The sequence below is a fragment of the Schistocerca gregaria genome, chromosome X (genome assembly GCF_023897955.1).
Source record: "Schistocerca gregaria isolate iqSchGreg1 chromosome X, iqSchGreg1.2, whole genome shotgun sequence".
In the NCBI taxonomy this organism is placed as follows: Eukaryota; Metazoa; Arthropoda; class Insecta; order Orthoptera; family Acrididae; genus Schistocerca; species Schistocerca gregaria.
In genome coordinates this window covers 454596080-454668168 of record NC_064931.1, presented here as the reverse complement: position 1 = coordinate 454668168, position 72089 = coordinate 454596080, and the positions used below count along the sequence as shown (strand labels likewise).

Genomic DNA, 72089 nt, shown 5'->3' with positions numbered 1-72089 from the left:
AAATGCAGTGCTTAACACTTCTTAGCTTTAGCGAATCACTGGAAAACCAGGACTGCCAGAAGCAATTGTAGATGTGCTGGACCCATCAGTTTCTTTATGAGATTGTACTGCTGTTAAAGCTATCATTTCCACATTTCAGGGAACTGAAACTCCCTTGCTGTTGAACCACTTAGCAAAATGGCAGGACAAGTCCTATTCTGAAATGGGGTGGGTTGCAGTTCCAAAAAATCTGTGTCACCACTGTTGTAAAACTGTCAGCAAGTTAGTTGTAGAAACAATCGGTATTGTAATTGTAAATTGTCATAGCTGTGTTGGGAAATAACCAGAGCTCCAAACCCTAATATAAAGCACTGATGCTCATATAGTTATAGCTACAGAAAGCTGGCTAAAGCCAGAAATAAGTTTAGCAGAAAGTTATTCTAATGATCTAACAGTGTTCAGAAAGGATAGATTAAATGCAATTGGTGATGGTGGAGTATTTATTGATGTCAGTAGTAGTTTGCTTTGTAGTGAAATTGAAGTCGATAGTTCCTGTGAAATAGTATGGGTGGAGGTTATACGTAACAATCAGACTAAGCTATTAATTGGGTCGTTTTTCCGCCCCCCAGACTCGGAAGATATAGTTGCTCAACAGTTCAAAAAAAATTTGAGTTTCATTTCAAATAGGTACCCCACTCATACAATTGTAGTAAGTGGTAACTTTAATCGGTCCTTAATATGTTGAAAAAATTATACATTTAAACCCTGTGGCAGGCATAAAATGTCATCCGAAATTGTACCGAATTATTTCTCAGAAAATTATTTTGAACAATTAGTTCATGAGCCCACTCGAAGCATAAATGGTTGTGATATCATACTTGACGTCTTAGCAACAAATAATCTTGGGCAGATGTGAGTATCATGATGAATACAGGGATTAGCAACCACAAGGCTGTAACTGCTAGGCCAAGTACTGTAACAGCTACAACCATCAAAAAGAAACACAAAGTATATCTATTTAAAAAAGCTGATAAAACTACTCTTAATACCTTTTTAAGAGACAGTCTGCACTCCTTCTGATCTGATCATAGAAGCATAGAAAAGTTGTGGAATGATTTCAGAGAGATAGTATCGGCAGCAATTGAGAGATATAGACCACATAAATTAATAATTGATGGTACTGATGCCCCATGGTACACAAAACGGGTCAGATGGCTGTTGCAAGAGCAGTGGTAAAAGCATGCCAAATTTAAAAGAAGGCAAACTCCCCAAGACTAGAAAAGTTTTGCAGAAGTTTGAAATAAAGCTCATACTTCAATGCGAGATGCTTTTAATAATTTTCACAATGAAACTCTGTCTCAAAATCTGGCAGAAAACCCAAAGAGATTCTGGTCATATATAAAGCACACCAGAGACAAGACACAGTCAATACAGTCAATGATCGATAACAACGGTGAAGTCATTGATGACAGTGCCACTAAAGCAGAGTTATTAAACACGATTTTCAGAAACTCCTTCACCAAAATAGACAAAGTAAATATTCCTGGATTCCAATCAAGAACAACTGCCAGGATAAGAAACATAGAAATAGATATCCTCATTATCGCAAGGCAGCTTAAATCACTTAATAAAAGCAAAGCTTCCGGTCCAGATTGTAAACTAGTCAGGTTCCTCTCAGAGTATGCTGATACAATAGCTCCATATTTAGCAATTATATACAACTGCTCAAGCACAGAAAGATCCACACCTAAAGACTGGAAGATTGCTCAGGTCACACCAATACCCAAAAAGTGAAGTAGAAATAATCCATTGAATTACAGACCCCTCTCACTAACATCAATTTTCAGTAGGGTTTTGGATCATATACTGCATTCGAACATTATTAAGTACCTCGAAGAAAACAATTTTGTGACAGATAGTCAGCACGAATTCAGAAAATATCATTCTTGTGAAACACAACTTGCTCTTTATACCCATGAAGTAATGAGTGCTATAGACAGGGGATGTCAAATTGATTCCATATTTTTAGATTTTGAGAAGCCTTCAACACCGTACCTCACAACTGTCTTCTAACCAAACTGTGTGCCTACGGGGTGTCACCTCAGTTGTGTGACTGGATTCGTGATTTCCTGTCAGAAAGGCCCAGTTCATAGTAATAAACAGAAAGTCATCGAGTAAAACAGAAATAATATCCAGCATTCCTCAAGGAAGTTTTGTAGGTCCTCTATTGTTCCTGATCTATATTAACGGCATAGGAGACAATCTGAGTAGCTGTCATAGATTGTTTGCAGATGATGCTGTCGTTTACCGTCTTTTAAAGTCATCAGACGCCCAAAACGAATTGCAAAATGATTTAGATAAGATATCTGTATGGTGTGAAAAGTGGCAATTGGCCGTGAATTAAGAAAAGTGTGAAGTTATTCACATGAGTACTAAAAGAAATCCACTAAATTTTGATCATGTGATAGGCCATACAAATCTGAAGGCTGTAAATTCAACTAAATACCTAGGGATTACAATTACAAACACCCTAAATTGGAATGATCACATAGATAACATTGTGGGTAGAGCAAACCAAAGACTGCGATTCATTGGCTGAACATTTAGAAGGTGCAACAGGTCTGCTAAAGAGACTGTGTACACCACACTTGTCTGCCCTATTCTGGAGTTTTACTGTGCGGTGTAGGACCTGCATCAGATGGGACTGATGGATGACATCGAAAAAATACAAAGATGGGCAGCTCGTTCTGAGTTATCACAAACTAGGGGAGATAGTGCCACGGACATGATACATGAATTGCAGTGGCAATCATTAAAACAAAGGCATATTTCGTTGTGGTGGAATCTTCTCATGAAATTTATATCACCCATTTTCCCCTCTGGATGCAAAAACATTCTGTTGGCACCCACCTACATAGAGTGAAATGATTAGAGTGATAAAGTAATAGAAATCAGGGCTCACACAGAAAAATTTAAGTGCTCAATTTTCCCGCGTGCTGTTCGGGAGTGGAACGGTAGCGAGACAGCTTGAAGGTGGTTCACTGAATGCTCTGCCAGGCACTTTATTGAGAATAGCAGAGAAATCACATGTAGATGTAGATGTAGATGATTCTTCAACAATACAGAAATTATTAACCACAACATACTTACATTTAATTACAGAAATGAATAGTGTCTGACTTTTCTGGAAATACACAAAACAGAAGACTTATGGTTAACAAAGTACTCTGAATGTTCTTTGAATGACTCACTCATCAATGCTAGAGAATGCTGTTTATAGGTTCAACTGGGCAACACTCAGATACAAACCACACTCACTGTGTGCCCATATGCCATCAGTTGTCCACTGAAAACTTATTGGGTGTTGACCAGTGATCAAATACACTCCTGCAATGGCAGATATGAGCCCACTAGCGAGGCAAACGTCATCAGTACATAACAACTAAATTTGAATCACTATCCAGAAAAAACAACATAGAGCAGGATCATCTTTGGTAGGTACACTGGACAGCTTGCTGTAAAGATCAATGAGATGACAAATGAGACCATTGCAGCCCTTAAATATTCTACTGTGGATATGGAATTACTAAATCACTGAATCTTTCATGGCATGCAGTTGTATAGCGGACGGTGTAAGATTTCCAGGTGCCAGCTGAGGTGGCAGCATGCAAACGTCGACAACTGTGTCAACTAGGAAGTACTCCCTAAGATGGTTGTCATAGATGAAGAGCTGTGTGCCATTAGAATGTAGACGTGGGATATGATGAGTGTTGTCGTTCTTTATAGTGAGGTGGCTCGAAGCAGGGGAGCGACCTGATGCTCCTGTGTAAAGCTGCTGTACTAGTTTGTGTAGCTTCAGGATGGATGACAGCAGCACACTTCGGCACCAAAGAGTGCTTGGAACCAGCAGGGGCAGTGCAGCTGAATAGGTGCACCATTCTGGCTGGGTCAGTTGTTGTGATGGTTAGTTGCGGGTTGATGGCCAGGCGTGAATGTGGCCGATAGTTGGTCACTTTTCACAACAAATACAGCACCTAGGTCTGAGCCAACACTGCACTAGGCTTCACAATGTTAATTATCTGGTACTCACTCCCCAACACTTCCTGCAGGTGCTGGCCTACACCTGTACCGTGTGTACTACCTAGCAGCAGAACCTTCTTCTTTCTCTTAGACTTTGTAACTGGCCTACACCTCCTAACTATGGAGGACTGCTGCATGTCCTTACATCTACATATACAGCTACAGGTGGCTCCTCTCCATTCAACTCTGACAGTTGGTGAAATCTATTCCATATATGCAAAGTATAACTGTCTGAATAACTCCCCCTCCTAGCTGCGTTCTTGCCAACTGCAGGTTCACATTCCCCATGAACCTTCACCATCCTCAACCTGTCTAGTTCCTCCTTTGTGCATTGTAACTGCATCTGAAGGCCACAAATCTTACACTACAGCTCCTCTATCAACTTATTTCTACTACAGATTCTGCATTCCCAGGAGAGGATCTTGCTAGAATACCCACTGGCTTCCCCACTGCACTCCCCCAAATGAAAATAATTTTCACAGATCCCACACCATAATCCACTACTCACAAACCTACAACAGAGCCCACACTTCTCACTCATGGTAAAATTTTACAGTTACTGGAAAAAACTATGTCCATATTTCATAAGTTTAGTTACACCAGGAGAACTATTTATAGAACTAACAATAGTGGTTTCCAAATTCTCTGTCTACTAAAAAAGCAACTTCTTGTATTAATACTACTATACTACAGCTAATACCAGTATAAACAAAACTTCACAAAACTATTAGCTGAAACCAAAAATTCAAGGGGGCACTGTAACACTCAATCAAGTGAAAACACTGGATGAAAATTTTACTGAAATGTCAGCTGAAAACTAAAGTACGAAGTTTACTAAATAACTTCAGTGCACAGGAAACTGTAAAAAACACAGCAAGCAAATGTTTTCTTAAGTTTATTAAAAAGTTATTTGGCTAGAAACAGCACAAAACACTGCTGAAAACTATTAAATTTAGTAACTGTATATTAGTGCACAAATAACTTCATCAGTACTTAGCTTTATAACTGCTACAGCTGCAACTGCACACCACAAATATAATCACGCTTCTGAGGTGGGAGGCTTGGATGAACAACGTAAGCACACTCACAAATAACAGACCACTAGAGTCAATAACACATAAACAAGACTGAGATTAATGAAAACCCACTAATAAGTTACTTTTACATTAAATTTTAACACAAATAAATTTTAAAATATGTAACTGAAGATTAAAACTTTATAAAATATTGATGATCAATTTCAACAGCTGTTTAGCATGTAATGTCACACCAAAAGTAACAATCAAGTTGTGTGTTGTTTTTTCCTGTTGACATGTCTCAAACTGCAAGTGTGTTCACCTGTGTTGTTTGCTAGTCATTTCACTTCCACCATTTTCTGTTATCAGATAGTAACCAACAGTTAATTACAACACTTTCAGTATAACAGACAAACATTAGAAACCTACTTGGATCAACAGCAGCATTTGTTGCAACAAACTCAAGTAGTAGTTCAGCAGTGAAAATAAATGGTCTGTAAACTTAGCTCTCATAATTGATGATTTGGGACATGTAAATTACTTACATGAGTAGAAAAATCATTCATGATGTACCATTAACTTAATCAGGTTTTCAAACCAATATTTATTACACTGTTTGCATTTGCCCCAGATTCTTTACTGCAGGAAATGAATTAAACAGTTGATGTATGAAGTTTTGCTGTACTACAGGGCATACAGGATTGCACCATTCCTCTGTTATGGTTGTGTTGTGAATTACATGTAGAAGAAAGTCTCAAGATTATGTCTTAATGGCAACTGCTGGGACAAAACAGAGTGCAGTGTTGATTGTACAGAAAGGTGCGAGTGGAAGCGTAGTGGTCAGTTTGTTCCTGGTTCCTGCTGAATTCCTGGGTTGAAATAAATGGACAGTGTCTGTGACTTCCATTGTTTGCCTTTTACTTGATATTTCCCAAGTGAAATGCTCATATTTAGTTGACAGTCCTCTGCTCTGTTGAAGTTTACATTGAATTGGCTGCATGTGCCATCCATCAATGCTTAACGTGGCATGATTACGTACTTCACTCTCTATATATTTTGTGGTACCTTTATGTCAGATTTCCCATTGAAGTTAGTAATAGAATACATTGCTTCTCTTTTCAAAGATTATTTCATTACCTGAATTATAGACTGAGCACCCTTTACCACGCAAAGTTCTTGTTTACTGATGAATTCTGGATATTGTTCAGTTTTGTTTTTGTGAAAATGTTTTGGTACGTAAGTAAAGGTATTTGTTGTCTCATGGCTCCTTGCAACTTCCACTCCACCACCCAGTGCTGCTGAAAAATTTAGTTTATCTAGATTTGTGCAAATGTTTCACATATTGCATCTGGGCTGGATAAATAATTTATTGCATGTATCTTCTTCTGTCATGAAAATAAAAGAGATAACTAAAACATTGTCAGTTCAAAACGTGACCATGTTCTTTTTCTGTTATAGCTCTGGATCTTTGGATCTAAAAATGAATGTCACAGTTAATAAATACATTGAAACTGTATTCCCTAGATGTGTGTATTTTTTCTGTTAAAGGCATGCTGCCACAACGGCATTTCTTTCATGTAAGTCTCCAGGTCAGCCAGTATCTGGTATTCTTGTGTGTATAGTCTTGCCCACCCATACAAACTTTGTATACTTACAACCACCCATGATAACTCACCAGCCTGTATGTGAACACTCCACTTGCATCAGTTCACTCTACATATTGTGAGCAAAATATTTTTTCAGTTTTTCTGAAATGAGTAATTACATCAATTTGTTCGACATTACTTTCAACTTCTGAAAGTCATGGGATGTCTGTATTCCACAAAACAGCTAGAAAATCCATATATTTTCTTCAGCTTTATCTCGCTTGTTTCCCCTCCTCACATATTTATGTACATGTTGTGCAGAATGGTATCTTTGCCTTATTGTCTTGCAAAATAATTTTAAAATCTTTCATATTCAGTAGAAAGAGACTTATGGAAGACTGGCCACTAAATTCAAGAAATTCTATCTTTTCTGCAACCTTTGGAAGTGTGGATGAGATATCTAAAATAAAGTACTTTGCCTATATGCATTCTGTGGTATTACCAACTTCCAGTAATTGTAGGAACAGGTGATATGTGGAAGAAATCTGATTATGTTAGGAAGCTAGAGATAGATACAAGCATAAGAAAAGGGGCATTCTGCTGCTAAGTAGCAGTCAAGGGTTACGTCTAGGTCCACAGTTATAAGAGACCTTAGGTGAGGAGTACCAGTTCACCAATATTTTTAAACCAAGTGCAGAGGTGACAGAGGAATGTGAGGCCCTGTGTAAGAACTTTACCAAAGACAATCAGATATTGATAGTGGGAAGTGTGGGGAATATCCTTGGTAGGGACTGGGATTTTGAAATCAGTGGTAACTTGTACAAGATTACTACTGAAACTTGAAGCACTAATGTTCATCACATACAATTGTTTCATTGTCATGATCATCCCCCATCTTGACATTGTTCTGAAGTGACTTAATATGGAAGCTGAGAGGATGCTGCTGACTGCTGACAAGACACACGTTTCTGTGGTGGCAGTTGAGATTATTCATAGGTTGGGCTATGCTAGATACGGTATGCACGATTATAGGGTTAGGAAGGGATGATTGACTAGCTTTATGAGAAACAGCATGGTAGGTGGATACGTACTCAACCAAGGCTGAATTGCAGTGATAACATGTAACAGGTTAAGAACTGTTTAGGATGAAGCCAGGTAGGAAGTATCCCTGGTTGAGGAAGCTTCCTTTAATGCTGGAGTTTAATTCAGAAAATAGGGAATGGAAATCATAAGGCACTGTAAGCTTATATCATCAACATGTTGACGGGATTAATGGTAAAATAGGTGTGAAAGACGCTGGCACTGACATTATTTGTATCTTGGAGCTCCATTTACATAGCAAACAAATTCTGTGGCTCCCTTTGGTGTGGTACATCTTATCTGATTTCCAAGAGCTCATTATATTTATTAAAAAAAGTGATTTTTTTGTTGGTTGGTTGGTTGGTTTGTGGGGGTTAAAGGGACCAGACTACTTAGGTCATCGGTCCCTTGTTCCACGACCATAATAATACACGAAGAAAAGTCCAACAAGCAATAAACACATAACGGAGACGACAAGGGACGACACAGTACAAGAAAGACATAGACGAAGACCAGAGAAAAGAGATTAAAAGACACACAGAGTGCGACGGTCATTGGCCGACCATGAAAATAAAACTGGAAAGGCCAACAACCAAGGGACACATTAAAACACCACAAACTAAAACCCCAGGCCAAAAGCCACAGTCGACACTAAAAAAAAAAATAAAAAGGGACTCTCATATTGAATGATAAAAACCCCCTGCTCGAATAAAACGGAGAACTAAGTCAGCCATAGTAGAGTCATCGGTTAAAAGAGCAGGGAGTGTATCAGGCAGCGCGAATGTCTGCCTGAGGGCAGTTAAAAGTGGGCAGTCTAGTAAGACGTGTACCACGGTCAGGGCCAATCCGCAGCGACAGAGAGGCGGGTCGTCACGGCACAAGAGATACACGTGCGTGAGCCGGGTATGTCCTATGCGGAGCCGGCAGAGGACGACAGCGTCCTTGCGAGACCCCCGCATGGAGGAGCGCCACACACTGGTTGTCTCCTTGACTGCCCGAAGTTTGTTGGGAGAGGGCAGGGTGCGCCACTCATCACGCCAAGCAGCAAGGACCTTCTGCCGCAATACGGATCGGACGTCACTCTCTAAAAGACCGATCTCCATGGCCGGGGAACTGACCGCCTGTTTCGCCAGTTCGTCAACCCGCTCGTTACCCGGGATGCCGACGTGACCCGGGGACCAAACAAAGGTGACACAGCGGCCGCAACGGACGAGAGTATGGAGGGACTCCTGGATGGCCATCACCAGACGGGAACGAGGGAAACACTGGTCAAGAGCTCGTAAACCGCTCAGGGAGTCACTACAGATGACAAAGGACTCACCTGAGCGGGAGCGGAGAAACTCTAGGGCACGATAGATGGCAACCAACTCGGCAGTGTATACACTGGAGCCAGCTGCCAATGACCGTTGCTCACAATAATCCCGTAGAGTGAGAGCGTAACCAGTGTGACCAGAGACCACCGAACCGTCGGTGTAGGCCACCGCCGCGTTCGGAAACTCGGCCAGGATGGAAAGAAAACGGCGGCGGAGGGCCTCCGGAGGCACTGAGACCTTCGGACCCTGTGCCAAGTCGAGCCGAAGGCACGGTCGGGGCACACTCCACGGGGGCAGACGGAGATTGGCCCGGAAAACAGGCGGCAGAGGAAAAAAGTCAAGGCCACGGAGAAGGTCCCGGAGGCGAACCGCAATGGGACACCCTGACCAGGGCCGCCTGTCTGGAACATGGACGATCGAGCACGGTAACAGGAGACGGTAGTTTGGATGCCCCGGCATGCTACAAACGTGCGCGGCATAGGCGGCCAGAAGGCGGTCACGCCGGAACCGCAATGGAGGGACACCAGCCTCCACAAGTATGCTGTCGACGGGGCTTGTCCGGAACGCTCCCGTGGCGAGGCGGATCCCGCAGTGGTGTATGGGATCCAGCAATCGCAATGCTGAAGGCGAGGCAGAACCGTACGCCACACACCCATAATCAAGGCGGGACTGGATCAGCGCTTGATATAGGTGGAGGAGGGTGGACCGGTCGGCACCCCACCTGGTATGGCTTAAGCAACGGAGAGCGTTTAAGTGCCGCCAGCATGTTTGCTTCAGCTGCCTAATATGGGGCAGCCAAGTCAACCGGGTATCGAACACCAGTCCCAAGAACCGATGCGTCGCGACCACAGCAAGAGGTTCACCGTCAAGGTAAAGGCGCGGCTCAGGGTGAACCGTGCGATGCCGGCAGAAATGCATAACGCAGGTCTTCGCGGCCGAAAACTGGAAGCCGTGCGCTACAGCCCATGACTGCGCCTTGCGGATGGCACCTTGCAGCTGCCGTTCAGCAGCGGCGATGCCACTGGAGCTGTAATATAGGCAGAAGTCGTCCGCATATAAAGAAGCCGCGACGGACGACCCCACCGCCTCAACGAGCCCATTGATGGCAATGAAAAACAGGGACACACTGAGGACAGACCCCTGTGGGACCCCGTTCTCCTGGACCCGGGAGGAACTATGCGACGCAGCTACTTGCACGCGGAAGGAACGATACGAAAGAAAATTCTGAATAAAAATCGGGAGCGGGCCCCTAAGGCCCCACCCATGAAGTGTGGCCAGGATGTGATGGCGCCAAGTCGTATCGTATGCCTTCCGCATGTCGAAGAAGACGGCAACCAGATGTTGGCGGCGCGCAAAGGCTGTACGGATGGCAGACTCCAGGGAGACCAGATTATCGACGGCAGAGCGGCCTTTACGGAACCCACCCTGAGACGGAGCCAGAAGGCCCCGAGACTCGAGGAGCCAACTCAACCTCCGGCTCACCATACGTTCCAGCAACTTGCAAGGAACGTTGGTGAGGCTTATGGGGCGATAGCTGTCCACCTCCAGCGGGTTCTTGCCAGGTTTCAATACGGGGAGAACTATGCTTTCCCGCCATTGAGACGGGAAAACACCCTCGACCCAGACGCGATTGAAAAGATCTAGGAGGCGTCGCTGGCAAGGCACTGAGAGGTGTTTCAGCATCTGGCTGTGAATGCGGTCTGGTCCAGGAGCCGTATCAGGGCAAGCAGAAAGTGCGCTCTGGAATTCCCATTCGCTGAAAGGAGCATTGTACGACTCCGCGTGGCGCGTGTGAAAGGAAAGCCTCCGACTTTCCAACTGCTCTTTCTGGGAGCGGAAGGCCAACGGGTAGTTCGTTGACGCGGAACACTGAGCAAAATGCTCTGCTAACCGGTCCGCAATCGTGTCGGAGTCGGTGCACACTGCTCCATTCAGCGAAAGCCCAGGGACAGAGACAGGTGGCCAATAGCCTTGGAGTCGCCGAATCTTGGCCCAAACCTGCGATGCGGAGGTACGGACGCCAATGGTGGAAACATAACGTTCCCAGCACTCCTGCTTCCGTTGGCGAATAAGGCGTCGGGCTCGGGCGCGGAACTGTTTAAAAGCAATGAGGGTCTCCAACGACGGGTGCCGCTTATGGCGCTGAAGAGCCCGCCGGCGATCTCGAATCGCCTCTGCGATCTCGGGCGACCACCACGGCACAGTCCTCCGCCGAGGTGACCCGGATGTACAGGGAATCGCAGATGCCGCCGCAGAAACGATGCTGGTGGTGACCGACTGAACCACCGCATCAATCGGATCAGTGGAAGGAGGTGCGATCACTGCGACAGATGTAAATAAGTCCCAATCAGCCTTATTCAGAGCCCATCTGGAGGGGCGTTCAGAAGAGTGACGCTGTGGCAGTGACAGAAAGATGGGGAAATGGTCACTACCACATAAGTCGTCATGGACCCTCCAGTGGATGGATGGTGAAAGTCCGGGGCTGCAAATAGAAAGGTCAATGGCCGAAAACGAGCCATGGACCGCACTAAAGTGGGTCGCCTCTCCCGTGTTTAAAAGGCAGAGGTCAAGCTGTGACAGAAGAGTCTCGACATCTCTGCCCCGGCCAGTAATCGCGGCGCTACCCCACAAGGGGTTATGGGCGTTAAAGTCGCCCAGCAACACAAAGGGAGGCGGCAGTTGTCCTATCAATGCAGCCAACACATGACGAGAGACATCACCATCCGGCGGAAGGTACAAACTGCAGACAGTAATAGGCTGAGGCGTCCACATCCTTACAGCGACAGCCTCTAAGGGTGTATGAAGAGGCACACACTCGCTGTAGATAGAGTTAAGGACGTAGACGCAGACTCCACCAGACACCCTCTCATAAGCTGCCCGGTTCTTATAATAACCCCGATACCCTCGTAGGGCAGGGGTCCGCATTGCCGGAAACCACGTTTCCTGGAGGGCAATGCAGAAGAAAGGGTGACTGCTGACGAGTTGGCGGAGCTCAGCAAGGTGGTGGAAAAAACCGCTGCAGTTCCACTGGAGAATCACTTTGTCCATGGGCGAAATAGGCGTGAAGGGACCGAGGAGGCAGATCACGTCACTGGGTCACCTGCTGTCACCGATCGAGGACCAGTACAATCGGCGTCCTTGGCGTCTGAGGGTATGGCGAGATCCAGGTCCTCAGCGGACGCCAGGATCTCCTCCACCTCATCCTCAGACGCAGAGCCTGTATGGAGCGGCGGGGTGGATGCCACCGCGCGTTCCTTGGCCTTAGAGGCCTTCTTCTTCTTCGTCTTCTCTCTCTGCTCCTTGGGCTTTACTGGCTGGGAGGGCTCCACCGAGTCAGTCTCCGGGACGGAGGAGGAGCGGGAAGCCCTGCGACCAGCCGCTGGCCTGCATTTCAGCCATTGGCTGACGTCACCCTTCCCAGAGGTGGAAACCTGGGAAGGGAGGGACCCGAGGGATCCCTTGCGAGAGAGAGTCGCCGAAGAAGTCGGACGCTTCTCCGGCTTAGAGTTGGGGACTTGTGTCCCCGATGGTTGGGGGGTCGTTGCTCCTGAGGTAGGTGGTGCAGGAGCAACAGATGGGGAAGTGCCCCCCACCATCAAGGGGGCAGGTGTAGTATTCCGGCTCAGAGTGTTCAGTGGAATCGGTGCAGCAGATGACAAAACTACTGTTTTGGCAGCGGTGGCATAGGAGCTGGTCAGAGCCACAGGATGTAGCCTCTCGTATTTCCGCTTAGCCTCAGTATAGGTCATGCGGTCCAGGGCCTTATATTCCATGATCCTTCGTTCTTTCAGTAGAACCTTGCAGTCTGGCGAGCAAGGGGAATGGTGTTCGCCGCAGTTCACACAGATGGGAGGCGGCGCACATGCAGTATTAGGATGTGAAGGGCGTCCACAATCTCTGCATGTCATGCCGGAAGTACACCGAGATGACATGTGGCCGAACTTCCAGCATTTGAAACACCTCATCGGGGGAGGGATATAGGGCTTCACATCACATCGGTAGACCATCACCTTGACCTTTTCGGGTAGGACGTCACCCTCGAAGGCCAAGATGAAGGCACCGGTGGCTACCTGATTATCCCTCGGACCCCGATGGACGCGCCGGACAAAGTGAACACCCCGCCGTTCTAAATTGGCGCGTAGCTCGTCGTCTGACTGCAAGAGTAGGTCCCTATGGAATATAATGCCCTGGACCATGTTGAGACTCTTATGGGGTGTGATCGTGACGGAAACATCCCCCAACTTGTCACAAGCGAGTAACCGCCGTGACTGTGCAGAGGATGCCGTTTTGATCAATACTGCCCCAGAGCGCATTTTGGACAAGCCCTCCACCTCCCCAAACTTGTCCTCCAAGTGCTCGACAAAAAACTGAGGCTTGGTCGCCATAAACGATTCCCCATCGACTCGTGTACAGACTAAATAGCGAGGTGAATAAGGTTCGCTGCCAACCGTAGCCTTTCGTTCCTCCCATGGGGTGGCCAGGGAGGGGAACGATTGTGGATCATATGCCTGAGCGTTGTATTGAGGTCGAGAACGCTTAGAGACTGCTGGCGGTTGGCCGCCAGCAAGAGATGATGTACCACGCTTCATCGCGGGTCATCCGCCCTGATGCCACCTACTCCGACCAAGGGCCCTCCCCACGGGCGCCACCCAGCCTCAGCAACGACCACCTGGCGGGATGGCCATTGCCGGGAGTCCCGATGCCCCAAGGAGACAGGCATCTACTCCTTGGCATACGCGGGGAGTTAACGGCGCAGGCATCAGTAGAGCGATCCCTATGTTGTCAGGGGGCTACAACCGACAGGGTACATGGCGGCCCCACCACAACGGACTGGCTACCGTGCTGGATTTCAGGTGAAATGTAGCCCATGATCGTCATTGGCGCATAAAGCGACACAGCAGAGCAGACTGCAAAAACCGCACCCAAGAACAAAGCCACGCCCTAGAGATGGTGAGTGGGCGGGACAGCTATGCGACGACGACCAACCAAGCTAGAGATGGTAATGAGCGATGGACACATTGCACCTTGTAAGGCGCCCTTCCCCAATCAGCTCGCTCTTCGGAAGAATTTAGAAGATGGAGGTCAAACCCGGTAGGGGACCATCACATAAGGCCGAAACGTGTGAGACTCCTTTTAGTCGCCTCTTACGACAGGCAGGAATACCGTGGGCCTATTCTTAAACCCGAACCCACAGGGGGGATTTTTTTTTTTTTTTTTTGTTACAAGTACTGTAAGGAAGAGATACTTTTAGGATAGGAAGAAGAGTTAAAATTTTCAAGAAAGAAGTTCTAGGCCTCTACAGATGCCCCATTTCAGATTATAGGACTTTTCTGTCTAGGTTTGGTACTGTGCCTGCCTCAGTTCTTAAGGTGGACAAGAAGTAAATTTTGTGTCAGGATTTCAATACAAACTTTCTGGCTGATTCTCCAGAGAAAAGGCTAATAATACTAGAACTGTCACATTTTTCAAACTCCCTAAAACTGCTGGCAGGACAAAAATGTTCCATCTTCAGTGGACCTTTTTTATTTTAGGGAATGTGTTTTTCTGTAACTGACAGACAATCTAACTGTGAGTCATTTTGTATATTAAGTACATTCATGCTAGATACATATGTTCATCACCAAGATGAGTTCAATCTTTACTAAGATATGAGAAAGTGTTCAGCATATACTGAGAATTTTTATAGAAAGGCGTCCCATATTTCTGACCATAATTGTTAGCTCTTAAACAATGAAATGAGTGAACTGGCATTAAACTTTAATGGGAAATACTGTCTGTCAGAAAAGGTATACGGACGAGGAATACTTTGCAAATTTGTTGTAACTCTCCCATACACATGACATGACAGAAAAATTTTCATTTCTTTTAGTTCCTGCTACCATGTCAACTATAAATCAAATAGGAGGAACATCATGATTTTCTGGAAGTGATTATGTGACATCACAGACTTATAAAATGGTCTTGTACTTTTCTTCAAGCATAGAAGATCCACTTCCATTCCTTTGGATTCAGTGGAACCCCTTACATGTGGAACAGCAATAAATGCACCCAGCTCTTCAAATTGTAATGATTATTCTTCTACTTGCTCTATGGACATCTGTTTCAGTGCATTTTTTAATATTTTTAAGAACAGATTCATCAACAAACAAGTGCCATTCATTCAACAGAAAATCACTCATGTCACACCTTTACCCATATGAAGAAGGACCAAAATTCTCCCAAAGAAAATTTTACATTCTGCTCTTTCTGTGAGTTCCAGTATTAGTGTGGGAACTACTTCCCACTTTGGTTCATCAGGAGCTTCAATTTCTCTAATGACAAAATACTGGATAAGCACCTTTTACCTTAATTAGGATGCCTTTTGGCATCTGCATGCCACAATTTTGAATCATTTAGATAAAAATAAACTCTGTTTATCATCGTTATCTTGAAAAATGCCATCTGAGCATCTCTCACAGTACAACAATGTCACATTGTGACAGAAATGCCTCTACCACCTTCACTACTACTATGAAAATGTGGTTGCACTTTGGGTCAGTTAGTGTCTATAGATAACTGAAATGAGCATTCCCCCTGAAATGAATACAGCACAGTGAAATTGGAAAAAGAATGATGTACAGTCTCAGAAGCAGTTTATTTCATAACATTTCCACTTCTATGTATACATTATGATTCATCAGTATCTTCATTGCTGCCCTCTGGTTCATCTGATCGCTATGCTGCTCTTTGTTTTGCATCATAATCAGAATCAGTAGAAATACCACCTACCTCTTTTTTTTAAATTCAACTTATTCAGTATTATTTATCAGTGTTAACATCTGCTCATCTGTGAGACTGAAACAGTGTGGCAGGCTACACTGCTTCACAGTACATGTGTTTTCCATTTCAATGAAGTTTTATTGCATCAAAGACACCACACATATAGTTTTTGATCTCTATTGCAGCAGCAAGCCAATTAAAGGCTGAAAACAATGCGCAGCAGTCGGCACCACTTGGTTTATCCAGTGGAAAATGTCACGATGGTAGTACTAGGTATTCCTTATTGTTTCTTGAAAATTATGCATGTGATGGCATTGATTTTTAGTTCAGAGTGAAACATTTAAAGTTATGAAACCTTATCCACCTCCTAAAACAATTAGAGGAAGGAGAGGGATTACAGTTTTTCTCTGAGACAAAATATCCCATTGGTGATTCTAGTGTTAACAGATTTACTTGAATCTTACCAGTGCACTTCTTCAAACTTTTCACCACTTTCTTTGAAAGCTATTTCCCATTAAAATTGTAGACAGATATGCAGTACTGATAAGCAGTACATTTGGGCAAGTAATGTCATTAGAAAATAACAGAAGCTGTATCCTAATGTGAAAAAGATTATTTCACTTCACCCTATACTGCAGAGTGCTGAAGAATTTCATCAGACAGGCTAAATCAGTGCATTACACTGGGAGAACAGAAAGTACATTCAGGAAAAGGCATGTCAAAGTCATCATTAAGCAACTTCATATTTTTCTGGAAAAGTGGTCTAAAATGAAGAAATACTATGAATTGATAAATGATAAAACAGGGACACAAGTACACAAGGGAAAATAAAAATTAAAATATATTTGTGGCTTTTGTGACCACTTGTTGACATAGTAGATGTTGCCATTTGCCTCAGGATCTTCAGTTGGTATTTATTTAACAATTTTTTTCTTAAATGTTTCGAGCATGAGTGGCGGCACTGTCAGAGAGATTCATCCTCCATTGTTGATGGCAGACTGAAGTCAAGCCCACAACCATAGGTTATATGTTCCTAACATGCCAATGTCAAGGGCCTTTCACTGGTCATTACCACTGTAGTCCTCCTTGTGTTACATATAACAGTCTTTTCCTGCAGCACAGGAATCCAGTATCCATTTACGTTTCTGCTTTCTTGTTAAGGCTATTGACATATTTGTAAATTTTTAAGACTTTACTGAACAAATGGGCAAGGTGCCTCTTTTCCCCAGTGAGAAATGTAGTGTATTCTCAACACTGCCAGAGGCCCCTTTGGCCTTTGCCATTCTGAGACAGTCTCTGATCTTCTTGCTCACTTCTTCCATCTGTTTGTACAAATTTCCATTTGACATAAAGTTGGTTATGGTAAGGCACACACGAAATAGCTTAATTACATCCTGCAGGATAATGGAAGCTGGAAGGCAGCACTATGAGTGACATGCTCCTGACTTGTCACCTTTCAAACCTGGTGTGGGGTGCAGGTACATCAACAATACCTTAATCACATGAAACCATGTTGACAAACAGTCCATTGATTTCCAAATACATTTTGACCATCTCCGCACTAACATTAAATGTACTATGGAAGTATAAAAGGACCAACAGTTACGCTTTGTATGTGTGCTGGTTAGGAGGTATGGTGAGAATATGCACCACAGCCTGTATCAGAAACTACTGCCCATGGACTGCATCTACCTCTACATACACACTCCACAGGCCACCATGCACTGCATGGTGTAGGGTACCACATACTGCTACTAGTCACTTCCTTTCCTGTTCCACTTGCAAGTAGAGTAAGGGAAAAGTGACTATCTGTAAGCCTGCATGTGAGCAACAGTTTTTGTCATCTTATCTTTGTGGTCCTTATGCAAAATATATGCTGATTGAACCTACCAGTAATGAATGTAGTGACATGCCTTTGAATTGTATCAATGTCTATGTTTAATCTGACTGTTAGGGATTCCAATAACTCAAGCAGTGCTCAAGAATAGGCTACTCTAGTATTCTATACATAGTCTCCTTTAAATATGAGCTAAACTTTCCCACAATTCCCACAATAAAATGAAGTCTAGCATACTAACTACTGCTACCAACCTGATGTTCTCATTCCATTTCATGTCACTTTGCAGTGTTAGACCTAGATATTTAATCAATGTGACTGTGTCAGGCTGCACACTACTCATACCCTGTATGAAAGTTGTAGGACTGTTTTTCCCACTCATTCGAATTAACTCATATGTTTCTGCATTTAGAGCAAGCTGCCATTCATGAGACGAACTTGAAATTCTGTCTAAGTCATCTTGTACCCAACGACAGCCACTCAATAATGATACTTGCACAAACTTTCAGATCATCAACTAACCCAGAAAAGAGATGATTAATATATTTGAAACACTCTGAAGACAAACTTGTTAACCACAGTACCTTGAGTACCTTGGAGACAAAATGCAGCACCTGAAATGCATACTGAGGCACAATACATACTGAGGCGCGAAACATACTCTACTAGTTAACATCAGTGTCACAAAACCTAACACTCAGTGAAGTGACACATTGGAAGAAGAAATGTCATATGTGCTCTTCCTGCCATACATCCACAGTGTAATGGACAGAGTTGAATGTGTATTGTGCAGACACTGTTTGCAAGGCAACCAGACAGTTGAGAGTGTGTCTCACGTTGGTGAAAGATAAAAAGGGATCCGCTCATAATGTCAGGAATATATGGCACACCATTTTTCTTATGGTAAAGTTTGTTGGAATGATCTGAAGACCCATTAATACCAAGATTATCAGACATAAATTGTATTGCCGGAGGACATTTGGAGAAATTGGTCATGGTGGAATACACACTGTGTGAGGCTGATCACATAACAAAATTCACTGACTCCCAGGTTTTAGCTATGTAAAAGAGCTACCACACATATTGTTTCAGGCCACAAAAAGAAGAACAAGAAGAAAGGTACAAACAAGACAATAGTTTTAACAAGAAAGAAGAAAACCTCATGGTAAATTTATCCTTGATTCATATGCCACAGCAAAAGATGAATTTAGATTACATGGTGAGAACAATAGTGGTAATGATGCCCAAAATACCCTCAGTATTGCCATGGAAAATATGTACAATATGTGGACACAGGATTGAGTCCAATTTGTCACAACCAATCTGGGATGATTATTTGATAATCAGCCATTTGTGTTGGCACAATGACAGAAAAAGCATTCAGCAGGCTGAAGATTCAGAGACAAAAGCCAACAGGCAGTACGTCAAAATAAAAGTTACTGATCTTGCAGTCAAATGTTTACACACGTAGTCCCATGTTACTTGCAATTGGAAGTGAAATTATTTGTGGAATAATTCTGTTTATATGACATTTTAATTTATTTGTGTTGTGTGAGTTTACTTTAAAAATATTAACTGCAAAATGTCCCCGAATTAAAATTTTTAGTTTTGGATGGCTTATCACCAACAGAAAATTGCACAGAGTTAATAACGTTTTATAAGAGTAAATTAAACAGCTTAAATCGTGTAACCATATTTGTTGTACTAAAATTGGAAATACTGATGAAAATATCCAGAAAGTACCAAATATGGTATTGAATAATTATTGATATGTGAAATAACTGACGATGTAGCCACACCATTAGAAATAGAATGATACATTTTAAATGAATAATTATCTGTGGGCAAGACGTGTGTGAAAACTGTGTAATACTTATTGCATGTTGACCAAAAGGAAATGTGAAGCTGGATTAAAAGAATCCAGTTGATTTTGCGATCTGATTTCTTCCTGAGAATGTCAGTGCCAGCTGCTGTAAATGAAATAACAATACAATTGATACAAGCCCTGCACCTAAAAAAAGCACAACCATTGTCATCTAGATGAATTTGTGGCCAGTTGTTTTTTGGAATAACATAGGATTGATCTTTTTGATGACTTTTCAAAGAGTACAAAAAATCTGAAAACATACTATTCAAGATCTTTTGACCAGTTGGATGTAAAAATAATTGATACTATGTAAAGTTTGATAAAGAAAGACATCTTTTTTTCAGGACAATGGTATGTGCTTGGACAAAGGAAAACTGAAGACTTGGAAGCGGGACTTGTAACAACTATTCTAAGTCCAATGTCTGTGACCTCATAGCATTTATCTGTTCTCTAAATCTGAAGAAATTTGAGGTAGGAAAATGTTTTAAGTCTACAGAAGAGGCTATGATAACTATAAAAGTGGATCTTGTTAACCTTTTAGAAATCCACTTTAAGAATGGAATCCAGACATTGGCTAACTTATGTTGCAAGTTGAAACCTTTCCAAATGACTTACAATATTTAAAAATGCTTTAGTTTGGTACATGCTGAATGCTGCACTGCACCAGTGAACTTAAAAGTGGGTGTGCAATGTGTACAACGGTGCAGAAAATGAGCCCCTCATCACAGAACAAACAGCACGTGCTACATTCAAAACACGGTTGATAAAAGCAGTGTACTGATGAATATATAAATGTGTTATGCCAGTTAAAGATGGGTGAAAGCCCAAAATGCACATTGTCATAAATAAAGCTACATGAAAATGGCAGGCAGCTACATTTATTCAAGTAAAATAACACAAGACACCTAAATTTTTCTAGAGTTACGCTGCCCACAGATACTCAAGATAAGTACAGTACATCATTAGTCACCCAGAACAGAAAATGTTCTATATTGTGTTACGCAGTTTTTCCTCTTCTGATCATAATAAACTGGCTCTACAATTTTCATCATTGGTTTGTTAGTGTGAAAGTTGTCACTACTGATACTAGGTACAAAATCTGTGGATTTCACACATTTTCTCTGTTTTTACATCAACATCTATATTCTGCAAGTCACGTTATGGGGCATCATTTAACCCTTTTCCTGTTCCTGTCATGTGTGGTGCTTGGGAAAAATGACTGTCAATATACCTCCTCATGAGCTTCTCCTATTTTATTGTCATGGTCATTTTGTGAGTTGTATGTAGGAAGAAGTGATATGTTGCTCAAATTTTCTTGGAAGGGATACTTGGAATTTCAACAGTGATCTTCTCCATGGTGCACAGTACTCCTCGTGTCACATTTGCCACTAGAGTTTGTTGATCGTCTCTGTAATGCATTCATGCTCACTAAGCAAACCTATAATAAAACATGCAATTCTTCATTTGATCTTCTTTGTTTCTTCTGTCAATCTAACCTGAGCTCCTGACTGATGAACAGTACTCTAGGAACGTAATGCCTTTTATTCATCTCATAATATACTGTGTTTCAGAATGTAAGTCTGATTTACAGGAGATATTTCAGTGTTACAATTTACTTATTTAAAATTTTGTCAGACTTGCAATATTACTTGCTGAGGAATTTATACAAGATTATTTCTAATGCTATCTCGATATTTGCATCTGTTATAACTAGCATAAATTTTTATTCCATTTTAAGTATCCAGCTCTATCATTTTGTCCTCCATGAAATCTTCCTGTGAGTAGCAGAATCTTTTTATTAGAAAATAATGTAACCTGAAATTTAAAACATTTAGCCTCATGTTCCTTATGTCACACTCTTTACTTTTGTTGTGAGTTTTCATGGATTTATACTCAGGAATTTGACTGAGTTAAGTTCTTCCATTTTAGATTTTTATGAATAATACTAATGTCTTCAGTTTTGGACTGTTTGGTTTTAAAACTCATCATATGAATTTTTGAAATGTTCAGCATTAATGTATTTACAGAGAATCATGTTTCTGAATTAATTAACACATTCATAGCACTCTGTGGTATACTGTCAGCATTTTCATTTTCAATTAGGTCAGATGTATCATCTGCAAACAACAGGAATAAAAATTGGCCCAAAAATAGAGCATTTAGAAACACTTTGGGGTACAGATTTCCACTCTGAGAAGTAATTGGCTTTATTTGATTTGATTATTATCCTTTGTTTCCTCTCCATAAGATGTGATTCAAATCATTTCAAATAAATATCCCTTACTCTGTGTTTGCTGTGTTTGAAAAGCAGCTGGTCATGCTTTTCAGAGTTGAATCCTTTTGTCATATCACAGAATATTCCTCCAACTTTAGTTCCTCTATCTAACAATGTAGTAGTTTTTCATTAACATAATTTATGACATCTACTACAGTTTTACATTGTTGGAATCCATATTTGTTGTTTAAAATGATATTGTACTGTGTGATGAAGTGTTGAGTCATTGAATAAAATCCAATTCAGATGTAGCAAATTATGAGTAGAAAGCAAATAGCTGGGGGTTGAAAGGCAGTGTCAGTGAATGACTAAAAATTCAAAACAACTTTGCAGATAGTTCTACTTTTATATAAAACTGAACTCCACCTGAACAGGCCATGAAGCCCTCATGGCACTGACAGGCTGCAGTGTCACCCTCAGCTCACAGGTGTCACTGGATGCAGATATGGAGGGGCATATGGTCAGCATACCATTCTCCTGATCGTATGTCAGTTTATGGGACGAAAGCTGCTACTACTCAATCAAGTAGCTCCTCAGTTCGCCTCAGAAGGGCTGACGGCATCCTGCTTGGCAACAATGCTCAGCGGATCAGATAGTCACCCATTCAAATGCTAGGTTAGCCTGACAGTACTTAACTTTGCTGATTTGCTGGGAAGCAGTGTAAACATTACGGCGAGGCCATTGGCAACTTCTATATACTACAATATATTAGTGGCAGTAAACTTGTTGAAGGATTGGGGGGGGGGGGGGCTATTACAATTGAAAGACATTGTAGTAAGTAAATATTACTGGTATAACCTTTTCACAGATATCACAGATGTGATCTTTCCATGTGAGTTGTTCATGGATCAAAATGCCTACAAACTTATGTTTATCAGATGTTTCAACTGTACAAAGTTATTCAACATCACTGTTATTATAATTTAACAAGAACTTTATTACTACATTCTTGGTCTTATTCAGTGTAAGTTTATTCTTTGTTAGATATTCTGTGATCATTTCAAAGTTCTTGTTATTGCTTTCAAATGTTACCCACTCAGTATGGCTCCAGTTAATAAATGATGTCTCATCAGCCTATTTCACTAATTTCGAGTTTTGTGGCTGTGTTACGTCAGTAATATCTACAAGAACAAAGAATAGCCAATCTATATGTCACTGTGGCACTCCATAGTTCAGAGTTCTGTATGCTAATTATACTGTCTTAGTTGCATCATTATAACTGAGTTTAGTGCACTGTCTTTTATCTCACAGACAAGAACTTAAGAATTATTAGTGCTACTTTTCTTACACTTAGCTAATAGAACTGCATAATTCACAGAATCATATGCATTACAGAAATCTGTAAAAATTCCAATAACTTTGTTTCCTTTATCCAGTCGGTTTAGCAGATCATGGAAAAAAGCTACTACTGCTGTTATTATGGATTTCCGGTTTCAGAACCTGTGCTGCTAGTTGTTCAGTAGAATGTATTCACAGGAAGAGGATTCCATTTGGTCTAGAATGACTCTTTCAAGCAGCTTGATAGCTGTTGAAGTCAGTGATACTGGCTTGCAATTATTTCTCAGTGGTTTCACACTTTTTACACACCGGTCAAATCTCAGTAATTTTTAAAAATGCAGGAAAGTTTGCATGGTCAGTTAAACTATTTATTGAATGTGTTATTTGTTTTATTAATCCATTTTTTAATTTTGTTTGTAATGTAAATGGTATGTCATTCCAGCCAGTTAATGATTTTATTTTAAGTTTTGAAATTATTCTCATGACCTCGTATTCTTACACTCCTAACTCATTTTAACTGAGTTTGTTTGTAATGTTGATTCATAAATTTCTTCTCAGCATGCCTTACTAAAATGTTTTATGAATGCCTTATATATTGTCTTAGGCTCATTCAAGAACAACATTCCATTTTCTTCTAGTGCTATATTTCTGCAGACTGGATACTCTCGTACGTTCACATTCTTTGTTTACAATATGCCAGGCTGTTTTGCTAACGTTATTGGATTTACTCATCTGTTCAGGATAATGGTGTGCTTTTATGCTCTTCAGGGATTCCCTGTAACTTTTTCTACTGCTTTTGTACACTTTTTTTTTTTTTTGTCGAAGCACTGCAATTTTGTATCTCAGAACAGCACATACAGGTCTTTCATATTTTCTTTTAGTTTGTGTATTTCAGGGGGAATTTTAAGGCTCTTTGTGTGATCTGATTTGCTTAGTTCTTATTTTTACTATTGGACATGCCTGATTAAAACTATGCATAAATATTTCATAGAAAAGGTCCCATTTTTCATTTATATCCTGTGATCTGGATAATTTCTGCTCATATCTGTGTGTAAGTTCCTTCTTAATGAGTAGGTCACTATGCAGAACTCTTTTTGGACTGCATTAATCTCTATATATAGAGTTGTTATTTCAATAGTCCTTACCACTGTATCTGTCCTATCTAGATTTGCACCAACATGATCAATGCAGGATTGTTAGTTAGATGTTATTCTGGTTGTTTCCTCATTTGCTTTGATATGGTTATAGCAGTGCAACATGTCAAAGTGTCTAAGATAATTTAAATTATAGCTTAAAGAGTCTGTGTTTCCATCTACTGTTATTAACCTGTTTTTTGTTTGTACATAGTTTACCCAAACGTTTTTGCAAGTGGCAAAAAATTCTTCTACAGCTATATTTGGTGATCTATACACGCCAATAATTATTAAGTTGTTTTTGCCTACCTTCATTGTAACTATTGCTACTTCAAAGGCCATCTCCATTGTGAGATATCAATCTACTCAATGTTTTTGCAATGAATGTTATTTCTGACATAAGTACCCATACCACCATCTTTGTGTATCTTCGTGTAGTGTGCACCCACGATTTGATAATTGTTCAACTTAAAACTACAACCCTCTTTGCCCTTATGCAAAGTCCATTCCCAATATATATGTGTGATTTACTTCCTGTTTCATCAGTAATGGACTGGACATTATGGAACATTATTTTACACTTTTTATCTTTCTTGATGTTGTCGGTAAATCTTTTGCCTTTGCATGTGCACACTGAAGGCCTATTTACACTGAAAAAGGGATATCAGTCTAACTCAAAAACTAAATTTTGCTTAATTTTTTGCACAGAAAATGCTTGCCCACATAGTCCAGATGTAGTCCATTTTTAGTTGCATGCTCTAATTGAATGTGCCTGTATCTAAAGGTAAACATTTTTCATTTCTCAAGCATAATGATCTAATTCTGGCACATGTTTCTCTTATCTATTTGTTAACACACAAGCTATACATTAAATCACGTAGATGTGGAATGGTAGGAAAAACAATGTTCTTTTAATTTGTTTAATTGTAGAGACTTAGATAGATCTCCAATACATGTATCAGCTTCATTACAAGCAACATTATTTGTACCTGTTATAGAGACAACAAAGTCATTTTCGTGCAACATTTTGCTCTCTAAAATTGAGTCTCCTATGATGTTTTTTGTCCTTGCTCCTGGCTTCCCGGTGCTGCTTTATTGGCTTTTATGATGTACACTTTGTAGAGTACTGGCATTTATTCTTCCATGACTATCAGCAAGAAAAAGTACATCGCACTATATGTAAGATTTTGGAGTGGAGTCGCCATTGCTTTCGTCTTTCTCCCACCTGATCCTACAGGATCACTGCTTCTAGTAATTGAGGATTGCCTTTTGTTGCATGGTTTGCTACTTTTTGGTCACTGGCAGTCAATTTCTGTTGCATTCTTCTTATGTTGACTGGTTTGTTTTTCTGTTCAGACAGTGTTTACAAAGTTTGTGATCCATATTGCACTCAATAGTACCAGTCAACAGTACACTGTATCTGTAGTTATCTGCAGATATAGTTTCATTTGCTATGTTTGACACCCATTTGACACTATCTTTGTGCTTCTCATAACTCATCAGATTCCCATTTTGTGGCTTCCTTTGTGATGGTTCACCTTCTTTTAGTTCTTCATCTGTTGTCCTCGGTGTCGACATACTGTGCTGCTACACTGGCTGAAAAATGGGGTGTGGAAGTGCAACACTGACTACTTTAAATGATGTAGCCAATAGGTGCACATTTGCGTTTCACAGTACATTACTTCCACTGTTTACAAAACCCCAATAATACACAGTTATGTGGCTAGTGCACTATTGTTTCCTTTCGATAAGCCTCATTAATAGGTTGCAGGCAAAAATCCACATACTGCTGCAATAGTTTAATGTTGAACATTTACGAGCAGTAAAAACCTAACCACATAGTTCACAGTTCTTGAAGAATATAAAGGTACATATAGAACAGACACTGTCATTGTTTTAACGCATGGCCTAACTGTGTTACACATATTTTACAGATGCATTGTTGTTGATCTAAAGAATACAGGTTCCTCGTCTGAAACTCGGCTGTGGACTGACTGTCTCTGTACCAAAAAAAAGGCCCTTATATATCCTCACAATAACAGGTTCTGAAACCACACATTGATTGAAGTTAAATTTACAGAAATTACAATTAAACTCATTCAGTTAACTAAACACATTGAAAAATTGGTTGTTTTTAACAGTTTTTTCTACTACAAGAATTAGGCCAAATCATTTGTTTAAATCATGAAATTAACTGATATTGATATATACTTTTGACAAAACTGTTAATTACTTTGGAATTAAATAAGGGCTGGCTTTGCTAATATGCTTTCGAATAGAGCCAAATAGATTCTTTCAGATACTATTAGTTATTCCTCCAGATGTTTACAATTACTGCAGAATTTATATTTGTTTATAAGTCAACAATTTGAGTTTAAGTTGTGAAACAATTACTGATTTCACTCTATAACAAAAGATACTAACTAGGCATACTCAAAATTAATTAGAAAAACAATTACATACATAAAACTGAACACAAAATTAGATGTGGTGTTATATTCTTTGAAACTGAGGGCCAATCTTTCTTTCTTATGAAAATGCATATTATACTCATGTATGTTACTGGCAATGAATTCAAAAATGAAAAAAAAGAGGCAGCTCGAAAAACAAAAGGGAAGTACAAGTATCGCAGCTTGCTTTGTCACTACTTGATTTGTTGTTTGGAATATGGTGCAGCTTCCTCACCTCAGAAATTTTATTTGTTAGATGCAAAATATCACACCTTACAATGTCCACTTTTTTATAAACTTGAAATGTGTTCTTTTTCTCCACTTTTACAACTTTCACAATATCCTTCTTTTCACTGCAGAACTGCAACTCTTATTCATCTGGTTGCTATACATCACTACACTTGATGCCATCTTGGAAGCTGTGGTTGCTTTTATACTTCAAAACTGGCTTACATATTCGTTGCTGAATGTGGTTGTGTATTGTCCTAGTAAAACATGGCATGTGGTGTGGCCTGAAATATAAACCACCCCATTCTCTAAAATCTCCCCCTGTAGTATTTGCTATTCACATCTCCCTCAATATGTTTGGGTAGATATCACATGTTGTGTCCATTGACACACCAACCTATAGTCATTTTTAAAATTAACTCGTGCACAGTTTTGCCTCCCAGTAAGCAGACCCCATGGTGGCATCTTAGATAAATGATAATACTACAGGACAGGTTGAAACCAGAAAATCTGATAATATTAAATGTAGGAACCCTTTTTCCTCTTAGGCTCTACTTATTTAGGCATCTTCTTTGTTATTCAACTCTTGAAATTTTTCTGAGCCACTATCTGGCATTTACATAGGTACCTTTTCATCCATAGTGAGAAGATACTCCAGGATATAAAATATGTCAGAAAAACAACAATGAACAATAATTTTATACAATGAAAACTATACTAATGCACCTTCCACAGATCCCAAGTGAAATCACGTCATTGATGTTAAATGAGTAAAATGAAAGAAAAATGCCTTATTTGTGCTCAACACTTGATAACAGCTTACAGAACCAAAAGAAGTTTTCTGACAAAGGAGAAGTCTAAATAAATGCAGCCTAAGTGGGAACATGCCCCCTATGTTTAATGAGGAACTGTGCTGTGGTGTGCCTTACAAAGAAGATAAAACTATTACATTTTATCACTCAGTTTGCCACTGATGAAGCCATTTTCCCAGTGCAGCCAGCATCATATGTTTTACCGGAAAAATGGAAGCTGACACTGGCGTGCATACCACCAGGCCTGCCTGCTGCAGATGACACCAGCCATTCATTGCAATCTTGCCTACACCTGTTCCAGAACTTAGATATAATAGAATACTGTGGATGACACTGTATGGTCCACTATAGTCACATAGACAGGATGGAGAGCATCCCACACTGTGGCCATGTTCTACTATCTTTTACTTACTGTTTACTGCCTGCAACTACCTGATAACGATACTGCCTAAATAAATCTATGAATTACGAAAAGTGGGGGATATTATGTATCTGTTCATTTAGTATGCCAGTCAGTCAGGCTCCAACTAATGGCAGGTGATATGTCTACAGAGCAGCAAGTTAAGTGTGTATCCTTTTCTGTTTTTTCCACGTAGTGTATTTATTAAAGTTCATGTGTGTTTTTGTGTTTTAGGGGTTTAATCTCATGTTTTTGTAGTCTTGCTAGGATGAATATGATGTGTGCATGCTGTGTACAGATGCAGAAGGAGCTGTTCACAGTTTATTAAGAGCTGAATGCTCTTTTAATTATGCTCGGTCACCTTCAGGTAGCTGCCTGAGAGTGTAGCAGTGGCGGAGAAGTGTGGGACATCTCAGGTGTCACTTGCTTTGCCCACAGGCTTTGCTTCCAAGGTATCTCCTAGGGCACCCAATGCTGTGGATCAGCCCTCACAGCAGGGTGAGTGGCAGGTGGTAACACATTGATGTTGCTCAAGGCAGGGGGCCAATGTGGAGACTGGCTGCCTCGCCTTGGCCATTCACCCTGAGAGTGGACAGATGGCCACTCCTTCAGCAGGGTCCGAGCAGGCACGTAGGGGAAGAGGTTTACTGGTTATTGGGAGCTCCAATGTTAAGCGCATTGTGGACCCTCTTAGGCAGATATCATTGAGGGCTGGAAATAAAGCCAATGTGCACTCGGCATGGCTGCCAGAGGCCTCATCCAAGATGTGGAGTGGCCTTGCCTGTGGCTATTGAGCGTGTAGGGTGCAGTTGTCTCCAAGTTGTGGCTCACGCCAGCACCAACGACGTCTGTCCCATGGGTTCTGAGGTGACTCTCAATTTGTGTAGGCAACTGGCAGATTTGGTGAAAAATGCTGGCCTCGCACACAGGATGCCAGCTGAGCTCTCAATTTGAATCATCATTCTCAGAGTTGATCAGGCTCCTTTGGTTTGGAGCCAGATGGAGGGTCTCAACCAAAGGGTTTGTCAACTCTGTGATGATCTTGGCCTCAGATTTACAGACCTACTCTATCATGTGCGGTATGAAGCACTCTCTTTGATAGGTCCAGGGTAAACTACACAAATGAAGCAGCTACTAGGGTAGCAAAGTACTTATGGAGTGCACTGGTCATAGTTTGAGCTGCTCTAATGAACACTTGCCAGTCGATTCACAGCAAGAGAAGTCAAACGTCATTCAGAATAAAAACACTTTCACTGTCAGAATTTTATCAGTAAACCGTCAAAATATTTGTAATAAAGTTCCTGAATTTACTACCCTCCGGGAAAGTTCTTGCACTCAAATTATCCCTGGGCCCAAGAGCTGAAACCCAAAGAGGAAAGCTCTGAGGTATTTAGCAAGTCGTGGAATCTATAACAGAAAGACAGATTAGAGACCATTGGAGGGGAAATGTCCATTGCAGTTGACAAAATATTGTCTTTATTGAGGTTGAACTGAAGTAAACTGGTCACGTATAGCAGTTGTAGGTGTAAGTTAACTGTTGGATGTTTTTACTGGCCACCCAATTCTGCTGTGACAGTTCTAGAGTCATTGAAAGAAAGTCTACAGTCAATAGTGCATAAATACCCAGTTCATTCAACACTAGTTGGAGGTGACTTGAACATATATAAACTGGGATGCTAGGGATTCACAGACACAGTCATGTGAAATATTTTCCAACACATTTTCTGAAAATTGTCTTGAACAGCAAGGTCAGCAACCCACACACAAGTATTAGTGATCATGATGTCAGTACAGCATCTGTGATTATGAAAGTTAATAAATCAGTCAAGAAGGGGTAGTGTTCCTGCTAGATAGAGCAGATAAGCAGTTATTAACATCTCAGTTAGACAGTGAATTAGTTCCAGTAAGGTGGATGTAGAGGAATTATGGAGAAAGTCCAAGCTGACTGTAAATCGTAGTCTGGAGAGTTACATGCCTAGTAAGTGGGTAAAGGATGGAAAAAACCGACCATGGTTGTAATACTAAATTGAGCAAATGCTGATAAAGCAGAGGCTGCTGCACTCTAAGTTCAAAAGTAAAGTCACAATTGATGACAAACGAGGGTTAGTAGAGATTCGTGCATCTGTGAAAGGATCTATGCACGAGGCACACAATAGCTACCACAGTTACACCTTAGCAAAAAAACCAGCAGAGGACTTGAGAAAATTCTGGTCATATGTAAAGTCGCTAAGTGGGTCTCAGGCCTCCATTCACTCTCTTGTTGACCAGTCTGCTGCGGCAGTTGAAGATAGCAAAACAAACGCTGATGTTTTAAATTTCATGTTCAAGAAATCATTCACACAGCAGAACTGTACAAACATACTGTCATTTGACCATCAAGCAGACTCCCATGTGGATGACCCTGGGATATATAAACAACTGAAAGATTTGAAATCATCAGGTCTGGGTGGAATACCAGTTCAATTTTACAAAGGGTGCTCTATGGCATTGGCCCATTACCTAGTTTGCATTTCTTGTGAATCTCTCATTCAGCACAAAGTCTCAAGCGTCTGGAAAGAAGAGCAGATGACTCATGTATATAAGAAAAGACCCTCAGTATTAGAAACCAATATCCCTAGCTTCTGCTAGCTGCAGAATCCTTGAACGTCTTCCCAGTTTGAATATAATAAACTTTCGTGAGATTGAGAAGCTTATGTCCATCCACACATCATGGTTTTAGAAAGCATCATGCATGTGAAACTCAGTTTACCCTTTCCTCACATGGTATACTGAGAACTATGGATGAAGGGCCACAGGCATGTTCCTTATTTCTAGATTTCCAGCAAGCACTTGACACGGTGTCCCATTGCCGGCTGTTAATAAAGGTACAAACATGTGGAATAAGTTGGCAGATATGTGAGCGGCATGAAGACTTCTTAAATAATGGAGTCCAGTATATCGTCCTTGTCGGCAAGTGTTCATCAGAGACAAGGGTATCATCAGGAGCACCCCAAGGAAGTATGATAGCACCCCTATATACAAAAAAGACTTGGCGGACAGGGTGGGCGGCAGTCTGCGGTTGTTTGCTGATGATGCCATAGTTTCAAAGTATAGTGACTGTAGGAATGTACAAGACTGCTTAGACAAAATTTCCAGTTGGTGTGATGAATGGCAGCTAGCCATAAATGTAGAAAAATGTAAGTTAGTGCAGATGAGTAGGAAGAACAAACCTGTAATGTTCGGATACATTATTACTGTTGTCGTGCTTGACAGTCAATTCCTTTACGTATCTGGGTATAATGTTGCAAAGCTATATGAGGTGGAATGAGAATGTGAAAACTGTGTTAGGGAAGGCAAATGGTTGACTTCAGTTAACTGGGAGAATTTTTGGAAACACTGGTCCACTTGTAAAGGAGGCCACATATAGGACGTTGGTGCAACCTATTCTTGAGCACTGCTTGAGTTTTTGGGGTCTGTATCAAGTTGGATTGAAGGAAGGCATTGAAGCAGTTCAGAGGCAGGTAACTAGATTTGCTACTGGTAGGTTCAAACAACATGTAAGTGTTGCGGAGATGCTTCATGATCTCAAATGGGAATCCCTCGACAAAGGCGAGGTTCTTTCCGAGAAAAACTATTAAGAAAAGTTACAGAACCGGGATTTGAGGATGGCTGCCAAATGATTCTATTGCCACTAGCATACATCATGCATAAGGATAATGAAGATAAGATACAAGAAAATAGGGCCCATACAGAGTGAACATACAGTCATTTTTCTCTCTCTATTTGCAAGTGGAATAGGAGGGGAAATCACAAGCAGTAATACAGGGTGCCCTCCACCATGCAGCATACAGTGGCTAGGGGAGTATCTGTGTAGATACAGATGTTAAAGAAGCATGATAAATTCTGTAATGCCAGAACAATGTTCTCTTAGTTGTTCAGCCAACATGTTTTTCTTCCTGCTGTATCTTCTGAAATTGTCCTGAGGTGACATACTGTTTCTTTGTGTGTCATTGATTTTGTCGTATTTTTATGTAGCCTCATCAGTAATCTGCATTAACATACACACATTCTGAATGGTATTTATCATATGAAAATTTCTAGTTGGGTAGCAATTTCTGAAATGTGAAGATCTTATGCATGTTATGGGTGAAATGAGTGCAAGCTTCCAGCATGCATGTAATGTTTGCTATACACGTGATCATAGAACAAACAAACGTGCTGATAGTCATTGCATTTTGAAAATATTAATTGTGTATTGTTGTTCTGTGATAATCTACCCTGATGTATGTGTGATTGCTCAATCTACAGTAAAAAGAGATGACAATCTTCTTATGGGAAATTAGTAGACTGGTTACCATGCATTCGACAGCTCATCCTATGATGACTTCCGTGCAAGTCACAGTCACATACCTCCTCAGTTCTTCTCCAATGGAAATAGTAAGGACAGTGGACAAAAAACTGGTCACCTACAGGAGAACACTACATATAAACTTGAAAATGACTCAGTTTGACAAAATAAAGTTTCCTCAGTTGTGCTGTATCCAACTGAAGCCAATCATTTATGATTAGGTCTTGTAGTGTGAAATTGTTGGGATGTTGACTGCTATATTTCACCCATTGGTCGCAATAGTCCCAGACATTATTGGACCATCTGAGGCACAACACAGTCTCTGTGTGTTCAATCATGTGTGTGTGCACCTGTGTGAACACAACCGTTGTCATCATGGAAGATGGGAGTGTCTACAAAATATTGATGATGTAGAAGAAATCACAACACTTGGTCACTGAGAATGTTGAAATAAACAACCCAGTTTAGTGAATGAGTGGTCCTAAGTTGTTGTGCAGAGAGAAAACCTAAAACATCATGTAACCACCTCTGGTCTGATCTACACCCTCCACATACTGTGTATTAAACCCATTAGGCTATTTGTGCTTTAGAAAATTGCATTATTTGAAAATATGCAAAATTGTGACTTAATGGACCCCACTAAACATAGCCTGTTGGAGACTTGTAGCTTTGCGTGATGCTGTGAGCAGTGGAATTTGGGAAGGTACCCAAGTCTTGAGTGTCAGCTGCATGCAGAACCTTTACTAGTATTGGTTTGGAAACTCGTTTACATGGACCTGTATTCATTGACAGTTGTAATTTGTGAATGCTTTGAAACCTACTGTTATTTACAATGCATAACACTTGCCTTCAGTCCCTATTAGGATATTTTTACAACTAGTGTTTTTACACCATGGTACATGGCCGCCAGGGGTACATTATTACTTATAGACACCTCTGACAGTTTCTTGTTTTAGATGTAAATTCTAAGCAGATTATCAAGACTACTAAACCTGAGTACAGGAGAGTAGTCAATCAACCAAAAATTGAAAGTTTTAGAAAACTTCTCACAGGTATGAGCTGGAAAGATGTTTCTAGTGCTCATGACGTGCATGGAAAAAATAACACATTCATGCACAATGTCAGAACCATGTTTGAAAACTGTTTTCCTCTAAAAATTACTCAAATTAAACAGAAGTCTATAATAAAAACCATGGATTACACAAAGAATAAATATTTTGTGTAAGACAAAAAGGAAAAATGTATCTGTTGACCAAAAATAGCTAAAATGCTGATGATTTAGCTAAATACAAGGAATATTGTAAAATATTTTTAAAAAATTAATTCAGACACCTAAACAAATGCACTACGAGAAGAAGATAGCAACTTCAGGGAACAAAATAAAAACAATAAGGGATATAGTGAAAGAGGAGACTAGTAGAACCAGAAAGGAACAGGAGAAAATAGCATTAAGGGTAGATGACACATTAGTAACCGATGGGCATAGTGTGCCAAATATATTTAACAAGTACTTTATATCCATTACTGATAGAATGAGATTGTCAGGCTCAGTAAGTAATGCCCTTGAATATATGAAACTAGCATTTACAAATAGCTTCAGGTACATGAATATGTCACTCACTTCACCAAAAGAAATAACTTCTATAATAAAATCTTTAAAAACAAAGCATTCTAGTGGTTACGATGAAACAGTAACAGAGTTAATTAAGGCATGTTCTTGTGAGTTTAGTACAATTCTAATTTACTTGTGTAACCAGTCTGTTATAACTGGGACATTTCCTGACTGGCTAAAATATGCAGATGTTAAGCCTCTATTCAAGAAAGGGGATAAAGAGATACCATCAAAATACAGACTATAACATCACAGCTCCTCCACCAAATTATAACATTTCAGCTCCTCAACGCCAAATTAAAACATTCCACTTCAATTTGTTTGCACTTATAGCGATCCCAGCTTCCTCAGCCAAATTAAAACGTTGCATTAGGAGGTGTCTGCTTCGTGCAAACGGTCTTGAGTTCATATTGACGACAACAAGTAATTCTTCATTACAGACGTTTATTTACAAACAGCACTGACAGACTTCACAGACTCAACAACTGACTCTCAGAGCTAACCGCACTGCATATCCGAATTGGCCACTGACAACTCCTAGGTGTATTAATATCTTTCCAAACAATGAGAGTCTTTGACAATGTTTTGTTTACAATACGATAGCAATTCACGACTTAAAACTAAATTAGACATTACAGAATTTTAGTACAGATTAAAGTAAGTAAAAGGATCAGTACATATAAATTCTTACAAGCATAATTTCCAAATAGATTTTATAACATTTTTCTACCAGCTTCTTGATAACCTTCACCAGACTTGCACCGACGTTTCCAGATTCTGGATATTTCTTGAGTGATTTAGAACAACTATTTATATGTAAAATGATTTAAATCGTGTTTCAAAACGTAAATAAATCTTTTTAGCAATATTCCTTGATACAAATCGTCTTTCGAAATTAGGTTATGAAACAGTTTTCGTATTTTTGCGATCATAATATAGAATTTCTCCATAGAAAGTTCCAGAAGTGTGCATTAAACGTTCATTTACAGACTTTCTCTTTAGCTGGTGAGTTTTTAAAAGTATCTTGTCCATATTATACGGAATAATTTAGCTCAAAACTGATAATTTATACAATTAATCAGAGTTACAGCAAACAGTGAGTCTTTCTTTTACAAAATGAAATATAATTACAAAATTGAATGAAAATAGGTCACTAACACTAATATATATTTACATTAATTCTATTTTTGTTCTTTCTGTGCAAAATGTCCTAATATTGACACAGTACAATATTTAAACATCACCAAAGTTTCCCTTTACATTTTGCATATCTATATCGAGATCTCCTAAAAGTCTACAGTATCGAATACTTCAATATGTCCCAATATGTCCTGTAATGTTACAAGACCAATTTCAATTTTGTCAGCAAAACTAATCTAATCTAACAGTTGGTTTTGATACACCAAAAAATTGTGGAACTTCATTCAGGATGTGGTCATTGGAATGTCCAAGCGCAGTAGCTCCTTTCTGCTATTTTATCATATCTCAATATCAACTCATCTAATTGCACTGATTCCATGCACTCGATTGGCACATAAACACCAGTAAACTGCCATGATCTACACCAGTGATATAGGTCATATGACTGCATGGTACCATGCACAGTGCTACAAAGTAACCAGTGTGATCTTTTAAGTGGTGACTAGTATTTTGGCATGTGAGTTTAATATCTAATGATCTAGATATTGGTAGATGCTATTGTATAAACTTCCTATTTTCCCACAATGCAGTCTGTTTTCTGCAATGGTTAATTTTTCAGTGAAGATGGTCAGTGGTAATCTGTCTTGTTAGTTGAGATGTAATCACATGAATAACATGGATCAGTATCATATAGAGATTAAAAGATTTTGGAAGGCATATATTCTCGATGACAATAAGGCACACAAATGTCATTGTTAACCAGCATTAAATTAATAAGTGATATGCTCCCTTGCAGACCATTTACTCACTGTCATAATGAATGCTACCCAACTTTTAATTGCATTTTCTACAAACCGCTGTTTGCAACATATTGAACTGATGGGACTAGTTTCATCATGACAAGGTATACAAAGTACACTATAGACAATGAAATCTGTTGAAGTCCAACAACTGGTTCACTTAAGATGTAATCTAGACCATCTGGCCACAATCAAATGCTCTTAAATCTTCTGTGTTACCCAACCTGTGACTAAGGCTATCATTTCAAAGTTTCAGAGGAGGATCCTAATATGTCATGCTAAAGTCTCTCTCTCTCTCTCTCTCTCTCTCTCTCTCTCTCTCTCTCTCTCTCTCTCTCTCTCTCTCTCTCTCTCTCTCTTCCCCCCCCCCTCCTCCCTCCGTGTGTGTGTGTGTGTGTGTGTGTGTGTGTGTGTGTGTGTGTGTGTGTGTGTGTGTCTAATATCTACATCCATACTCCGCAAGCCACCTGACGGTGTGTGGCGGAGGGTACCCTGAGTACCTCTGATCGGTTCTCCCTTCTATTCCAGTCTCGTATTGTACGTGGAAAGAAGGATTGTCGGTATGCTTCTGTGTGGGCTCTACTCTCTCTGATTTTATCCTCATGGTCTCTTCGTGAGATATACGTAGGATGGAGCAATATACTGCTTGACTCTTCGGTGAAGGTATGTTCTCGAAACTTTAACAAAAGCCCGTGCCGAGCTATTGAGCGTCTCTCCTGCAGAGTCTTCCACTGGAGTTTATCTATCATCTCCGTAACGCTTTCGCAATTACTAAATGATCCTGTAACGAAGCGTGCTGCTCTCCGTTGGATCTTCTCTATCTCTTCTATCAACCCTACCTGGTGCGGATCCTACACTGCTGAGCAGTATTCAAGCATTGGGCGAACAAGCGTACTGTAACCTGCTTCCTTTGTTGTCGGATTGCATTTCCTTAGGATTCTTCCAATGAATCTCAGTCTGGCATCTGCTTTAGCGATGATCAACTTTATATGATCATTCCATTTTAAATCACTCCTAATGCGTACTCCCAGATAATTTATGAAATTAACTGCTTCCAGTTGCTGACCTACTATTTTGTAGCTAAATGATAAGGGACCTATCTTTCTATGTATTCGCATCACATTACACTTGTCTACATTGAGATTCAATTGCCATTCCGTGCACCATGCGTCAATTCGCTGCAGATCCTCCTGCATTTCAGTACAATTTTCCATTGTTGCAACCTCTCGATACACCACAGCATCATCTGCAAAAAGCCTCAGTGAACTTCTGATGTCATCCACCAGGTCATTTATGTATATTGTGAATAGCAACGGTCCTATGACACTCCCCTGCGGCACACCTGAAATCACTCTTACTTAGGAAGACTTCTCTCCATTGAGAATGACATGCTGCGTTCTGTTATCTAGGAACTCCTTAATCCAATCACACAATTGATCTGATAGTCTGTATGCTCTTACTTTGTTCATTAAACGACTGTGGGGAACTGTGTCAAACGCCTTGCGGAAGTCAAGAAACACGGCATCTACCTGTGAACCCGTGTCTAAGGCCCTCTGAGTCTCGTGGACGAATAGCGCGAGCTGGGTTTCACACGACCGTCTTTTTCGAAACCCATGCTGATTCCTACAGAGTAGATTTCTAGTCTCCAGAAAAGATATTATACTCGAACATAATACGTGTTCCAAAATTCTACAACTGATCGACGTTAGAGATATAGGTCTATAGTTCTGCACATCTGTTCTACGTCCCTTCTTGAAAACGGGGATGACCTGTGCCCTTTTCCAATCCTTTGGAACGCTTCGCTCTTCTAGAGACCTACGGTACACCGCTGCAAGAAGGGGGGCAAGTTCCTTCGCGTACTCTGTGTAAAATCGAACTGGTCTCCCATCAGGACCAGCGGCCTTTTCTCTTTTGAGCGATTTTAATTGTTTCTCTATCCCTCTATCGTCTACTTCGATATCTACCATTTTGTCAACTGTGCGACAATCTAGAGAAGGAAGCACAGTGCAGTCTTCCTCTGTGAAACAGCTTTGGAAGAAGACATTTAGTATTTCGGCCTTTAGTCTGTCATCCTCTGTTTCAGTACCATTTTGGTCACAGAGTGTCTGGACATTTTGTTTTGATCCACCTACCGCCTTGACATAGGACCAAAATTTCTTACGATTTTCTGCCAAGTCAGTACATAGAACTTTACTTTCGAATTCATTGAAAGCCTCTCGCATAGCCCTCCTCACACTGCATTTCGCATCGCGTAATTTTTGTTTGTGTGCAAGGCTTTGGCTATGTTTATGTTTGCTGTGAAGTTCCCTTTGCTTCCGCAGCAGTTTTCTAACTCGGTTGTTGTACCACGGTGGCTCTTTCCCATCTCTTACTATCTTGCTTGGCACATACTCATCTAACGCATATTGTACCATGGTTTTGAACTCTGTCCACTGATCCTCAACACTATCTGCACTTGAGACAAAACTTTTGTGTTGAGCCGTCAGGTACTCTGTAATCTGCTTTTTGTCACTTTTGCTAAACAGAAAAATCTTCCTACCTTTTTTAATATTTCTATTTACGGCTGAAATCATCGATGCAGTAACCACTTTATGATCGCTGATTCCCTGTTCTGCATTAACCGATTCAAATAGTTCGGGTCTGTTTGTCACCAGAAGGTCTAATATGTTATTGCCACGAGTCGGTTTTCTGTTTAACTGCTCAAGGTAGTTTTCAGATAAAGCACTTAAAAATATTTCACAGGATTCTTTGTCCCTGCCACCCATTATGAACGTCTGAGTCTCCCAGTCTATATCCGGCAAATTAAAATCTCCACCCAGAACTATAACATGGTGGGGAAATCTACTCGAAATATTTTCCAAATTATTCTTTAGGTGCTGAGCCACAACAGCTGCTGAGCCCGGGGGCCTATAGAGACATCCAGTTACCATGTCTGAGCCTGCTTTAACCGTGACCTTCACCCAAATCATTTCACAATTCGAATCTCCGTCAATTTCCTTCGATACTATTGCACTTCTTTTCGCTATAAAAACGCCTCCCCCTTCACTGTCCAGCCTATCTCTGCGGTATACATTCCAATCCGAGTTTAGGATTTCATTACTGTTTACATGTGGTTTCAGCCAACTTTCTGCTCCTAGTACTATATGGGCGTTGTGACCGTTTATTAATGAGATCAGTTCTGGGACCTTTCTATAGACGCTCCTGCAGTTTACTATTAGCAAATTAATATTGTTATTCCTTGTTGCAGTTTGCCTACTCCTGCCTTGCCGCGTCTCATGAGGCGTCTTGTCGGTCCTAGGGAGGGAATTCTCTAACCTAAAAAAAAACCATGTGCACTCCACATGTACTCCGCTACCCTCGTAGCCGCTTCCGGCGTGTAGTGCACTCCTGACCTATTCAGGGGGACCCTACATTTCTCCACCCGATAGCGGAGGTCGAGAAATTTGCACCCCAGCTCTCCGCAGAATCGTCTGAGCCTCTGGTTTAAGCCTTCCACTCGGCTCCAAACCAGAGGACCGCGATCGGTTCTGGGAACGATACTACAAATAGTTAGCTCTGATTCCACCCCGCGAGCGAGGCTTTCCGCCTTCACCAACTCCGCCAACCGCCTGTACGAACTGAGGATGACCTCTGAACCGAGACGGCAGTAGTCATTGGTGCCGACATGAGCAACAATTTGCAGTTGGGTGCACCCCGTGCTCTCTATCGCCGCCGGTAGGGCCTCCTCCACATCTCGGATGAGACCCCCCGGCAAGCAGACGGAGTGAACACTGGCCTTCTTCCCCGACCTTTCCACTATTTCCCTAAGGAACTCCATTACCCGCCTAACATTGGAGCTCCCAATAACTAATAAACCCCTCCCCCCGTGTGCCTGCTCGGACCTTGCTGAAGGAGCGGCCACATGTCCACTCACAGGCAGAGCGGGCGATGCCACAAGGCCAGCTTCCACATTGACCCTCTGCCTCGTGCGCCGCGAATGCCGCTGAACCCGCCACTCCCCTTGGGGAGAGGGTGGCCCAACCGCGCCCGGTACCCGTGAAGATGTCTCGACAGCAGGGACAGTGGGTGAAGCATGTAACACCTGGGGTGTACCTTGCGACGCACCAGACTCCCCACTGCCGCTACACTCCGAGGGAGCAGCCTGAAGACGGCTGACCGCGGCCATCAACACGCTCAGCTGTTCGCGAAGAGTGGCCAGCCCCTCCTGCGTCCGTACACAGCAGCCACACATCCTATCCATCCTAAGAAATCAATGTACTATAGAGTGTTAATCAACTTTTAACTAGACTGCTAATTCACTAAAGGCGGTTGATTATTGACTGAACTGTGATTGCTAACCACTTCTTGTAGAAAACAAGGAAAATAGCACTACCTGTCTCTGGACTGTATTGAAAACAAACACTAGCACTACTAGCACTATGGCTGACTAAAGGGACTCTCTGACTGTATTCAAAACAAACACGAGATCTATGGAACACTTAATAGCACTCGACGATTAAAGCTTCCTAAAAGCAAAAACACGCAGAAGAAGAAGTGACAAGTAAGAAAAATACAGTTAATACTTAAATTAAGGTAGCTCGCTGCACAGCAGACGTGAAACAGACGGCGGTTAGGGCGACACTGACACTACTGGCACTATGGCTGACTAAAGGGACTCTCTCTGACTGTATTCAAAACAAACACGATATCTATGGAACACTTAATAGCACTCGACTATTAAAGCTTCCTAAAATCAAAAAAAAAAAAAAGCAGAAGAAGAAGTGACAAGTAAGAAAAATACAGTTAATACTTAAATTAAGGTAGCTCGCTGCACAGCAGACGTGAAGCAGACGGCGGTTAGGGCGACATCTTCAATTAAACTGCGTGCAAGGTTTCCTGTTTAGTTCTAACTTTTAAGGGTTTCATGTACTAGATGATTCTCAAATAATAAAACTGTTTAAAATAATCATTGTTCTAACAGTCTATGAAACACATGTGTGTGCATGCACTCACGCAAGCTCGCTCGCTTGCTTGCTCACTCTCTTTCTCTCTTCTCTCTCTCCTCTCTCTCTCTCTCTCTCTCTCTCTCTCTCTCTCTCTGTCTCTTTAAGCCATGTTCGGTATCCTGCTGGATAGACAAAGAGTATGGTTTGTAAAAAAAGTCACCATCTGGTGCAGCAAAGCCGCCTGTGGATGTACATAATTGATGACACCGAGTGGAAGGAGCGAGTAACTTCAATATCCAAGCTGTGAGCCTAATAAGACCTTTTGTTTTGATCAACACTTATCTAGTACAATCTGCTAAAATGTAAGCAGAGGAAATTCAAAGACTACAACTGGGTCATAAACAGCTCCACTAACAGTTTCATACAAGCAAACCAAACTGCATGCTCATTGCTACGTGGGAGTATTTTATCCGCACAGTGAGCCACATCTCATTGGTGATGTGATTCTTGTTAGCAGATTGGACAGCAATGCTGAGTATCTTTACCTTAAAACTTTCAGTGCCATTTGAACCTATTCCATCTCTCGGTGGGGATGCAAAAGTCTCCACATTTCTGGATTTTCAAAAGGCTTTTGACACTGTACCACACAAGCGGCTCGAAAGGAAACTGCGTGCTTATCGAATATCATCTCAGTTATGTGACTGGATTGGGATTTCCTGTCAGAGAGGTAACAGCTCGTAGTAACTGATGGAAAGTCATAGAGTAAAACAGAAGTGTTTTCTGGTGTTCCCCAAGGTAGTGTTAGAGGCCCTTTGCTGTTCCTTATCTATATAAACGATTTAGGAGACAATCTGAGCAGCTGTCTTTGGTTGTTTTCAGATGATGATGTCTTTTATTGACTAATAAAGTCATCAGAAGTTCAAAACAAACTGCAAAACGATTTGAAACAATATCTGAATGGTGTCAAAGATGGCAGTTGACTATAAAGAATGAAAAGTGTGGGGTCATCCACATGAGTGCTAAAAGGAACTCATTAAACTTTGGTTACATGATAAATCAGTCTAATGTAAAAGCCGTAAATTCAACTAAATACCTAGGTATTACAATTACAAACAACTTAAATTGGAAGGAAGACATAGAAAATGTTGTGGGGATGGCTAACCAAGGACTGTGTTTTATTGGCAGCACACTTATAAAATGTAACAGACCTACTAGGGAGACTGTGTACACTACACTTGTCTGTCCTCTTTTAGAATACTGCTACACAGTGTGAGATCCTTACTAGATAGGACTCACATTGAAAAAGTTAAAAGAAAGGCAGCATATTTTGTATTAGTGTGAAATATGGGAGAGAGTGTCACATAAATGATACAGGATTTGGGCTGGAAATCATTAAAAGAAAGGCGTTTTTCATTGTGGTGGAATCTTCTCATGAAATTCCAGTCACCAACTTTCTCCTCTGAATGTGAAAACATTTTGTTGACACTGACCTACATAGGGACGAACAATCACCATGATAAAATAAGGGAAACTGGAGCTCATACAAAAAAGATAAAGGTGTTTATTCTTTCCGCACACTATAAGAGATTGGAATAATAGAGAATAGGTGGTCAATGAACTCTCTGCCAGGCATTTAAATGTGATTTGCAGAGTATCAATGTAGATGTTGATGTGGATTTAGGTGCAGATGTAGATCAGTACACCTCATTTGTATTCCATGACAAATACAATATAACTTAATCACGCAATATCAGCTTTCACAGCTGGTACTCGCCTCATTTAAAATTTCCAGGCTGATAGGCTGTGGTTGACATACAAAACTTTTTCCTAATGTTTCCTCTCTGACTGTGGGAGACATCTTCAGGGGTAATGTGGCAAATATACGAGCAGTGTAGAAGGCATCACAGTCCATCACCAGACATTGACTGTGAGATTATCTATAGTGATGCCAACATTCTCAACTGAAAGTAATAAATTGTCATTCTTATGTTGCAATGTTGACGTGAAGATTTTATATAATTTATCATGTTCCTCTTTCTGTTAAAATTATTATTGTATTTATAAATCTTAATATTCTCTCTATAAATATGTGCACGATAATAACAAGGTTTTTGATATAATGCTTCTATCAGTGACTTTTATTCCATGGTCACCTTCTTGATAAAAATGTTCCACCATGTATGATTTATCTGTATGTCCCAGGTGGCAATTCCTCTTGTATTCAACCAGACAGGTGTTATCACTTCTTTTTGTGGTACCGGTATAAACCAATCCACAACTAAAAGGAATTTTATATACACCCAGTGAAGCCAAAGGATGTTTATATCTTTTGCTGATCTCCAACTTTCTTTTATATTTCTGGAAGATCTGAAGGTAGTTTCCACACCATATTTACTCCACACTTTCCCAATGTACTGTGTAATGGTACTGATGAATGGAAGGAAAACTTTCCCTCTGGGCAGCCGTCATACCTCATCTATCCTAATCTTCAAACTTGTCTTTTAAGTTAGTCAGTTCTCAAATTTGTGTGCCCTCTCTACCTCTTGTATCGTCTGGGTTGGCAGTTAAAATCTTTATGCAGGTAATGGTTAGTATGCATGGCTTTCCTGTATACCCTATGGCCTATCATCCTGCCCCTGGCTTGATAGCACCCACATTCAAGAAATTCAGTTGGCCATTATTCTCAGTCTCCATACACAAATTGTATTTTCAGATTGATACTGCTCAGATGTATCAGTAAGGCATCCATTTCTGCACAGTGTGCCATACTACAAAAGTATCACAGATATAATGATAACACCTGGTTGGTCTTTTACTGGCAGTCTGAAAGTCCTGTTGTTCAAAGTTCTCCATAAACAAATTGGTCATAGCTAGACTGAGAGAACTGACCATAGCCACCCGGTCAATCTGTTCATAAAGATCATGTATTGAATATATAGCATGGTGATGCAGTGTCTGAATAATTCCACAATATATGCTGGAATAATAAACATTATACATGAGATACCTTCATTCACTGGAATTGAGGTAAATTATGACACATCAAAACTAATAAGGATATCACCTTGGTCCATGTGCATTTCCTTTACTTTGTCAATGAAATGATATAAATTCTTAATATGACTGTCAGTTCCACAAAATAAAAGTTGCAGCAGTGAGGCAAGGCATCTAGCTAATAGAAGGTGGGAGACCCTAAAGCACTCACAATAGGCCTGAAAGAAATCTGTCGTTGTGCCCCTTGGGTAATCCATACAGCCTAGGTGGTTTGGCTTCCATTTGCAGAGTAACTTATTATTGTCAGGGGAGAATGATGATGCTTTAACCAACTGATTGGTGATATTTAAAAAACTTGTTAGTAGGATCCTTCTGAAGTTTGTCATAAATGGTGGAATCCAAAATATTGTCAATCCTTTCATGATAGTCCTCACTCCTCATCAGGACTGTGGCATTATCCTCATCTCTCTAATCCGTGCCTCAATATTTACTATAATATCCTCTGTGGGTACTTTAAAGGGCATCACAGAAAAATTGCTTCCTTTTGCTAGAAGAGAAGTTTCAATTTCAGTTGAATCTGTACCAGACAGTTCAAGAACTATCCACAATTGAAACTATTGACATGACACAATCCACAATGATTTGAGATATCAGTTTCCTATGTGCCAAAGCATACATTCTCTTCCGTGCCTGACCATCTAATCAGCCATCTTGGCAATTGTTGAACATTAGAGGTCAGCATGACAGCTGAGAATTTTGTTTTCTGTTTCCTGTTTTGTAAATACAAACTGAAATAATTTCCCTCTTAAGTGATTATTGATATAAAAGTTCTCTGTAAACAATGCACCATTTACAGACATATATTTTGAAATGAATCAGAGCTTATAAGTAAGAAATTTTAGAGGCTATCTCCCATCATATTATACATATTACCTGTGCCTTTCTATAGTATTGATAACCATTTGTAGATGGAAGCTCCTGTTGACAAATGATTTAAATTTGTATCAATGACTTGTCTGGGATACCATAGCAAATGAGAATTACACAAAGTGCATTCAATAAGTAATGCAATACATTTTTCCTTGAAGCGGTTTGGTTTTATTCAGAATTCCAATACGCAATAGTATTCTCCACTCTTTAGGCCACAAACCACTATTTTTCAACATATGCTGAGGTGAGAAAAGTCATGGGATACTCCTAATAACATGTTAGACCTCCCTTGCCCAGTGAAGTCAGCTGCTTTATGTAGCGTGGACTCAAAAACTTGTTGGAAGGTCCCTACAGAAATGCTAAGTCATGCTGCCTCTGTAGTCATCTATAATTGTGAAAGTGTTGCCAGTGCAACACTTTGTGTGCAAACTGACCTCTTGACTATGTGTCGTAAATATTTTATGGGATTCCTGTCAGGTGATACGGGTGGCAAAATAATTCACTTTAACTGTCCAGAATGTTCAAAACAATAGTGAACAGGTGTGGGTCAGTGAACATTCCGTAATTGTTTGGGAAGGTGAAATCCATGAATGGCTAAAAATGGTCTCCAAGTATCCAAACATAACAATTTCAAGTCAATGATCAGTTCAGTTGGACCAGAGGATCCAGTCCATTCCCTGTAAACACAGCCCACACCATTATGGAGCAACCATCAACTTGTATAGTGTCTTGTTGACGAATTGGGTATGTGACTTCGTGGACTCTGTGTCATGTTCAGACCATCACCTATTACCAGTCATGACTCATTTGACCAGGTCACTGTTTCCCAGTCATCTAGGATCCAAGTGATATGTTTATGAGTCCATGAGAGTCACAGCAGGTGATGCCGTGCTGTTAGCAAATGCACTTCTGTTGGTCATCTGCTGCCATAGCCCTTTAACATCACATTTTGCTGCACTGTCTTACGGGATCCATGTGTCACATGTCCCACATTGATTCATACAGTTGCTTATCTGGAAGTACTGACAACTCTATATAAATGCTGCTATTTTCAGTTATTATGTGGAGGCCATCAGCTATTGCACTGTCTGTGGTGAGAGGTAATGAAAGAAATTCGTTGTTTGCAGCACATTCTCGACACTGTGAATCTCAGGATATTGTATTCCCTGATTATTTCCTAAATATAATGTCCCATGTGCCTCGCTCCAATGACCATTTCCTGTTCAAAGTCTGTTGAATGGCCATAGTCATGTCGTACACCATTTCACATGGATCACTTGAGTACAGTGACAGCTCCACCAATGTGATTCTGTTTTATACCTTATGTACACAATATTACCACCATCTGTATATATGCTTATGGCTACCCCATGACTTTGATCACCTCAGTGTAATCTCCATTCAAACACACTGGCCTTACACCACATTATTAGGGCCATGGTGCACATGGTACCACTCTAATGGTTATTGACAAGAACAATGTGCTGATGCATCAATATCCTCCCAATCATCCTAGTACTGCTTCCTGTGGAGTGCATCTTTCACTGGGCCAAATTCATTGCTCTTTAAAGTTTTGTGTTAGACAGCAAGGAACCTACAGAGCTGACACACTTGAGTACCTCAACTGGTGGATGAGTGTGTCAGCACTACCAACAGAGTTGTAGCAGAGTGTCTGATTGATCACCTCCTATGAGAGTATCTACATGTTTCAACATTGCAAGAGTCGCACCTGTGTGTGGTCAGCTGTCATGCAGGAGATGGGAGAGGTTTGCATGAATTTGTTCTGATGATGACAGATACCTTCCCAGTGTTTCACCATGCTTCTGTTCCCTGCCATTTCAGATTCAGATTCAGATTCCTTAATTGCCGTTGACCACATGCTGTGAAATAGGCTTTATAATGATGTCTACCTACATACAAAGTTACTATATTAGTTAGTGTTTACATTACAAGTACAAATTATTTATGCTATAGTAATCAGTTGTACAGTATTGCAATCATTGACTTAAAACTCAATTTCTATGTTACAAGTATCCAAGAAGTCTGTAAGAGTGTAGTATGGATTGTCAATTAACAATTTGTGCAGTTTACTTTTACAATTACTGAAAGGTGTACTGACTGCTGTATGTGTAAATTTGTTAAATAATTTCAAACAGTTCAGTTTGGGAGAGTTGCCTTTTTTTGTCGGTCTCTGTCTAGGAATGTCAATACTCTATTTGTTTCTCGTGTCACGAAAGTGTATGATCTCTCTGGCATTAAATTTGGTTCTGTTCTTTTTAGCATATATCAGTGGTGCATATATATACATAAAGATTTATCACTGTCATTATTTCCATTATGATGAATAAGGGACAGCAGTGCGCCCTTGGACCAACCTTGCACATTATTCATAGCACCTTTTTCTGCACCAGTGGTATATCACTGACATGATATGAGTGGCCCCATAGTAACAGCCCATAAGATATATGAGACTAAAAAAGTCCAAAGTAAGCTGCTCTGAGATATTTGTTACTCACTAGATCAGATATTTTCCAGATTAGATAGGACACCCTTGATAACTTTTTGCAGATATGGTTGATATGAGGTTGAGAGTTAAGTTTGAAATCAATGTGTATTCCAAGCAGTTTTACGAATTTTGGTTCTACCTTGTTAGCCAGTCCCAACTGCAGATGCTGAGTTTTCTCTGGACCACATAGAAGTTTTTTAGCCAACAACGAGTTCAATTTTAAGGTGAGAGAGCCCTGTGATTTCTGGTGTAGCTGTGAGAAATCTCGGTCTCTGCTGATTAAGTTTGTATCATCTGCATAGGAGATAACTGACTCAGGCCCAATATAAGATGGCAAATCATTAATTGCAACAATGAAGGAGAAAGTTCTAACGACAGAGCCCTGAGACAAACAAGTTGTGGCATTATTCATGAAAGAGTGTTTGTTTTGAATTGACACAAATTGTCTCCTGTTATGTAGATAAGAGTTGCTTATTTCTAACTCTCAATTATTTATACCATAATACTTTAGTTTGGCTAGTAGGATATGAAAAGGTGAATCAAATGCCTAGCTCAGATCACAAAGTTCAAGTGAGACTGTTTGTTTATTTTCAAATGCTGTTAATGTCTGATTAACTATTTCAAGGACTGCAGAGGTGGTATTTTCCCTTGTAAAAAAACCATGCTGTCGATTGTGGAGAAGGTCATACTTTTCAAAATAGTTACTTAGGTGTTTGTGGTCTATAGTTTTCAGTGAGGTGTTTTTCCCCCTTTTTGTATATAGGTATAACTTTGGAAATTTTGAGCTGATCAGGGAAAACTCCAACTTCTAGTCTTTTATTCATAATAAAAGCAAGTGGACAGCAAATGAAGTGTGTTGTCCTATTTATTGTGTAGTTAGATAGCCAGTAGTAGGCCATACTTTTCGAGTTTGATAATTTTCTAACAATATTTATTATATATGTGGGTGTGACAGGGTCCCAGTGAAATTCATGGCTTTTAGGTAGGTGATCAGCAAGTATATCAATTGCTAGTATGTCTGACTGTTTAATTTTTGATTTTAATTTATTTACTGTGGTTGTAAAATATTTATTGAGCTCTTCTGGCTCAAGTAGAACATCCTGTGTTTGGGTAGAGGTATGTTCTTGTTTTATAATATCCTAAGCAGCCTTGCATTTGTTTGGGGCTCCTTCTATGTAATTTTCATAGGCAGTTTGTTTGCTAAGGTTAAGGTTGGCATTGTAATATTTTTTATATATCGGGTAGTCTTTATATTAAGTATCATTTTGTTCTGTCGCACATTTGCCGTTGTTTTTAAATGTTTTGTACAGTGAAAGCAATTTTTCCCCGACACTAGCAAGGTCTTCAGTGTACCATTTAAGCTTTCTTCATTTTCTGTTTGGTTTAGTACCGTTTCTTTTCATTGGTGAACAAGAGTACCATAAGTCAGTATATGTCTTAATGGAATTATTAAATAGAGTTTCAACAGTTGATTGATCAGTGCCATATTCATAAACAAAGCCCCAGTTTACCTTTCTGAGGGAGTCTGTGAATAATCTGATATATTCCTCTTTCTGACGTCTAACCCATGTCATACTTGGTTTCTTATTTGCAACCTTATAGTTCTTATCTGGCTGTGTATACTGGTGTGTTGGGAGTAGAGAATCATTATCTGCAAAACATTCATCTGCAATGCTTACACTATATAGGTTCCTTGAAAAATTAACTATAATATTGTCCAAACAGGCATTTACACATTTTGGGCTACTGTTAGTATAACATAGATTTAGTGATCTGAGAAGGTTTAAGAATGTTTTTGTGCTGAGTTCCTGTGTGCGTAGTAAGTCAATGTTAAAATCACTACATATTGCTACATTTGTTTTGAGTTTTAAGATTTTTCTTATCATTTGCTAAAACTTTTCAAAAAATAAGTTAACACCACCGTTTGGTGATCTATACAAGCCATCAATTACAATAGTTTGGTGTATCACTCTTGCACAAGTAAATTTACTATTCAATTCTGAGGACTATGAACTTAAATATACTTTAGAGAATTGTATACATTGTCTGATAAATATTGCAGCCCCCTCCATTTTATCTTTTGTTTCTACACATTATAGCTGCCAGAATGTACTCATTAGGTATGAACAAATCTACTTGATATTCTGTTAGCCAATGTTCTGAAACACACAGTACATCACATTTTTATTTTTTTTATTTTTCAAAAATGTTCTAACTCTACTAGCTTGTTCCTAATGCTGCAAATGTTGACTTGCAGGGTGATAAGTGTGCCTACTTTACGTCCATTTTGTTCCCTCTCTGAGCCATAAAGTTCTTACTTTTTACTTTCGTGTGTGTTTTTTCCCTTTTAAGGAAGCTTGTTGTTATTTTTGGACCAAATCCTGTAAGATTTGGTCCATTTTAGCAGTTTCCCTGTGAAGGAGCACCCAGCGCAATTATTGGCATAATAATGATGTTCTTTTTTTTGTGAAATATTTCTTCTTTAGCCCTGTTTATATCTGTGATAAGTTCCCTTTCGCCATGCTGATTCAGGTGCATACCATGTGTAGTGAAACTGTTCCTTTCATAGCCACTAATATCTAATAATTTTATGTTTGTAAATTTAGCTAAAAATATTCAGTTTATCATTAGTTTGCCTAATTTGTGTATTGAAACCTGACGAATCAGACAGGTCATACCTGAGTGGTAGAGTGGCTACAGTAACATTAGTGAAGTGTACGTGTGTTACTAAGATCAGTTTCTGAATGAATCTTTTGGCATTGTTTTTGTTTACAAAGTTTGCATCTCCGATCAGCACTACACAGGCCATTTTTGTGAGTTTGGAGCATTCATTGTTTATACCAGCAGTAACTGTGTTGAAATTTGCCCCTGGTTTTACTTAACTGTAAATACTTACACTGTTCTCTGCCTGCATTGAGATTAGATTTGAGATGTTTCACCTCATATTTCTGCGGATACTGCTGCGCTTTCTCATCAGACGTCTTGTATTCATTAGCAATAGAGTGCTGATCAGTCTTTTTTTCACACAGTATTTCGTAACATTCTTCAAAATCCAGTCTGATGATTTATTGGTCACAGTTATTTTGCTTACCCTTTTGATTTTGTCCTGCATAATACTTGAGGAGACGCTGTTTTTTGCTCAGTGCCACGTATCCATACTTGAGGTGTGGAAGTCATTTGGATGGGATTCTTTTCACACATAGTCTATTTTCTTTCACTGTATTTTTCACTGAGAGCAATTTACCTATTGTTTGAAGCATCGATACCACTCTGAAGCATTTTTATTGTTTCGTCTTTGTCCCTAACAGCATTTGTGATTCCTCGTTCATGTTTTTCCATGGCGCAGGTACGGCATATCCAAGTGAAGTAGTTCGTTACAAATTCTACACACACTTTTGAGCATTTCACGTGGAACCAGCATCAACACTCTGTGCACTGAACTCCTTTTATCACCTTCTTAGCACACACTTTACAGTTGTTGTCACTTTTAATTACACTTTTGCCCTGGCGGCTTTGACTAACAACATTAACCGCCACCATCTTGAACATTCTGCAAACACATATGAATATCTGTGATGCTCTTGTTTTCCACCATTAGCAACTAAGTGACAGCTCTGTGCTTGGAATTCACCTCCATTACAAATATCATTTTGAAGGATGCATATAGCACTGCCATCTATTGGAATTTAATGAAACTATAGTAGCCGAATGTGGAGTATTCCACAATGTCCCACAACAAATTCAGCATTTTTGCAGCTGAAATTGGCAGAAAAAAGTAAAATATGTTGCATTACTTACTGTTGTAAATACCATTTGCAAAAAGTAACTTAAATGGGGTAGTGCAATAATTTCAAAAGTTAACTCCTCTACTGTTAACAATTTTTAGACTTAATGACAAATTATTCGTGTCTGTTCTGTATGTTATATATTTTGGTGTTTATGTGAATAGAAGCATTATTTGTATTCAATTATGAATTCAGAATAACTAATTTTCTTTATTGCAGCATACAGGATAAGACGAGTAAGAAGACACTGACATTAAAATATCCCTGACAATATCTGCAGTGGTCCAGTATTATGATGATCAGTATTATGAAGAATACATTTACAAGACTTGCTTTCATAAGTGTGAAAATAAACTTTTAAATATATAGCTGTATAACTGTCATTAAGATTAGTTTTTATTTGAATAATTTAAGACCATTATGTATTCCACTTTGTAAGTGTATTGCCATGATGTGCCTTAATATGCACAAATGTACTTTTTATGTGCTGCACATGTAGTTTTCAAATACAATAAATGTAACATTTTTGTAATACTGCATAATGTCATAAAATGTCATCTAGTAAAACCTATATTACTGTGATTATTGGTATATGTAAGGCTCATCCATAGGAAAACTTAGAACTAAAACAATAGATGCAGACAGAGAATGTGAGCCCACATCACAAATCTCTCTTAGTGTCTTTAAAACATATGTTCTTAGATGCAAATGAAAACTAAGTTGTGAGTATTTTCAATATATTAGTCTGAAGAAAATGTTCCAGAAAAGAAGGGAAAAAAATGCGCACAGCTATTCAAAAATTTTACAAAGTCATTTAAGTAGGATGCTTAAGCCACCATGCATTCAGCTACCAGGTTTCAACCACTTTTAAGGGGCAAAACAGGTTTCTATTAATTTTTTAGTGAAATAACAATCGATATTAAAAATTCAAAGTGCTTACATTGCAACACAAGGAATTACCTGTTCAGTCACTACAGAGAATCCCAGGAGGAATGGTTTATACTCTGTGATATGGCAGGAATGATCACTTAAAGCAAAAAAACTTCATATGGTCATATGCCCTATTCAGAATGGTTTCTGAGGACTATGGCTAATGAACATGGTTAGTTCTTTTATGTATTATTGAGCACATTGTCAGATTTTAAACAAATACATGTGTAAAACATGCACTTTACAAAGTATCAATTGAAATACATGTATTTTTAAAATATTCACATTTAAGCATTACCATACACATCACATTACAGCTGTTGTACAGTTCACAATAGTTTCCAAATATCCCACTGTCAGTTACACTGCAGTCTGAGTGCCTCTGCATGTTGGATAATTAGGGCAACAACATCCATGGTGTGGCCTAGTAGTCCATCTCACATTTGTACACTTTCCATTTATAAACCTAAGACCTCATCCAAGCCCATAACCAAAATTTGAATGGCATAAGGTCTGGCTAACTTGGTGGCCAGTTATTTGTACTACCATGACCAGTCTAGTGATTAGAGCAAATGTGGTTAAGATGTTCCTCCCACATGTGGAAAAACGTGGAGGAACTCCATCTTATGTATCAGTCTACATGATGAAAGGAATGTGCTTACAGTGTTGAATGGCTGAGTTTTCCAAAAAAATGTGAGTAGTTCTGTCCTGATGTTCACTCTTCTAGAACAACTGGACCTGTCAACATATCACCAGTCATGTTGCATCGTATATTATTTGTCAGAATTATCAGGCATGTAAATGTATAAAAATATGTTATGGAAGCAGCACTGGAGAATAGCAGTTTCAATTATGATTGTTGACTTACCCATAAATAGTGCTGATACCCATCTTAATTATTTGAAGAATCTGTGGCTCAACTCATCATTGAAATATATTTTGGAGTATGATTCCTTAGGAGGCCCAGGTTTGTTGCATTTCAATTAATTTTCAGATGAAGAAACATCATACTTCATTGCCAAATCCAGCTCTCCTACATAATCAACAATTAACTTCACATCTGAAACTTGTGGAAATTGATAATGGGAGTCACTTTTAACTAGAGACTGACTTCATAAATGATGAGAATGCATTGATTTTTAGAGTTGTAGAATTGTAAAATAAATAACTGACATTCATGTCACACAGTGTTGACAGTGATCAGTCCAAGAGACACAAAATCAAGTTCCAGATTTGACACAACATGACTAATACATCTCCAGAACTGCCCAAAAAGTTTCCCTTGAAGAACTGAACAAAAACATTACAACTTGTTGTTGCTGAGCACCAGCAATATGTATCACTGCAATCCTGAGTTAACATTTACCAAGAAAACAATATTCAGAATATAAGAAAAACTTATAAGAATAAAATGATTATATATTTTTCAACAAAATTTTTGAATCTAATTTTCATGACCAAATAATGTGAAATGCTGAAATATCTGCCAGTTACCTGTGAAAGAAGCAAATGGAATTTTATAAATAGTCATTGTCCTTAACTGTCAGTGATAAAAAATGATTTCCAGAATAGTACAGTATATATGTAAAATAATTAAACTTTGAATAAATGTTCCCACTCAACATATTGATCACATAAGCTTCTTTTATGAACATTGCAGTTGCCGTTTTCGCTCGCTCACACACACACACACACACACACACACACACACACACACACACACACACACACGTGTGTGTGCCTGTCAACTTAAACTGAAGGAGGGATCTTTTATAATTGTAGCTGTATATAGGTCACCTTCAGGAAACTTTCATTTATTCCTGGAAATCTTGGATGCCTTGTTGTGCTATCTGTCAGATAGGAGAAAGCAAATTATTATTTGTGAGGACTTCAATGTTGATACACTGAAAGAGTGTAATGAGAACAATGACATGGAAGTCTTGCTCGGTTCTTTCAATTTGACATTTGTCATTGATTTTCCTACTTGGGTAGTAAAGGACAGCAGCACATTGATAGATAACACTTTTATAGACCAAGATAAGTTTAAAAACATAACTTCTTGTCCTGTTGAGAATGGCCTTTCTAATCATGGTGCACAGCTAGTTACAGTATATGACATAGCTCCATTCAGTTTTTCAAAACTACCCTCCAAAGTTGTGCATTCAATTTATAACTCAACAATTAGAAATTTCAGGGAAAATCTTCAGCAGTTAGATTGGGATGAGGTGTACAAGGAATCTGATGCTAATTTAAAATATAACTTATTTCATGATACACTTGTAAGACAGTTTGAAAACTGTTTCCCCAAGAAAGTAGTTAAATCTAATTATAGGAAACTGTGCAAAAAACCTTGGCTTACTAAAGGAATAAATATATCTCATAACCACAAAAGGGAACTGTATCTAACAACAAGAAAGATTAATGGCCCAGAAACAGCCAAATATTATAAAAACTACTCTGCTACATTAAGAAAGGTTATTAAGAAGTCCAGAAGCAAATGCATCATGTCTGAGATTAATACCTCTGATAACAAAATCAAAACAATTTGGAATATTATTACAAGGCAGACAGGGCAACCAAGAGTACAGGATGATGGCATTACCATCAAAACGAATGGAAACTTGACAAACAACAAGCCGGAAGTCGAAAACATTTTGAATAATCATTTTTTAAATGTTGTAGAGAAAATAGGATCTAAATTTAAATTAGAAGAAGCAAGAGGCTTTACTCACACAATCTGATACAATTGAAATTCCACCCACCTCTCCTTCTGAAATTAGGAAGACAGTAAACTCTCTCAAGAATAAAAGCTCACATAGAATTGATGGCATTTCCAGCAGGATAATAAAAGCTTGTTCCCACGAGATAAGTGGAACTCTTAGCCACATATGTAATAGCTCTCTGAAGCAGGGTATTTTCCCAGATAGACTGAAGTATGTCATTGTTAAACCACTGCATAAAAGGGGGGATACGTCTGACGTCAACATCTACCGCCCAATCTCTTTTCTGACTGCCTTATCAAAAATTCTTGAAATAGTAATGTATTGCACAGTAGATTCACACCTCTGTAAAAATATAGTTTTAACAAAATGTCAGTTTGGTTACCAGAAAGGTATTTCAGTGGAAAATGCTATATATAATATTAAATGCTCTGAGTAACTGGAAGTCACCTGTTGGAATTTTTTGAGATCTCTCAAAGGATTTTGATTGTGTAAATCATGGGATACTTCTAGATAAGCTCAAGTACTGTGGTATGAACGGGACAGCGCTCAATTTTTTTAAATCATACCTATCTAGAGGAGTGCAGAATGGGGTGCCACAAGGTTCAGTCTTGTGGCCTCTGCTGTTCTTAATATATATTAATGACTTGCCATTCTATATTCACAAACAAGCAAAGCTTTTACTTTCTGCCAATGATACAAGTATAGCTATCACACCCAACATACAATAATTAACTGATGAAATTTTAAACGATGTTTTTCAGAAAATCATTAAGTGGTTCTCTGTAAAGGTCTCTCATTAAACTTTTACAAAACACAGTATATACAGTACCACACAGTAAATGGAATGACCCCATTAATATATATAGACTTCAATCAGAAATTGGTAGCTAAGGTATATTATTCAAAATTTCTAGGTGTATGCATTGATGAGTGGTGGAACTGGAAAAAACACACTGAAGATCTGCTGTAACGTTTGATTTGAGCTACTTATGCTACTAGGGTCATTCCAAATTTTGGCCGTATACATCTCAGTAAATTAGCTTACCACACCAATTATCATTCTCTGCTTTTGTATGACATCATATTCTGAGGTAACTCATCAGTGAGTAAAAGTGTGTTCATTGCACAAAAGCAGGTAATCAGAATAATTGCTGGAGCGCATTGAAGATCATCCTGCAGACACTTGTTTAAAGATCTAGGGATATTCACTGCAGCCTCACAATATATATATATATATATATATATATATATATATATATATATATATACACTTATGAAATTTTTTATTAACAATCCGAATGAATTCAAAAGTAATAGCAGTGTACATGGCTACAACACTAGGAGAAAGGATGATCTTCACTACTCAAGGTTAAATCTAACTTTGGCTCAGAAGGGGGTAAATTACACTACCACTAAAGTCTTTGGTCACTTAACTAATAGCATCAAAAGTCTGACAGATAGCCATATAGCATTTAAAAGGAAATAAAATAATTTATCAATGGCAACTCCTTCTACTCATTAGCCAAATTTTTGCATATAGGAAGTGGGTAATTTCCCCAACCCCACTAAAAATTAAAAATATTGATTGTCACGTAAGATTTTGTGTAATGTAATACCTTGTAGAGACACCATTTATTAACCTGACACATTCCACATCATTATGAAGTGTCGTTTGTATGATCTATGGGACAAGTACTAATCGAACCTAATCTAATGTAGAATGGGCATGAATTCCAGAAATATTTGCTTATGTTGGTTTTTTACTTATTTGTACACTACCTTTTTTGTATTTTAGGCTTTGAAAGGTGTCTTTTGATTTTTATTCTTGTTTCTAATGTATCTTTTAGTACAGATTTCAAAGAGTCACTGCTGGGTTTTACTGTAGACACAAATGTAGATTGTAATTCTACCATTTGATAACTTAAATCTTTCACGTTAGCTCTCATTACTCTCAACAAATTTATTCAGTCTTCAGTTATTGACATTTTTGTTAACATAATCACAAACTACCATATTAAAAAATAATAAATCTTGAGCTTTATATACTTGTATTGATTTCTGCTACAGTGTATTGTTTGCAAGTCCCCCGTCATCCTTCTTACTTTCATTCATCATTAAACATTTCTCTTGTAACAAATTTGGTACATAATATTCATGGCCAAGTTCGCTATTTTTACACCTTTTTTGCTGTAGAATCTCTTTCTTAAATCATATTTCAGAACTAATTCTCTCTCATTATATGAAATTCACTGTAAAATTAATATCTTCTCAGCAATAATGGATCTCAGAGAAATCCAATGGTCCTGTCCCCACACTCAGGTCAGCATGAAAATCTTAAAATTAAGATATTTCTTTGTCAGAACTATCTGACATTTTATTTATTTATTTAGACATCAAGTCCCATTGGACAAAATTAAGAAGAAAATGTCCACTGTCATGGAATGTGCCAGTACAAGAAATTAAAACATAAAAGTGGTAACAGATAAAAATAAAATGTTTATGAACCCAAAAAAGGCAATCCATAAGTTTAAGTGAACACAATCAACAATACAACAAGAATCAGCTTAATTTTTCTTGGAGAAGCTTGACAGAATAGAAGGAGTGACCCATGAGAAAACTCTTCACTTGTGATTTGAAAGCACATGAATTAGTTTTTAGATTTTTGAATTTGAGTAGTAGCTTATTGAAAATGGATTCAGCAGTATACTGCACACGTTTCTGCACAAGAGTTAATGAAGTACAATCCAAATGTGAGCTTGATTTCTGCTGACTATTAAGTGAGTGAAAGCTGCTTATTCTTGGGAAAAAGCTAATATGGTTAACAAGAAATGACAATATATATATGATTCTGTAACTTACCAAACGAAGGCATTGGTACGTTGATAGAGACAAAAACACACACACACACACACACACACACACACACACACACACACAAATTTTAAGCTTTCGCAACCCACGGTTGCTTCATCAGGAAAGAGGGAAGGAGAGGGAAAGACGAAATGATGTGGGTTTTAAGGGAGAGGGTAAGGAGTCATTCCAATCCCGGGAGCGGAAAGACTTACCTTGGGGGGGAAAACGGACAGGTATACACGCAAGCGCGCGCGCCCACACACACACACACACACACACACACACACACACACACACACATGCACACACACACATACACACACATCCGCACGTATATGTGTCTGTATATGTGTGGATGGATATGTGTGTGTGTGTGCGAGTGTATACTTGTACACATATGTCTGCTTTTTCAGTTCTTTAGTGACTTTTAAAGCCGAACTGTACATTTTATAGAAAATCATGCGATATAATTTGTCAATTATCCTTACTGATACAACCTTTTCAATAACTTTAGCAAACACTGATGGCATAGGAATAGGTCTAAAATTTCCCACATTATCCCTTTCTCTCTTATTATATAGCGGCTTTAAAACTGAGTACTTGAATCATTCAGGAAACTGACCTTTCCTAAAGGAAAAATTACAAATTTGGGTAAAAACAGGGCTAACATGTGCAGCACTGTACTTTAATATTCTGCCAGGCTCTCCACTATAACCATGAGAGTCCTTAGTCTTCAGTGATTTAATTATTGGCTCAATCTCCCCCTTGTCTGTATCAAAGAGGAATAGTTTAGACATCAATCTGGGAAAGGCATTTGCCAAGAAAGTTATATGATTCCCTGTAGAAACTAAATTTTCATTTAGTTCACCAGCAATGCTCAGAAAATGATTGTTAAATACTGTACATATATCTGATTTATCACTAACACAAATATTTTTACTACGATCTAACTTTATCTTGCTGACCCAGTGCTGCTGACCTGACACTTGCTTCACAACTGCACACACGGTTTTAATTTTAGCCTGTGAATTAGCTATACTATTTGCACACCACATACTATTTTGCTTTCCTAATAACATTTTTAAGCACCTTACAATACTGCTTGTAAAGGGTTACTGCAGCTCGATTGTCACTACTTCAAACATTTTGATATTACTCCCACTTTGTTCTGCATGATACCCTTATCCCAATATTAAGCCACCCAGGCTGCCTATTACTGCTAGTACCCTGTTTAGAATGTTCTAATGTGAAGCACCTCTCAAAGAGCAAGAGAAATATGTTAAGGAAAGCATTACATTTACCATCTATGTTATTGGCGTTATGAATATCCTGCCAGTCTTGTTCCTGAACAATGTATAAAAAACTCACTAATGCTGTTGGATTAAGTTTCCTACATAGTTTGTAATTACATTTGACATTTGTTTGGGTATAAAAGCCTTTTAGTGTTGATATTTGGGCATCATGGTCTGAAAGGCCATTCACCCTTTTACCAACAGAATGCCCATCTAGTAATTGAGAATGAAGAAAAATATTTTCTATAGTTGTACTACTGTTGGGAAAAAAACACACACTCACACAGTTTGCATCAGATCATAAGAATTTAGGAGCTCTATCAACACCCTTTTTCTTATTCCATCACATACAAAATTTATATTGAAGTCACCACATACAAGTAATTTCTGTTACTTCCTACAAAGTGAATCAAGAACCCTCTCTGGCTTCAGCAGAAATGCTCTGAATCCAGAGTTAGGGGAACTATAAACAACAACCATTAGAAACTTTCTGGCAGATTAAAACTTTGTGCCCGACCGAGACTCGAACTCGGGACCTTTGCCATTCGCGGGCAAGTGCTCTATCATCTGAGCTACCGAAGCACGACTCACGCCCGGTACTCACAACTTTACTTCTGCCAGTATCCGTCTCCTAATTTCCAAACTTTACAGAAGCTCTCCTGCGAACCATGCAGAACTAGCACTCCTGAAAGAAAGGATATTGCGGAGACATGGCTTAGCTACAGCCTGGGGGATGTTTCCAGAATGAGATTTTCATTCTGCAGCAGAGTGTGCGCTGATATGAAACTTCCTGGCAGATTAAAACTATGTGCCCGACCGAGACTCGAACTCGGGAGTTCGAGTCTCGGTCGGGCACACAGTTTTAATCTGCCAGGAAGTTTCGTATCAGCGCACACTCCACTGCAGAGTGAAAATCTCATTCTGGGAACAACCATTAGAAGTTTAGTTTCACTAAAATAAACTGCCCCTGTACAACATTCAAATATCTGTTCAGTGCAGTGCTGTGATATGTCCATGAACTCAAATGGAATACTGTTTTTTATATACATAGCCACTCCCCCACCCCGCAAGGAACTCCTTGAGAAACAACCACCTAATCTTAATCCTGGTAAAGGAAGCCTCTGAATTGTCAAATTACTTAAGTGGTGTTCCAACATTTCAATGATTTCAGAGTCAACGTCTATAAGCATTTCACTAACTTTGTCCCTAATACCTGTTATATTTTGATGAAATATCCTAATTCCTTCTGTACTCGGAAACATCACATCCTCTGGAGGTGAGCCCTTAGTTAGACTTCCTTTAAGAAGGTATACCTATCAACTGACTTTAATCTAAACAAGGTGCAGCTCTAACACCAACTACTATGGGAATTTGTCCATGAGTAATCCCACCATCACCCTCCACACTGTCACCTATAAGTTTCGTCAGCCTCCCCTTCCCATACCTACTGAGGTGCAGTGAAACCCTATCTGCTGATAGACCCAACTGGCACCATTGAAATTTGATCCATGTCCCCTGCCATCATTGCCGCCCCTCCCCCCCCTCCCGAGCTCCATGTTAATGCCCCTAACAGCCCCATTTAGATAAGGCAGATCATGATGCTGAAACAGTCACACGAAATACACATTAGTGCCGCCAGTTTGAGTAGATAACTATGTCACCACCGGCCTCTTATTCCCTGTCCCTATCAAGACTGTTCCCTGCTCTACCCACTATCACTACCTGATCCTCCCACGTAAAATTCCTACATAATTCCCTTATGCTGTCAGTCACCTGAGCCAACCCTGCACTAGGCTTTTCAATGCTGGTGACCTGGTATTCACTCCCCAGCACTTCCTGCAACTGCTGGCCCATGCAAACTAACTAGCAGCAATACCTTCTTCTTCCTGTTTGACTTTGCAACTAACCTAGGTCTCACAACAGCTGTGGACTGCTGCACATTCCCAGTTCTACAGCTACAAGAGGCTCCTATGTATTGTGTGTATGCAAGGTAAAACTGTTTGAGTACATCTTCCTCCTAGATGGCTTCTTGCCAACTGCCAGTTCCCATTCCCCACCACCCTTTACCCCCCTCAATGTATGGAGTTCCTCCTTTGTGCAATATAACTGCACTTTAAGGGCACAGATCTTACGCTCCTGCTCCTCTATCGACTTATTTCTACTACAGATTCTGCATTTCCATGAGAGGGTCTCGCTAGAATACCCACTGCTTTCCCCACTGCATTCCACTCAATGAAAATACTTTGAACAAATCCCACGCCATAATCCACTACTCACAAAACCATGACAGAACCCACACTTCTCACTCATGGCAAAATTTTACAGATACTGTAAGAAAACTGTATGTCTACATTATCTAAGTTCAATTACACCAGTAGAAATATTTATAGAACTAACAAGAGTGGTCTCGAAATTCTCCATCCACTAAGAAAGCAACTACTTACATTCAAACTACTACACCACAGCTAATACCAATACCAACAAAACTCCACACAATTATTAGCTAAAACCAAAACTCCAAGCAGCCACTGTAATACTCAGCTAAGTGAAAACACTGAATGAAAACTTTACTGAAATATTTCACTAGAAACAATAAGAAATGTCATCTGAAAGCTAAAAAAAAATGACTTAACACCTTCAATGCAAAGGAAACTCCAAAAAACACAGCAAGTGAATGATTCCAAAAGTTTATGAAATTGTTATTTCACCTCAAATCGTTCAAAACTCCACTGAAAACTAGTAAATTTTCTAACTGTATAACAGGGCACAAATAACTTTGCCTGTACTTAGCTTTACACCAGCAACAGTTGCAACTGCATGCCGCAAAATGTAAACACACTTACTGAGGTGTGAGGCTTGGATGAACAACATAAGCACACTCAACACATGTAAGTATATAATACTGTGTAATACTAAATGGCATGATAGAATACTAGTTCTAGTGATGGCTGTTGATTTTGCCATAAACAGTTCTAATACTCATCTTGATTTTTCATACTATCTGTGGCTCAGCTGATTGCTGAAATATTTTTTGGGGAATAAACTTTTAGGAGACCCAGGTTTGTACAGTTTCAGTGAAGATATTAATTTACAGATGAAAATCGTTATAGTTTATATGCCTAATCCAGCCCATCCAACATAAACAACAATTAACTTCACACTTTATCTTCTGGAAACATGCTAAAGAAAGTCAGTTTTAAATAGACACTGGTTTCATAAATGATAAGAATGCATTGTTTTTTGTAATTGAAGAATTATAAAACATTATCGTTAATGTTACACAGGGTGTTCACAGAGATCAATCCAACAGATATAGCTCCACTCCATCTTACATGAAAGTTAGTCCAAGACTTGACGCGACATGACTGATCTCTCTCCATAACAGCCCAAAGACTTCTACGCACGCACACACACACACACACACACACACACACACACACACACACACACACACACACCTATGCCCTACATGGTGCCCACTAGACTAACAGTGTTAATGATTTTATTTTCAGCAGGTAATCTGGTTGTGGTGGGGGTAGTGTTGGGTGGGGCAGGTAGAGAGAGAGGGTTGCAGGAAGCATGGGTTGCATGGGTTGGCATGATTGTAGTGGCCAGTGTGAAGCGACACAAACAGAAGGTGACCGAATCCCAACATTAAACCTTGTCTCTTCCATTTCATACCACCATCGAGCTGTGACCCTCCCAACTTTTCATCCCTAGTCAGCTTCCAGGAATTCCTTGCCTCCAACTAAGCCTCACCATCATGCCACAGGTCCCTTCCTAAGAAAAATAACCTTTCAGCAGAAGAAAAGACAGTCATACACATTCTGAAAACAGATACAGACCTAATCATGTTCCCTGCAAATGAAGGCTCCACCACTGCTGTGATGAGTCATAGTGTCTACCTGATGGAAGGTCTCTGACAACTACCTGACTCCTCCACCTGCAATCTCTGCCAGAGTGATCCCATTGATAAGTCCAACATAACCTCCAATCCCTACCAAAATCCATAGGTCCTTCTCAGGATCTCTCATTGAGTCTATTTCCCTCTTAACCCAAACAACAATATTCACCCTGGCATTCTACACACTCCCCAAAATCCGCAAAGCAACAATCCTGGATGCTCCACTGTGACTAGCTCATATGATTGAACTGAACGAATTTCTGTTCTTGTTTACTGACACCTCCAATCAACAACTCAAAACCTAACCCTCACATATTAAAGTTGCTAATCACTTCCTTCACCAGCCTACTGATATCCCCACCCCTTTACCCACTGGATCCTTACTCATCACTGTTCATGGAGCTTCCCTGTGCACTAACGTCCATCATGCCCAACACTTTGCTTATCTAACACTATCTCTAGCTTCCAGTGTCTTTCAAACTCCATACACCTTGTTGTAGTATGTTAACCGGGGACCTAGAGATGACGGAGGGGCTCTGTCCTTGCCACAGCCGCAGTGGTCCACAACCCCACGCTGACTACCGCAGTTCACTTCACCCCCCTGCCGCTCCACACCCAACCCAGGGTTATTGTACCATTCCCCAAGGGGGAACGTCTCATGCCAGACGAGTGTAAACCCTATGTTTGTGTGGTAGAGTAATGGTGGTGTATGCATATGTGGAGAACTTGTATGTGCAGCAATCGTCGACACAGTGTAGGCAAGCCGGAATAAGGGGAATCAGCCCTTATTTTTTAAAGAAATCTTGTGTTAACAAAGAAACCAAAAAAGCTAACAGACTGCTTCACAAAATAACAAAGTGCTACCCAAATTAACATTTGCCCAGCTAGATTTCAGAAAACAACATTTCATAAACAGTGGAGATTTCCTAAATAGAGCAGGACAGCTGTATGTCTGTGCTCAAATTATGAAAACAATAAATAATCTCAATGATCAAAACAAACTGCCTGGTATCCTCACCATAGCAGTAACTGAGCAAATGGAAATTTGCAAGGAAATGTCTAAGATGAGAGAGATACCTAACATACCAGTATCAGTATCTGAAAGAGTGGTAGAATATGGGGTACCAGCAGAAATGGCAGGAACATCAAGCAGAGTTGAAGAGGTAACAATTTCATCATGTTAGAAAGCCTACAAACGTAGACTTTCCACTCCCAGAATTGGAATAACTCCTTACCCTCTCCCTTAAAACCCACATCCTTTCGTCTTTCCCTCTCCTTCCCTCTTTCCTGAAGAAGCAACCATCGGTTGCGAAAGCTAGAAATTCTGTGTGTGTGTGTTTGTGTGTTTTATTTATTGTGCCTGTCTACCGGCGTTTTCCCGCTTGGTAAGTCTTGGAATATTTGTTTTTAATATATTTTTCCCATGTGGAAGTCTCTTTCTATTTTATGTTCTATACTTAGAATGATTAAAAGCTCATGTAATATTAAAACAGTATTACATGTTTATTTCTCATCCATACACAGTTTATCAAGATACGGAGTACAGTTTTGGGGGAACAACAGTCTAAAAAACATTCATTTAGACTACAAAAGAGGGCAGTGAGAATAATAAAAGGTATAGGACATTGATACACTTGTAGGCATGCTTCCTAAGAATTAAAACTCATTACACTACCATCCTTATACATATATGGAAGCATATGTTCCTTAAAAGAACACGAGCAATTTTCTACATTAAACAGAGAAATTCACAACTACAAAAGAAGGAATAGGAATGACTTCCACAGAGAAATTCATAAAACAGCTATGTATCACAAAATTGTACTATTCCAACCCAAAAACCTCTACAGTGCTCTAGCCAAAGAACTAAAAATAATACCAAAACTGCACGTATTTCAGAGAGAATTAAAAAACATTTTATTGAGCAATAGTTTACAGTATTGAAGTGTTTATGAATCACTGACAATAAAAGTGCTGTTAATATTTCCCTGACATAATAAATATGTGGAATTGCTCATATTTAAATACTTGCTGTTTCTATGAAAATGTGAAACAGTGTTAATGTAAGAATGAAAATTATCTTTGATATGAGAATCACTAGCTCTTTTTGGACATTGTTATCCTGCTTCTACATTTTCATGTTAAAGTTCTTATAGTTCTATTAAAATTGTAATGTCTAAATGACAAGTAAATTCAATTATAAATTTTCATGTACATGTATTTTAAATTGTAATGTCTGTTGACAAGTCCTATGTCATTTTGATGATGTATTACAAGGACACTAATAAATTGAATTGAATTGAATTCACCGAGGCACCACCTAAAAACCCTTGCACAGACTGGCCAGGTCACCAGACCTCGACACAAGTGTACTGGGCATTTCGTGCCGGGGACTAGGCGCTCCTTCCTGCTCCGGAAAGCTGTGCGTTAGACTGCTCAGCTAACCAGGCGGGCCCTATACACCTTACTAACTATATTCTGAGCCACAACTATTCTTCCTTTGAAGATAAGGTTACAAGCAAATCTGTAGCACAACCATGGGCACACCCATGGTACCATTGTATGCCAATCTGTTTATGGGACATCTGGAAGAAATTTTCCTAGCCTCCCAAAACTACCATCCACTTCAAATGGTCCTCCTCTACTCAACACGCCACCTTCTTGGACATTGACCTCCACATCTCTTTTGGCTCCACCCACCTCTGTCCACATTAAACATAATAAGCATGAATAGCAGGGTGTGTGCAGAATAATGTTGCCAGTAGATGCACAGTCGGCAGGGCACGCATGGGGGGAGCAGTGGTGGTGAGGAGTGCAGGCTGGCACTGTAGGGGAAATGCCAAAAGCTGCAGGGAAAGTTCCATTCTAAACTAAAGCCTACACTCATATTTTTTTGTAAATATTAAGCGGAGCCCCTCCACGCCCACACTTACAAGATGACCATTCAAAAAGATAAGCTGTCTCCTCTGCTTCGATTAGTATAAAAAACAATCCACTGAAAATGCAACAAAAGCAGGAATTTATTTTCACCTGGCTTTTAAACAATTTGAACCTCTCACAGAAGCATCATGAGAAGCGAATTTTGAGTAAAACCTACAGTTCTTTTGTTGCCCTGTTAAAATTAGCAGTGTACAAAATGTCACCTCATTAAAATGTTGTGAAGGAGCTATTGTGAGTGAAATCTGAAACAGTGGCTCACTAAGTCCGGAACTGAGGAAAAGCTAAGGTCAATATTTTATCAATAAGCATATCCTTGGTACAAAAGTAAATTGTGAATGTCTTCACCTATGTTTGAAAACCCACAGCATTATTCATTTCAGAAGCTATCAGTGACACTCAAAAATTACATTCTTTCATCAAAAAGGTCCATAGTGAATGGAATAAATTAATAGATAATGAAGTTTTGCATAATAATCATATGGAAACATAGTCTCACATTTGCATGATATCATGGCTGGTACACATGTTCGTGAATGTGTGTGCCACATAAGAGCAGTTTTCTTGAGATTGGTAATATACATCCAAGTCTAAGGAAAACTTCAACATGTTACTTAAATTCGATACACAGCAACATATTATGTAATGTGCCCAAACACAAAATGATAGCAAACTCTATGTTTCATTGCAAACTTTTTCAGTTTTCTCCCAGTGTCTTATTTAAATACAAATATCCCAATAACTAAGACCATTAACAAAATGATGGGCTCATCCTCATGAAGCTGATGTATAAAGCCATAAGTACCACAAAAATGAAATTCTTTTACTGCATAGTTTCTATAAAACTATTTGAGATAAACTGCAGGGTGTGCGCCACAATTCTTTGATTACAGTGCATCACTGATGGCCAAAAGCAGGTGAGAGGAGGCAAACAATTTTGGCCTCCCCTTCTGACCAAACAAATGACATTCCAGCACTTTGGACAAAATCTGGTCACTGCACTTCGGTCACTGCATTTTGCATGGACTCTACTACATGTATTTCAACAGCTGTAACCCTTTCCACACAAAAACACCCCTCCTGTATTGCCTATCCCCCTTGTGTGATGTATTTGCAGTCATGAGAACTCCATTGCCCAGTGTGCTGGTCATCTCACAAAGGCTTCCACACGCACGGACCTTTACAGGCAGTAGCACCTTTCCACCCCAATCGCAGTCCACAACCAGATTTCCTGTGCTATATCCTCACAGATCACCAACCTTCCCCCCACCACCAACAATCAGCTACAGAATTGTGCCCCCCTTCCCCCCTCCACCATCCTTCATCACCCAGTATCCTCCTGGACTGGAACAACTGAGCCATATCCTTATATAGGGCTTTGACTATCTCCGATACTGCTCTGTTATGAGGGACATCCTACTCAAAATCCCTCCCACTCCTCCTAAAGCGACGTTCCATCACCCACCCAACCTACAGAATGTCCTAGTCCATTCCTATGTCAGTCCCATTCCCAGCTGCTTGACTCAGGGATCATATCCCTGTGACAGACTAAGTTGCAAGACGTGCCCAGTCCTTTCACTCAGCACCTCCTACCCCAATTCTGTCACAAGCTTATTCTACCGCATAAGAGATAGGGCCACCTGTGAAAGTGGTCATGTCATCCATCAGCTGTGCTGAAAACACTGCACAGCCTTTTATGTTGGTATGACTAGCTACCAGCTGTCCACCAGGATCAATGGCCACTGCCAAAAGGTTGTCAAGAACAAAGCTATGCACCTGGTCACTCAATATGCCACATGTTAAATTTCAGTGGTTGCTTCACAACCCAAGCCATCTGGATCCTTCACTCCACCACCAGCCTCTCTCACCTGTGCGGATGGAAATTGTCCTTGCAACACCCTCCTCCTCCCCCACTCCTATAAATTGTTATGGTTTCAATCTCAGGTGTCCCACTATAACTGAATCCTACACCCAATAGTTTCCGCTTCCTCCGTCTGCCACCCCCATCCCTTCCAATTTACGTCCCCATGTCACCTTCAGCATGTGCTGCTTCATAGCAACTGCTACAGTCACGTAAGCCCATATACCTGCCACCCCTCCCTCCCGCATTCCTAGATTGCAAATCAGCTGCATCCCTCAGATTCACCCACCTACAGCCCATCTTCCTGCCTCCCTCCTCTGTCTTCCTCTACCCTCCTCACCCAGCACTACCACCTCTACAACCAGTCCATCTGCTGAAAAATAACATTGGCACTATTAGTCTAGTTGACTCCGTGCAGGGGCATAGTTGTGTATATGTGAGTGTGTGCGTTTTTCCATTTTACTGTAGTTTGCCAAAAGGTAAATGCCAAAGTTAGAAGCCTTCCTTGACTTGTGTGTGTCTACTGAAATCTTATTGCTTCTGCCTTTTGGTAAGTTATCTCTCTTAATCCTGAAGTATTTGTATTCTACAACAACATTTCTTCAACAATCATACAAAAGCAATACAACTTTCTGATCACTGCAAGCCTGAGTAAACATCTACCAAGAAAACAATATTCAGAATATGAACAAAATCTACAAAAATCAATGTATTGTATATATTTTTCAACATAATTTTGGAATGGATTTTTCTTGACCAAATAATTCAATATACTGGAATATCTGCCAGTTACTGATGAAAGAGGCAATTTGAATTTGATAAGGCAATTGAGATTCTTAAAAGTTGGTGATACAAACAGATTTCCAAAATATTACAGACTATATGAAACAGACTGAAATTGCAAATAAATGTTCCCATACAATATACTGACCACAAAGGCTCCCTTTATGAGCATCAAATTCACAATTTTTTAAGAAACAAAAAACATCATATTTGATGGGTGAATGGAATTATAAATTTTGTTAATCAGAGTATATATTGCAACTTACTATTGAGCTGAGGTTCCAGTGGTACAGATTCTCTATATCTTTGCATAGGTTGTTGAAGTATGTGGTCAGCAGCTGTAAACATGCACCATATGTATATATTCTGCTTTAGTGTAGATGTGTGGCATTTTAGCCAGTGAGTGTACAATCACAGTTACACATTGCTTCTCTGTGATACACTTTCAATCCCTCACACTATTTTACTTACAGCACATCGACACTAACTGCATGTTGAACGGGCTAGTTTTGTGGATGTTAAAAAATGTGGATCTGCTGCTACCTGTCATAAGCATGGCCACCGATTGAAGCGTGGTAGTCCGTCATGCTGTGGAGCCATGGTAGTGAGTTTCTTGGTTAAAGCAATGGGTGGTGCTTGCGCTCTTAGTTTTTATGTGTAATTAAGCTCCACAATTTTTGATGTTCCCTACTTAAGAGTTGCTTTTTATTTTGAATAGTATGGTACTGCACAAAAATTATTGCTCCAGATCTAATGCTATTAAATATTTGTACTAAAATAAATTTTATATCACCAGATGTCCTTTGGACTTCCAAGGACGAATGGGCTGTGTACTCAATGGCTAATCCACAGAACAGAACTGTTGTGATTCCATAGTATATGTCAACCAGAATTTTAACTTGCCTTTACACTCAATAAAGCACAGATATTCAGCTATGAAATTTGTAAAAAGAATTTTCAAGGGAAACTAGGGTATGCTCTCAAATGAAAATTTTATTTGAAATAGAAAATTATCTTGTTTTTTGTCACTAAATTGTGATACCGCTTCTCACAAAAAAATAACAGTGCAGCAACACACCAAATTTGTAACATTTCCAGTCATATTCATACATAATTCTAGACAATTAATGACAGAGAAAAAAGTACAGAAAATATCTGGCAGTTTTCATGCACATAAATAGATCAACAACAATGAGAAAAGGTTAATGGGACTTTGCAAAACCTATAATCTTAAAATCATATGTCCACCCATTTTATGATAAAAATTACTCAACAGAAGAGATGCACATCAGCAAACACATACAATGGTATGTTCCAAAGTGGCCATGTAGTGATTTCAGTTTCCAGTTACAAGGAAATTATGGATGTTAAAAGTTAGAAAGGGAGCCATAGCAGATGGAGACAACTACCTGACCAAAATGAAACTTAAATAAAAACCTCAAAAGTTTATTACACAGAGACCACTATATCCAAACCTTGACACATCAACATTTGAACAACTCCTAACAGATAAACTAAATAATAATAATAATAATTGTCTAGAACCTGAACACAAAATGATTGAAACATTTCATACAAAATTACTGAAACAGTTCAAACCCCAAAACTTAAGCATGAACACCATTGCCTCTTTACTACTGGCAAACAGTCTGAATCAATACCAAATTCCATATAAACATATCCGAAGTATCAGCGGCTGTCAAACTCAACATTCTATCATATTGATATCTCATCCATTATTGGACTGCAAAGGACAGAAAAATCTGAATCACCTAAGGTAGGTTTCACTTTCAAAACCTCAACTGGCTCACTTGTGAAATCAGGAGCCCCATCCACACTTTGGTACCATTTACTCGAAGGTGGTTTGATGAAACCTGTGCCACCCACTTAATTGTGAATTACCAGTACTCATGTAGATGTAGAAACAGTTATTGTTCTTGGCTGTGGAAAGCAAATGTCAAATGTAGGCCTTACCTAATCATATGCTTTAACGAATAAAAGTTATGCGTTGGTGTAAAGATCTTCTGGCTGATCCAAACTTTCTTGACCTGTAGTCTCAGCAAACTGGAAAGCCAGCAACTGTTCATTTATTTCTGTCACAGCCTTTAAGCACAGAAATAGTCTCTTCGTCTATGTTCTTCAGTACCTTCAAAATATCTTTCAAGGCAGTAGTACGCTTCATCAGATGGCAGTTTGCCTGTTGAAGAATTTTATTTTCTTCTTCTAATGCGTATTTGCCTCATACACATTATTCAGCTTTCACTTGAGTCAGGCAACGGTCATGAAGTGGTTTGTCTGGGATTAGAGGCATAGCATTTGGCAACATTTTAAAATACACAGATGCATAAAATTACTAAAGCAACATGCCACAAAAGTTTTTGATAGGCAAAAGTTTTTACTGGAGCAGTGGTTCTGAGGCTTTGCTTCAGAGATCCCTAGTACAGGGTGAGCACAAAGTCTTGCCCTGATTATAAAAAATTTAATAACAGGATAACTGTCTGACATAATAAGTTACATTTCATGCCGGTACATAGATTAGCGTTACTAGTTGTTGTGACCATTAGATGGAGCTAGTGCTCCACAACACCGACACGGTCTGTTAGGTCATGTTAGTTGCTGGCAAAATGGCATCGAAGCAGGAGAAAGCGGAATGTGTGCTTTGGTTTCACGAAACGAAATCACCCATCAGTGTTCAGGGTAAATTTTGGGTTTCTTATGGATGCAGCCCCTTGACGTTAAATAAATAAAGCAAAGGTATGCAACATTTAATGAAACAGGCAGCGTTGAAGATCGTGACAAACCTCGTGTGACTGATGCAACTGTTGATCGTGTTTGGCAATCATCTCAATGAAGTCTGTCTAGATCAACGTGTCAAGCATCAAGTGAACTTCAAATTCCGCAAGCAAGTGTGGTGAAAATTCTTCATGAATGGCTTAGGTTCCATGCTCACAAAGTTAAAATAGTGCAGTCCTTGCAACCGAATGATTTGATGACACAAGCTGAATTTGCTACTGAGAGTCTCAACAGAATTGATGGCACTAACAATTACTTAAATCCCATATGGTTTACTGATCAATCCATCTTTCATGTCAGTGGAATGGTAAATAGTCATAATGTCCATTATGGGGTTCAGAGTCTCCACATGCTACTGTACAGTTACAGCAAGACAGCAAAAAAGTGAATGTTTGGTACGGCCTCATGCATAACAAGGTTTGGGACCATTTTTCTTCGTGGAAAAATCCATTACTGCTAACATTTACTTAGACATTTTGCAACAGTTCATTGCTCACGTTGAGGTTTGCTAACGTAAGTGATCTTAAAAGAAGCTAGTAACACTAACCTATGTAATGGCATCAAATGTAAAATATTAAGCCAAAAACTTATTCTCTAATAAATTGTTATAATCAGTTCAAAGGCTGGGAACCACTGGACAAGTAGTTTGAAAATCTAATGACTTGTCATCATCTTTATTATATCTCACATATGTCATTTCAGTTGATTCAAAAATGTAAGGAAAACATAGATTGCTTTTTATTTACTCGTGGCCAGAACATAACATACATATACAGCCGACAGACAGCAATTTTCACACAATATAAGTACATGATTAAAATCCATATGACATCAATTTACAAACAGTATAAGTACGTGATTAAATTCCATATGACATAAAAAATCCTGCTGTTTGAACTGC

General features: G+C 39.6%; 1 long non-coding RNA gene across 1 annotated transcript; it reads left to right on the top strand.

Annotated features, from left to right (window-relative positions):
• The first annotated feature begins 34558 nt into the window (after nt 1–34558).
• On the top strand, nt 34559–51683 carry LOC126298633 (uncharacterized). Its single transcript, XR_007552634.1, has 2 exons — nt 34559–34689; nt 51332–51683. It is a non-coding gene; the product is annotated as an uncharacterized LOC126298633 (long non-coding RNA).
• Nucleotides 51684–72089: the final 20406 nt, after the last annotated feature.